General features: G+C 38.1%; 2 protein-coding genes across 2 annotated transcripts; one reads left to right on the plus strand and one right to left on the minus strand.

Moving 5' to 3' along the window:
* Window positions 1-3,261: 3,261 nt before the first annotated feature.
* On the plus strand, window positions 3,262-39,951 carry LOC134802506 (cyclin G). Its single transcript, XM_063775185.1, has 10 exons — window positions 3,262-3,407; window positions 27,118-27,224; window positions 28,196-28,372; window positions 30,006-30,121; window positions 31,507-31,634; window positions 32,051-32,244; window positions 33,619-33,813; window positions 35,031-35,156; window positions 35,284-35,372; window positions 37,128-39,951. The coding sequence occupies exons 3-10, from the start codon at window positions 28,232-28,234 to the stop codon at window positions 37,207-37,209; spliced, it is 1,071 nt and encodes a 356-aa protein (XP_063631255.1). The 5' UTR covers window positions 3,262-3,407; window positions 27,118-27,224; window positions 28,196-28,231; the 3' UTR covers window positions 37,210-39,951.
* A 5,565-nt stretch (window positions 39,952-45,516) lies between these two features.
* LOC134802120 (uncharacterized) lies at window positions 45,517-52,797 on the minus strand. The gene is made up of 5 exons (XM_063774713.1): window positions 52,191-52,797; window positions 51,049-51,123; window positions 50,194-50,283; window positions 47,271-47,932; window positions 45,517-46,724 (listed from the first exon to the last, which is right to left on the minus strand). The coding sequence occupies exons 1-5, from the start codon at window positions 52,292-52,294 to the stop codon at window positions 45,517-45,519; spliced, it is 2,139 nt and encodes a 712-aa protein (XP_063630783.1). The 5' UTR covers window positions 52,295-52,797.
* Between the last annotated feature and the right edge of the window lie 7,039 nt (window positions 52,798-59,836).

The following is a 59,836-nucleotide window of genomic DNA, read 5'->3' on the forward strand; positions in this document are numbered from 1 at the left end:
GTTAACAAACCGCCTTGATGCATCAATGTCATATTTTATTGTCTGTGAAAACTTGTCAAAACCACAGAATAAATAATAGTACTATCGTACAGAAAGGAAACTTCCTACAAAACCGAAGTTTGACAGCGGTTCAGGGTCGAATCATGCTATCCCTTTCTAATGTATGGCACTATCCCTTTCGGCCATTTAGGGTTGTCAAAATTCAAGTGATTATCTTATCTGTGGTCGTGCACGCAAAAGGAAGTCAAGTGGTGCCAACCCTAATAATTGCTCGGAGCAATGCTGAGCCGAGCGGAGCCGAGTTTGGCCGAAGTCTGGAGTTTCGCACCCCTGTCAAAACACAGTTTTGGCACAAAGTTAGTCTATGAATTTACTGAGTCGGTAGTGCTGCACTCTGGCGGCAGAACATTGCAGTAATATCCCCTATTAGCCCCCATACCCACGGGAGCTTTTTCAACGCGCGTTAAAAAAGAGCTTTAGGCTCCATTCGCACGGCAGCTTTTTCAACGCGCGTTAAAAAAGCGTTTGAATGACACAAATGGATAGCCATGTATGTATTCACACGACAGCGGTGGCGCTTTTTATTAAGCGTTGTTGGATTTTCGACTTTAAGCCTTGGTCCTTAAATCGAATTTAGAGTGCGAACAAATTCAAGCGCTTTTTTAACGCGCGTTGAAAAAGCTGTCGTGCGAATGGGGGCTGACTGACACAAATGGATACATGTGTATTTATTCACACGACAGCGGTGGCGCTTTTTATCAAGCGTTGTTGGATTTTCGACTTTAAGCCTTCGTCTTTAAATCAAATTTAGAGTGCGGACACATTCAAGTGCTTTTTTAACGCGCGTTGAAAAAGCTGCCGTGTGAACGGGGCCTAACGATGATATAATAAGCACTATGATAGATTACTTTGATTGCCGTTCGGCTTGTAAACTAAGCTTAGATTAGAGGGCTTACCGCGAATCACGAATGAAGTTTTGCCTCTCTATCGCACTTGTGAATCCATTCGTAAGTGTAACAGGGAGGCAAAATTTCTTGCGATCGTTCCGTCCTTCGTCATTTATTTGGCCTATACATATATGAGTAATATTGACTAATCGAACTAGGTAACAATATCATTTTAGTAACATAAAGAGGGCCTACCACCAACATCGCAAAATCGGGCCCACTGATTAACAGTCCGCCGGACGGTATCGGCCTGTCAGTTGTTCGGAACTGTCAAAATTTTGTTCTAACTGACAGGTCGATACCGTCCGGCGGACTGTTAAAATCAGTGGGCCCCTTTAGAGGCAGACAGATAAGTTTGCGACGATTTTGATAGCAAACGCAGTCACGCAGTGCAATTGTTATTTATACGTCATAATTTCATAGAAGTTTGACGTTTAAAATAAAACTTGCACTGCGAGTGCTATCAAAATCGTTGCAGACTTATCTTGGTCTAACTCTATCGCTCTTGCATATTTGAGCGACAAAGAGGCAAATAAGGTTTTTCGATCTTTCTATGTTTGCGGTAGCCCTCCTTGTGCATTCACAATCACAACCCGGACCTTAAGCCCCCTCCAGACTATGCGCGTGAATCGCGGGCGAAGCCGCGAACGCGAGTGTGGAGTCGATTTCGCTGTCTGCGAAAATCGACGCCACACTCGCGTTCGCGGCTTCGCGCCGCGATTCGCGCACGAGTGAGGAGGGGGCTTTAGGCGAAACCTTAAGCCCCCTCCAGACTATGCGCGTGGATCGCGGACGAAGCCGCGAACGCGAGTATGTAGTCGATTTCGCTGTCTGCGAAAATCGACTAGTATGTAGTCGATTTCGCTGTCTGCGAAAATCGACTACACACTCGCGTTCGCGGCTTCGCGCCGCGATTCGCGCACGAGTGTGGAGGAGGCTTTAGGTACTCAGGCTCTTTGTAAATTAGAGTCGTACCAATAAAAGTCTGCAGCGGATTTGATAGCCCACGCAGTGTAAGTGTTATTTGTACGTCATAATCTTTGGTCATAATTTCATAGAAGTTTGACGTTTAAAATGACACTTGCACTGCGTGGGCTATTAAAATCGCTGCAGACTTTTTACGGTCCTATACCTATGCAAAGACGATCCGTTCTAGTTAATCAATTTTAATTTAATATTTATTGATGTTTAAAGGTGCGTGTATACGAGTGTTTCTTAATTAGGTATAAATGTAATTTATGTAATACAATTTCAATAGATTCAGACCTAGACAAGTCTGCAGCGATTTTGATAGCCCACGCAGTGCAAATGTTATTTATACGTCAAAATTTTATAGAAGTTTGATGTTTTTTTTAATACCACATCGGTGGCAAACAAGCATACGGCCTGCCTGATTGTAAGCAGCTACCGTAGCCTATGCACGCCTGCAACTCCATATTGTTACCAAGTTGGACGTTTAAAATAACACTTGCACTGCGTGGGCTATCAAAATCGCTGCAGACTTTCCTTGGTCTAACTTTACGACAAACAAATTAGAAACACCATAGGTATTCTAAGATTTACCCAATTTACCTTTTTTTTACCATGAAATTAATTGTAGTAGTTTTAGTAGCTTTTTTTAATGGAGTCTGGCAACACAGCGTCTTTGTTTGTTTACTCCCATGGTCATGAAATAAATTAAAAAAAAAAAAAAAAAAAGTTTGTTTACTCCTACCCAAACGAAAACAAGCTCGCTTCTATATCAGTTATTTTTACACTTTCTAGCGGTAACTATCAAAAATAAAAGTAGTTCTTTTTTGATATCATTTTGTACGTTTGTAGTTTTAAAGTACTAAATTTGAGTTATTTAAGAACTAATAGTGTTTTTAAACATAAAATCGGATTTTCTTTGTTCAAATAAATTCAAAGTGCTTCAAGCTGAGCGACGTTGCCGTTCCGCCATACTAGTTTTGAGACAACAAAAAGTAATACTTGCTTTGATATTTTGATGTTTTTTCTTGTTAGCCAGATACTTTAACATTATTTCTGTGGAATTAACAATAAGTTATGATCAAGTGTCTTGAAATGTGTAAATCTGAACGTTCTCAAATTTCTGATGCAATAACCATTTGGCAACAGCGCACGGAATCGGATTGATACCAGCCATCTAGATGTATTAGCAAAACTCACGAAATTGTGACTTATCCACATAAATCTTCAGTTCATGAGGTGAGTTTGTAATTTACGCCTATTTTAAACGTATTTATCAATTATAATTTACTGTGTTTTAATTAAAAGTATGTGAAATGACAATTTTTGTATTTCCCGCCGAGTGACGTAATTTGGTTAACCATCCTCCATCTTTTTTTGGACGGCCAGTCATCTGTCAAGCGTTCAATCTTATTCATCCGAGGTGGAAACAGAAAAATTAACCGCTCATAGGGTGTTTTAAACGCGAAAAATTATCACGGAGGCATCCGGGTAAGTCTTAAATTGTCATTTCTCATAATTATTTCTATCATTTTCATTGTGTATTGTTTGAAAATTGTCTTTGTTCGGAACCTAACCTAAATGGGGTCTTACAACCGTAAGGACTCGTTTTTTGGGTCAGCCAGTGTCGTCTTCGTCAGTAATTCAGTGTTTACTTGGATATATTTGCATAATCGTCACTCGGAGCCCCTTTTACGTAGGTGAAATCTGTTTGACTTCAACATCGCTTCGACGACGTAGGTAGAAAGTCGCGCCTAGTAACAAGTTGTTCACAAATATCTGATGATTTCGAGAATTTTCTATGAGGCTGTATTAATAGATATGAATTTTCTTATAAAAACGTAGGAATATTTTGAACAAATTTCATAAAATATCTAGTTTTTTAAAGAACTTGTTCAAACTTGGCTTAGGAATTTGCCCAATGTGTTATCATCTGTAGGTACCTATTAGTCATAGCTGTAATATGAATACTCCAACTTTGGACGAAGTTTTTTTCAACAAATTAAATATAAATGTTTAACATTTTCACTTTCAATAATTACATATTTTAGTGTAATGGGGCGCCAACATTTCTAAAAGTTACTAGAACTGGCACTTGCAATTGCGAATTTTCAGGTTAATAAAGAAACAATACTGACCATGCCATTGGTGGCTACTTACAACATAATTAAAAAACCGGACAAGTGCGAGTCGGACTCGCCCACCGAGGGTTCCGTACTTTTTAGTATTTGTTGTTATAGCGGCAACAGAAATACATCATCTGTGAAAATTTCAACTGCCTAGCTATCACGGTTCATGAGATACAGCCTGGTGACAGACGGACGGATGGACGGACAGCGGAGTATTAGTAATGGGGTCCTGTTTTACCCTTTGGGTATGGAACCCTAAAAAAGAAGAAACCATACTCTCTTGAGGGAAGTTTGGCTGAAAGATAATTCAATAGACATAGAGGTTAAATTCATTTTACGTTCTTTCCAATTATGAGAACAGTATCGCAATAGGGTATTATACTGTATTTAAAATAAATTATTTTACACCATGCATGAAACACAGATAGGAGTTATTTTTAAACACAAGTTCTATTTAATAAATCGGATAGAAATATAAAAATCGGGCAAGTGCGAGTCGGACTCGCGCGCGAAGGGTTCCGTACCATATAAAAAAACAACAAAAAAAAAGCAAAAAAAAAAAACGGTCACCCATCTAAGTACTGACCACTCCCGACGTTGCTTAACTTTGGTCAAAAATCACGTTTGTTGTATGGGAGCCCCATTTAAATCTTTATTTTATTCTGTTTTTAGTATTTGTTGTTATAGCGGCAACAGAAATACATCATCTGTGAAAATTTCAACTGTCTAGCTATCACGGTTCGTGAGATACAGCCTGGTGACAGACGGACGGACGGACGGACGGACGGACGGACGGACGGACGGACGGACGGACGGACAGCGAAGTCTTAGTAATAGGGTCCCGTTTTACCCTTTGGGTACGGAACCCTAAAAAGTAGGTGAGTTGACCGTGATGTCACGATGTAATGTTTCATATAAATTCCATATTAGCAAATCATTTTGACAGTTTTAAAAAAGTAACAGATTTGACTAGTAGGAAAATACCCTATTGTCTTTATTGTTTTCTATGATAGTCCACTAGGCACTTAATTTATTAACGGGCATGTTGCCTAATGTACGAAGTTCAACAATTGTTATCTCTAACTATAAATGAATTCATTCAACATGTGTAAATCAAATACATATAGGTCAGCATTAATAGTCATGAACCCACCGCCAAAAAGTGCGGGCGCCGTACGCCTGCCGCCCGCACTTTCCCCGCCACCCTTAGTCATTCTACCCCGTCGCCCCCGTACCGCTCAGGCGAGGACTCATTTAAGCGGTCGGTCTATAACAGTAATAATGATGTAGTAGTGTAGTATTACCTACTATCATATCATAGATATCATTAGAACACATCAGCTTAGCTATCTGCTAATGCCTTGTTTAATATGGCTACCAAAAATCAATAAATTCAAGTACATAACAGCAAATTTGAGCGTAAAAGGGCTTCTATGTGAGCAGCCTTCAATAATCTAACTAGAATGTTGATAAGCATTTGGGACGGTGATAACACAGCTCAAACCAAAAGGCGGTGCCTGTGTATGATGACCATTCGTTTCAAAACATTTTATGACGGAACATGTGGCAAATGTTTTGTAAAGTACTTTATCTGACCCCATTTTGTGTAGGGACAGTTGGTAAAAATGGCCAAATATATTGGAAAATGTAGTTTTTATCACAGGGTATGGATGGATGTGTGACCTACCTAGATATGGTCACTTAGGTTGCCAAAATGTTTCTGGTGCAGACTGTACAAAGAATGTTTGTGTCTAATAAACATGAATTCATACCTAATTATTTATAAAATTGGGTGGAATTCACATTAATATAGCTATTTTCGCACATGTATAAAAACTCATACCGTTTTGGTTACTTTTTTGTGGGAATATAGGTTAATTCGTTTTGTCATTATGTCATTAAAGAGTAACATCATTTTAACCGTATGATTCGTTTAAATGAAACTGATCTCATTAGTGATTCATGCCAATATGACACCGTCGCCATCAGATATATCGGAGCGGCCGAGGAGCTCAAAAATATCTGAACACGCACTAGCGCCTTGACAATAGAGTATGTTTTAATTCAATAATACACTTTATAATCTTCGTTCTTTATAATTATAAGAGTAACTCTTAATTAAAAATTTGCAAGTCTGACACAGGACCACAGACAGCATAGTCTACTGAACCACAGATACACAACACAGTATAGTGGCGTGTTCGGTTATTTGTGAGCGCCTTGGCCGCTCCGATATATCTGATGGCGACTATGCACTTAAGTCTAAACCTTTTATAACGACGAATAGAATAGCTGTAGGGTAGGTATCTAGTTAAAGCAAACCTTTGTTTGTAAACTTTCTTTGTAGTTCTTGTAACATGCTACCTATTAGGTATTAACACGAAACACTCCTTTTATGGCTCCTCTACACGATGGGCCAGCGCCGGCCATTCCAAGGGACGCAGCCATGCGGTAGAATGAGATAGCAATATCGTGTAGTAGTGTAGAGGAGTGTAGTGTACACCGCATTATCTATGAACTAGAACCTAATCGCTATTCAAATCCCACTCATAACCTGGAAGCCTTCTGAAAACAGCATTGTTTAAAACGACGCGGTCCCATCCGAAAACTCGACACAATGCGTGTTTATCCAGGTGGCCGGTGGACTTATTACGCAGTTACGAGACTTTCAGCTACGTTTGCCGTGGGCTAACATTTGTTTCCGTATTCGGAAATGAGTTCAGCGTATAGGTAGTAGGTATTTCAGGGGCTACTTTCTTGTTTTTATAACGCTGTCATGTCCTAAGATCCTAAGATGCATCACTTAGATAAATATAAATGCATGACGCATACAGCTCACATTCTCATGTCTATCGTCATAGCAACTGCATTTTAAACATAGGTAATGAGCAACCGGCCTTACACAGAGGTTAGGGATACACCAAGGTCAACACCCTTCGACCGTGCACACAGCTGTTGCATTCACCACAATGAAATCTGCACCTAAACGAGTAAAAAATAAAGCATTATTTCTTTTACTGCAACATTGCTTTACGATTGCAAACCTTACCTACAAAGAATAAGGCTGTTTTAGTTCCCCCTTTGAAACTGAAACGAATCGGCGCGAAACAAATCAAAAGAAGACTTATTTGCGCGAGTTAAAGTTCATTTTAGAGTGATTTCTATACGTGTTTAATAATCAGAGTTAGTGGGCGGCAGAAACAATTAAACTATAAAGACTGGGTTGTTTAAAAGGCCTGTAACCTGTAATGATGTGTCTCTTTCTAGCTATGAATGTTAGAAACAGCCAAACAGATGTTACAGGTTTACAATTAACGCGGAAACTGGTAGGCTCGAAACAAGACGCGCTTCTCATCATTGTTGTAGAGTCACATAGCTGTGAATTATACAATTTTAAGGGCATAGCGCTGGGCCAACGCAAGGATCAGTAAGTCTATCGCGAAAAACGAAAATCGAAATTTCGTTATCTGCCTCTATCGCTCTTGTATATTCGAGCGATAGAGAGGCAGATAAATAAATTTCGATTTTAGATTTTAGCGTTAGGGCCTCAGCCTCAGCTCTTTGGACGTACCTGTATGGCTCTTTCAGGGCCCATAAAAAATGACATAACATGCGACTTGACAGTCTTTGCCATTTTCTTATCTCTGAGTGTAGTTCTCACGACCATTGTCTAGTCTAGAAATCTGTATAGTCTACGTGTGAAGGCAGTAATGTTTTATCAGACGGTGTATGTTTCGCGAACTCATTGTTTTTATGCTTGTTATCTGCGTTCGCTATTGAATTATGTCATAAATAGTTAGAGTGACACGAATCTAGGCGCCGCCATACAGTCGTAGTTACGCTCTTATTTTAAAACGACATGCCAAATTGCATGTTATTGCATGTTATAAGTATCAGTATAACATGCAATAACATGCAATTTGGCATGAGCATTTACATGAATACCTAAATCGATGTCTGGTACAGTCAAGTGTAAAATAATGGGTGTAGACAACTTACTCAAAAATACCCATGTCCCATAATTCTTAACTCGCTGACATAAGATCTAATGGGACATATTTTTGAGATGATTTGTGCACCCATATTTTTACACTTGTACTAGTTTTCGTTGCTAGAAATTGTAGGGTTATTCCCACTAGTTACCACCAAGTTGTTACCAGTGGTAACTACTGGGAATTTTTTTCCCACCTTTTACCACTGGTAACTACTGGGAATAAAAATTCCCAGTAGTTACCACCAACTCGGTTTAGTGGTAACTACTGGGAATTTTTATTCCCAGTAGTTACCAAAATTTTGTTAGAGTTAAATACTAATAAAAACACTATAAATAGTGTAGTATAAATATATAGAGTAATTTAATAAATAACTATAAGTCGATTATTGTTTTAGTAAACTCCCTTAAAAGTGACCAAAAAGATTGAAACAGTTTAACCTGTACTAGTACAAAAACTATGATATATGTACTTAAGGATAAATTTAATAATCCATTTAGATGATTTTTCAAGTGATTTTATTAGGTAATTCAAAATAACTCTATTTATACTATTCATGCCTACTGTTTTTATTAGTATTTAACACTAACAAAGTTTTGGTGGTAACTACTGGGAATAAAAATTCCCAGTAGTTACCACTAACCCGAATTGGTGGTAACTACTGGGAATTTTTATTCCCAGTAGTTACCAGTGGTAAAAGGTGGGAAATAAATTCCCAGTAGTTACCACTGGTAAAAACTTGGTGGTAACTAGTGGGAATAACCCAAATTGTAATACTTACAAAGAAATTAGAGTGAGTAGAAGTTTTACATACTAAACTGTAATATAAATATTCATGCCATCCAATATTAGCTCTAAATCTCTATTGTAATACACACAACATTACTGTGTACATTTTCTGGTAATTTTCGACGCCTTTTCCGCTGAGTTTTTTGCTGCTGAGTTGCTGACTGCAATCTTCGCTTAAATTCGCGATTATAGAACCATAAATTTGTGAAATTGTAAACTGTGTGAAGTCTTCGTTATTATTTCCATGCGTGAGTAAATTTGCATTTTGCAGCTCCAAACCCGTTTGTAGGCATCGATTTACGAAACCTTTCCGTTGCGCATCTGCTTTCCTGCAGACTGGCTTGACCGCTTCCGGCCAATGAATCACTTTAAGGTCCGCCCAGAGGGCCTACCTCGAAACACGTAAATCGAAAGTTCAATATCTCTTGCATATTCGAACGATAGGGTGGCAGATAACGAAATTTCGATTTTCGTGTTTTCCGGTAGGCCCTCAGAGGCCTAAGGCGACGTAGCTCTCAAACTGATGAACCAATTTGAGTGCGTTTTTATCGAGTCTTGAGAGGCTTTTTGATGGAAATGTGCCGGGAGTTTTAAATTAGATTAGAATAGATTTATTTATAAATAAATAAAATTGTGAAATTTCACAGCATATGATTACAGTACAAATTACATTAATGTCAATTTATAAGAATCTATATTGTATAATCAATTTATAGAAATAATAGCAAAGTAATCCAAATTAATTAATTACATTAATTAAATTATACATAATATGAAAAATTTCACCTTAATTGTAAGTTACAATGTAAAGAACTGTAGTTAGGTAGGTAATATTATTAAATTCTACGATATTTAAAATCAAAAGAAATACACAATACATGTATGCAGGATGTCCCAGACTCAAAAACGAGGTAAAATTAGAGGTAATTCATTCGAACTTATTAAAATCAATACCTACACCTACCTACATCCACCATCTGCGTACATACTACGTCACCTGCCCGAGGATAACACGCAAAATGTACCGCGCCTACAACGTTGTAAACAAGTTCATAATACCTACAAGTTGGTTACCCTTCGGTTTTCATTTAATTAGGTTATTTTGGTAGCAGGTAAACAGTGCACAAATCTCTACTAATATTATAAAAGTGAAAGTTAACCCTGTCTTGTTAGTCTGTTACCTCTTCACGCTTAAACCGATTTAGAGGAAATTTGGTATGGAGATAGTTTGAGAACCGAGGACATAATTTCACGCAAACGAAGTCGCGGGCAGAAACTGAATAGCTAAAATAAAATAGAACATTAATTCCATAAGTTCAATTGAAAGAGAACGTTATATAATGTAGGTACAGTCGACGTCAAAGCTATGTTTACAATTTTCGCCTTATTACCAAAGGCGTAAGGTGCAAAAGTGTATACATAATAATGATTCAATGAATAAACCTATCGGGCCTCAACATGTTTCCTTCTACTTTTTGCGCGCAAAAACATTCAAGGTGAGAGATAACATACAAAAACAAGTCCACTTTTATATTTTAATATCGCAACATAATCTAGATCGCGTTCAAAATATTTTCTTTTAGTTAAGGTTAGATATGATAGTACAATATGCTACGTTTTACGGCTTAAAGTTATTCCTACATTATGGCGGTCGTATATATGGTATCACTACACCTTATAAAACAAAGTCTGTATGTTTGTTCGCGATAAACTCAAAAACTACTGAACAGATGCGTAGTTTTCATGCAGTTTTCATCTATCAATAGAGTGATTCTTGAGGAAGGTTTAGGTGTATAATTTGTTAACCCGTGCGAAGCCGGGGCGGGTCGCTAGTTATAATATATACGTAAATTCAAATTCAAAATGTATTTATCTCATAAATTAATATTACAAAGAAATATTAAATGTATGTATAGTATAGTAGATACCTATACAAGGTGCTCACGAGGAAGCGAAAGATTATAACCACGCATTTCTGAGGTCAAAAGAAGGAAAAAATGTAATATAAGTTTAGGTCAATTACACAAAAAAAAATTTTTTGTTTGGTTTTTTTTTTACAATTTTTTTTATGTATACATAAAAAGTAAATGTTATTGGTAAACTTGTCACTTAAAATGAATTTTTACTTTTTTTTTCGTAAAACTTAGGTGTTACTTGTCACTTTTTGACACCTATCAATAAGGATATTTAGACTACGTCCCATAGTAGCAACATCTCCATTAAAAAGGCGTTTTGCACTATGTACCAATAAAAACTTGTTTCTTTTTTAATTGGTATTAACTCTGAATCTAGGCGAATTTCAAAAAAGTTTATAGGACATTATTGTCTCTAAATATGATCAGGAATACGCTGTTAAAATTATTCGGTTTCCTCATGTTACACATAGATAGATGAGTTACGTATCATCACGATAGATATGCGTGCTGGATTTTCGTGCGTAAACACGTTTCATCCACACAATTTACTGACAATATGAACTTTATTGCAAAGATATAAGATCTACAATGATTAAGTGTTGCTGCTAATACACGTGTAACAAGGTTACTATGTAGCCGTAGTAAAAAAACCGGTCAAGTGCGAGTCGCACTCGCGCACAAAGGATTCCGTACCGTTACGCAAAAAACGGAAAAAAAATCACGTTTATTATATGGGAGCTCCACTTAAATATTTATTTTATTCTGTTTAGTATTTGTTATAGCGGCAACAGAAATACATCATCTGTGAAAATTTCATGAGATACAGCCTGGTGACAGACAGACAGCGGAGTCCTAGTAATAGGGACCCGTTTTTACCCTTTGGGTACGGAACCCTAAAAAGTGCCTCATGGGACTTGACTTTTTTTAGGCCCGGAACATTTCCTCACGGGGCTTTCCATAAAAAGGTCTACTTGGTCGGACACGTGACGCGTGTGGCAGCTACCTTAATAACCTGCAGTTAAATATGTTACACGACGAAGGCCGCAAAAATATCTGACACGATCTTATTTGTAGAGCCATAAGAGCGTGTCACATATTTTTGCGGCCTTCGAAGAGTAACGTATTATTGCAGTAGACTGTACTCACGACTCACGAGTATACCGTTCAATTTAAAGCTATGTTATCAAACGTTATCACGCCAGATATTGGCGTCTTTGCTTTATCAGGAAGTGTTACGTACCCGGTACTTTTCTGTAATAATATTCCTCTCATGAAAATACTAATACATATAGGGAATCTTATTTTAATTGAGTGAAGTTTACGTATTAATTAACTATATTTGCGATGTAAAGAGGCCACGACGTCAAGGATATTTGTCAAAACAAACAGAATGCATAAACGTAGAAAGTGTCTATACTTACATAAAGTTTAAACCTAATCTTTGATCTGAAACGTAATGTCTTTATCAGTCATTCGTCCTACACGATAAATTCGCGGAAATTTCCTGAAAATGTTATTGATTCAGCTATAATCAGTACGTAATGAATGATCATTGAGTGAATATTCACAATCTTATCAGGTCCGTTTACGTCTGTCACAGCGTCACACGAATAATAGGGTATTATATTGTATTCAAAATAAATTATTTTACACCATGCATGAAATAAAGCACCAGATAATTATTAGAAAAACACAGATAGGAGTTATTTTAAAACACAAGTTCTACTTAATAAATCGGATAGAAATATAGTAAGTAGGTGAGTTGACCGTGACGTCAAATTGATGTTTCATATAAATTCCATATTAGCAAATCGTTTGACAGTTCTAAAAAAGTAACTGATTTGACTAGTAGGAAAATACCCTATTGTCAAACAGGTATAACGCTTGGTCAGTAGAGTGAAACCCGAAAAATAAGGATATTAGAGCCATCTTTAAATCTGAATAGCGAAGACAATTTTTGATGTTATGATGAGTATCTTGTTTGCGTCGAATCCTAGTGCTAAACTCCTGCACCAACTTTGACAGAACAAAGTGTCACAAACATCATATAATCATAGAAATTTTACGTTAATGATGACATTTCCACAATCTGTCTTTACAATTCTAAAAAATGGTCCTCCGAACGGGACATTTTAATCGTCGTCAAAAAACAATGGAGGCCTGACCTGACCCCAGTTTCGCAAGCGACCTAATTCACGGCCCCGCTGCGTCCGCGCACGTACTCACTGCAACACTCGACTATCGTATGTCCTGTACAATAAAGTTTGTATTAGTAAACAGTGGACGACGCGGCCTTGTAATGTGTGGAGCCGCATCTTGCGGCACGTACGCATATGGCTGCGCGTTGCATTGATTCACGAGTCAGTATATGTGTACAGGGTCATTTTGATATATTTCACTTTACCCTGAGCCGTGAATATGTAGGTTGGACTATGTTGATTAATTAAAACTCCGGTTTTCCAAAGAATACATCGACATATGACTCGCCGAAATGCATGCATTTCGGACAGACCAGAACAGACGTTTATTTTCGTTATCATTAAAACTAAGCTTTTGTAAACGACCATAGATATTTTTTAAGATTGTACAAGCCACGACGATTGAATTAACTCTCAATTATAAAAATAAACGATATAATTGTTTAGGAACTGTCACAGTAATAAGACATGAAACATACTTTTATATTAATCTCACTATATCAAGCCAGAAACACCGTTTGACCTTGTATCACTTCACATGTACTCAATAATACGATAAACGGCCATATTTCTATAAAAACAAACTAAGCTAAACGTTGCAAAAACATTGGAATATCGAAAACATGTAAATTTTGACGAGTTACGCAAATTAGCAAGCTCACCGTCACCTACTAGTGACGTCAGATATCAAAATTCACACGGAGTTAGGATGTACATATTAGAAACTTTCAGTATAGTTAAAGTCAAGGAGAGATTATCATATTATTGTCACTGTGAAAAGGTACGAACGCGAACGAAGTGGGACAGAATTAAAACCAAAAATACAGACATTGACAGAAATCAAATTCCTTGACCGTACAGGCGCCTTTATAATTCTAATTAGATATAAAAGATTTCAAAAAAGTAAAGATTTCCATGTCTTCAGTATATTATTTTCGCCGTCTAACCCAAAGGTTGTCTGGAAGATATCGCCTCTTAACAGTGATAGATTTTAAAACTCTATGTAACTAATGTTCTTTTGTGCAATAAGGAATATTTACTAACTATAAAATAATATAAAGTTAAAGCGCTGGTGGCCTAACGGTAAGAGCGTTCAATCCGGAGGTCGCGGGTTCAAACCCCGGCTACTATCCTACCAATACCAATGAGTTTTTCGAAACTTAAGTATGTACGAAAAATATCAAATATCTTATTATTACTTGAGATTGTTCTCAAATGTAGAGATAAGCTAAACTGGCATAGATATATTTGGCTATGCAAAATATCTTGTTTATACAACGCATCTTCAATATACACGAAAATACGTAATAGTTGGCGCAAATGTTTGAAAACTGACGTGAAAATTAAACAACTCCTGCATAATTCTGCAATGAAAAGTCACAAGAACACCCATTAATATTATACTTACTACCTTTTTAAATATGCAAGGTATTTACAACAGAATAACGTAACAGTTCGTAATAGAGAGTCAAAGCCATGGACGTTTGCCCAAATTTTTGTTTTTGTATCACATCTTGAACATTCACGAAGCTTCACGTATATCGCTGGCTCAATATTACAAAGTACTATGTTACATTTTCAAGATGAAACTCTACTTAATGTCACTATGACAATGTTAAAATTTCAGTTCGATAAAAGTGAAACATAGAACCTTGTAATATTGGGCCAGCGACTTGTCTGACTTGTAAATCGTTCAATAATTCGTAAACATTGGAAATATATTAGGTTCGGCATCGGTCAGTTTACTGCTGGTACGTTTAACCCTAACCTCGTAAGGCCCAGTGTACATTACAATGTACACTCCGTTTCAATCTAATTATAAGCTAGAACCTTTCATAAATTTGTATGGCGAGCCTTACGACGCTGCTATAAGCTAGTTGCGGATGAAGAGATGTATCGTGAATGTTTTCAAGGTGTCGCGAATCTAGAGTGGGTGTGAGGTTAACCGTGTTGTTTATGCCAGAAGACACTTGTTTCAGTATTAGAAATAAAATGTGAATAAGCTAGGTGTCAAGAATTCTTTGTGAACTAGATATTTTGCTCTTTAAATAGTAAAAAAACGCAGTCATAACCACAGATCTACAATACAACCGAGTAACAACATAGGTACATTTTGTAAAGCAAAACAAATAGCCGTAAACATTCAAACGTGTCCTATTTAAAGAACAATTGCCTCTACAAGTCATTACACTTGTTGACAACATTATTTAGGTTAATTGGAAACTATTAAAAGCGGTTCACTTCTGCATACATAAACTTGACACTAATGACTATACGATTGTTGTTGTCCCTAAATAGAGTCGAACCATGATAACTCTGCATCGCATTTGTAACGACAGAGCGTGGCAATGTCATTTCTATGTTTAGGTATATGCCGTTTATTAATTTATGAGTAATGATACTCCCTTACTTTCTATTCAAATCGTGGACCGATGTTAGTTTAGAATGGGTCTAGTTGTCATTTACTAGATTAGAGGAAATTAGATCTTATTACTAAAGAGCTATTAGCGAAATTGCCTTAACGAAAACAGTTTAACTAAGTGTATAGACTAGTTTTTTTTTATGTAGAGAATGAACCATTTTAAAAATACGCGCTCTCAATATTACATAATTTATTGATAAAAACATTATAAACCACGAAATGCCTCCTACTGGTATGGCTGCAAGAATCATTTTCGCTTGGCCATTTTTTTTAACCTATTCTCTTACTAGAACGATCACAATTGACAGATACTTTGTATCAAGTACCGATTAAATCACAGATTACATCATTTACATCACACTAGACCTTGAGGAGGCCCCAAGTTCAGATGGGTTCGAAAATAGCTCCTAACTGGCCGGACGGACAGACGGTAAAACGGACAGGTGTCCTGTCACTGCCGGCCTTCGTATGCGTGTCAGACTGCAAATAACTAAGCGGACGATGTGCTCAGAATTATCTGCGTAAGACTTGTTTTATTAAAAAAGCTTCCGTGAGACGCAGACGTTCGAAATACTAGCTTCGTCTGCATGGAATGATGATGATTGATAATAACTATTAAATTAAAAAAAAAACCAGCTACGCATTATGCCAAAAAAAAAACAATTTTATACCAAAAATGCCTTAGGTACATCGTTTTTGAAAAAAGCTGATACTCTTCAAACTGCTGGATCGATTTTTATCAAACATAGCTAAGAACCACCGCAAGGAAACTCGCTTTCACGTGAAAAGAACCGCATCGAAATCGGTCCATCTGTTTGTAAGCTACGATGCCACAGAGAGACATGGCGTCAAACTTATAACACCCCTCTTGCGTCGGCGGTTAATTAAAAACTATCCTAAGTCCGGGCCTTAAACTATCTCCATTCAAAATTTTACCTAAACTGATTCATCGATTTAAACAAAGAAGTAACAGATAGACAGCTTGGGCCGACTCTAGAATCCTATGCACTTCGCGTATTACTTTTCTTGCTGACTTTAATTCCTCTTTCTTTTGCCTGGCTCCTTCCCATTTACTTGGGGTAGGCCCTTCTAATCATGTGTCGCCAGGCCGGTCGGTCCTGGGTCGTCTCTGGTCTTAGATTTCCATTCTTTATGTCTTTTCTTACAACTGCCATCCAGGTTATCAGGGGTCTCCCTGGTCCCCGAGCTGCAACAGCCATATCCAGGACTATTTTGGTCATGTGTTCTGTTTTCTGTTGGTCGTCGCATCACATGGCCACCTTAATCGGCTCTCTACGAGTTGACTGACTTTAGTTCCAATAATTTTATTTATCTTAATTAGAATTACAAAGTTCACAGTAGCCAACATTTTGAAGTCCCATTATAAACCTCTGATTTAACCCATTAGGAACACGTTATCAACACAGGCAGTTATCGCTTTGAAACGAGGCTGAGCGCGTACGAGTGACCTTGGGGCCAGTTTGATCCAGTATTGTACCTGATTAGCATATAGCAAAGTTGTTTTTCAAGTCTTTTGTCATTTAAATTTAGGTCCAGCACGACAAGGGCACTTAGAGGGTTCAAAAAGGCTAGGGTCAATCACCCTTAGTTTTTATGCCAAGTGCTACGTCAAGTATGGAGCTTTTATAGGGATCATTGACGTATTATATCTAAGGACGGGCACTAAAAATGGCACCAGTTCAGCGGTGTCATTCACGAATTCGAGCCAATCGTGCAATCTAACGCAACTAGTCGCGACCAATCTCACGCGTGATGCGAACTCATCAACCAATATAAATTGTAATAAAAATTATTCGTTTTGTCTCATTTATAATTAAAATAATTTGTAACTGCTATGAGTAAAATACTTTAGAAACTGTTGAGTCGCCAAAAATCTTACGTCGGCGTGACATCATCCTTTTGTAATGATTCAAGCGACCGCGGCCGTCACTATACCATAAGCCGTTATTCCAAACGTTGCGCGTACGCAAGCGACTCGAAATTTCGATAGCTGCCTCTCTATCCCTCGAAGCAAGAGGGTTAGAGAGGCGGATGACGAGGTTCGATGTTCGCCGTAGGCTCTTAGATGATGTAATGTTGGCTTGGCTATGTGCGAAACGTGGGAAGATACCAGATACAAGTGATGGTAATGAATGAATGAATGAAAATATTTATTTTTAGGCAACTATTGGCCCATAGATAAATACCTTAAAACTAGCATACATATTATTACAAAATATATCTTAAAACTAAAAACACAATTATGGCTGCGATGCAGTTCGCAACCCCAATGCAAGGCGTGGGGAAAATGACAATTCTCCCGGGTCATCTTCATACTATTTGACAGCTGTGAAATTGTCGTATTACTCGTGTGCCCCATACCCCGCGCCACCAGTTATTGCATTGTGCATTACCATGTTTGTTAGAAAGAGAGGCAAACAAAGAACTTGTTTACATGTACATGTAGCTTTTATAATATAAAACGCCCGGCCTGACTGAAAACTGACAGAAAACAAGACCGAAGTGATCCCATAAGTGTTCCGTGAACAAAGTTTTGTACGGAACACTAAAAATGCCAACGCTTACTAAGCAACGGGAATATTATAGCGAGGTCATGACGCAATTTTCCTTTTAAAAGTTTTAAATGCATATTGTAGTAAACGGTAAACTTGTAGGCGTTCAAAATCAGACCTTAACTCGACGCAATTAGGTCTATAATGGCGGTAGAGTACATAGTAACTTAATAACTGTTTTAAAATGTGCTCAAAAGTCCAAAGGAAAATCCTTCTATGACGTTATGGAATTCTAGTTCAAATTGCGGTAGGCTTCTGTGTTATTAGTAGTAAAAATAATTGGACGAGTTAATAGTAGTAGTAGTAGTAGTAGTAGTAATCACTTTATTGTACACAACACAGGTTTACATAATATTTACAGAAATAGTAGAGAGTAGTAGAGTAGTTGTAGTATAAGTAATATAACGTCAACAGTGGTTTATTATTTATTAAGTGTAAGAAATTTGTCTAATATTATGTTAAAATGCAAAGCCTAGGCGTTTTAAGAAATTGTTGTTTTAAGTGCTAAATTATAAAATTAATTAATTAATACCCTTTTTTACACAAATAAATCTATTCTATTCTAAATTACCGTTTTAAGGTTAGTAAGTTAATCAAAAAATATTTTTTATATTTAATCCTATTGAGCGCCGTATTCATAAATGCTACGGTCACGGCACGGTACACATTTATATGCCGGGGTTCTAAACTAATAGTTTTGTTGACTGTACAAGCCAACATATTTGGTAAAAGTTCTTGGAGCTATGGGCACAAAAGCCCACGGTGCCTTTAATGGTTCTTGGCGATAATGGCGTTAAAAAACAGTTGAAATATGTAATTGCTAGTATACAATTGTAAATTTTTACAAAACGAATTCCTAGTTTGTAAATCAGTAGCACTATTAAGGCATAAAATGGCGAATAACGAAGCATGACTGAGGAGAAACGCGTATGGATACTATCTACGCAGTTTGAGAATAATTTCACCTTTTCTCTAACACAATACTTGTTATGTGTGGCCATACAATACACTACACACACCGTGTAGTCTGTATATCAGTGGTGGCACGTCCATATCGACTGCCACCGGCTTGCCTGTTTTTGGACGTTTGAGCAGAGTTGTAAAGGAAATATCTAAGCCAAATTAGCTCCGGCTTTTGCCTATGGATATGTTTGACGCGCCGCCACTGCTTATATGTATGTAGAGTAAAGGCTACACAGACACCGCATTATTAAGAAAGACAATAAAGTAAACTTTCATATTGAAAATGGAACGATCCCCATACAAAAACATGAAGTTTCTGAAGTTTTCTATGTGGAAAATTTGCAATTTTATAAAGTTTCTAGCGGCACATCAGTACAGTCGGTAGTGACCCTGCCTGCGAAGCTGGAGGGTCCGGGTTCGAATCCCGGTAAGGACATTTATTTGTGTGTTCATCACGAATATTTGTTCCTGAGTTATGGATGTTATCTATATAAGGCTCACTTGCACCATTCCACTAACCTGGGGTTAACCGGTTAAACCTGGAGTTACCATGATTACCAGTACAATTTGACACTGGGTTAACAGTTTGACCGCTTAGCCCCGGGTTATTGAGATGGTGCAAGTGGGCCTAAGTATGTATACATATCGATCGTTGCCTATACATAGTTTTGCTTAGTCTGGGGCTAGGTCGATCTGTGTAAGATTGTCCCCAAATATTAATTTCTTTTGATATAGGAAGTCTAAACTGCCGGATCTCTCGTATTCGGCAGTGTTCACGAGGACACAGTTGTCATAGGTGTACTACTGTACTCGTAACCTCGCCTCGGTTACGCCCGTAGGCGTTATCTGTTATCTTACCATACATGGTAACGATCACTGCTATTGGCAAAACATTTCATTTTTTGTTGTAAAAATACATGTCAAAGACAGACTAAACGTTTTCATAATAGTTCTTATTGTTAAATCCCTTCCAACTTAAACTCACTAAATGCGTACATAAGTATTGATTTAGAAATCTATCCTCAGTCATTGATATCTACCTAATCTCATTTATCACGTGTGACCCGTGCCGTGTGACGCGTTCCATACATACACACATACATACCTATTACCTGTACATAGCATTAGTCCTTACACGTGGAAGGTATTGTAGTAAGCGGACACCACAATAAGATAATGGTTCCAATTACGCAATCAATGGCTAGCTTACACTTACAGTATAGGTAAATAACAGTAGACGTTATTTTTAAAATCTGCATTTCTGCAGATATGACTGCTACTCTGATAATTAGTAAAAACATTTTCATGGGGGCACTCCTAATCCTAATGAATATTTTCTCGAAATAATACCTAAATATCGTAATATCCAATAATCCAGAAGAAAAGGGTCCTCCTTGTGTTCTTTTCTGATAGAAAGGTCCTTTTGCACATGAATCCACATATATTTTTTCAAACTGTTGTCAATGCAACTCTTTCTATTCTACTTCATGTATCTAGTCACCAAAAATAGTTATTTTTTTTCTACAAGAAACTGAACGCCTACTATCATCATCATCATACTATATTCATGAATCTGATGTTAACTTCACAAATTTCTTTATAACCGCCCCTTCTCGGCCCACTTCACGCCGATTAAGCCAGAAATAGAACGATTCGGAATTAGAACGTCGATCCGTCCGCCATTTTGTTTCTGTAACGGTCTTTTTGTCATAATTCTCGTGGCGTATGGTAATTTGGTGTAACGGTGGATTCCGGACAAACGGCGTTGTCGCACTTTTCGGTTCTGTATCTGTTTTGCATATTTTTCACGATAATTTTCTCTTTAGGGCTTGTACCTTGGCTTGTGGTATACTCGTCCTTAATTCTTAAAATTATTGCAAATAAATAATGTCCACCGATGGCTTATATTATATTATATGTTATCTTTATCTAAAACAGACTCTTGTTATTTTTAACAAATTATGACATTCGTTGAATATAGTTAATTATGTATTACGTAAACAAAATTCTATTCTAATTTTAGATAGCATTTTGTGTCCAACTGTGCGTGACATTTTGGGATAATGGCATACAAAATGTGCAATTATCTTTTGAAAGATACCAAATAAACTTTAACAAAAAACTACTTCATAAAGTAGTTTAAAATGCCATCATTTTAGTCTTGATCAGCAGTTCCAAGTTCGCCAAATAGGTATTGCTCTAAAACTCTCAGTCCTATTTTCAAATACAATCATAAAAATGTAACACGATTTCTTAATATTTTTATTCTTAATATGATATCTTAAAATATAATATAATAACTAATATAAATTAAAATATAACTTTACATAGTGGCGTATTAGGGCTTGTGTGACGTAATCTCAAATAAAAATGAAATTTATTACCGTATACAAATCCCAACGCCATTTTATTAGGTTTTTATTGCATGAATATGTATGTTACTATGCGCACATAAGTGAAAAGAAAGTGTAAAATAGTTATGTAAAGACACATTTATAACGGGTGGATACGCACGAATTACATACTAGAATATACTATTTATATGGACGATTAAGTGTGAATTGCCAATCAAAATAGTTTGTAACCGATCTAATTTTAACGTAGTTTAAAATAAATCACATTTCCTTGGTGTTTACTAGGCTTGTGTCGGTCATGAACTAAGAACTGTTAAGAATGAAATCCCATCAAGGACCGAAAGGAACTAAATCTTTTTGCACGCTCTTAATCGGTCTTTAGGTCCTTTAGTTCAGTGGGATTGGTGAGCGCTTGACATGAGTGAAACAGAAAATAGACTGAACGAAATGGTTCACAATGACGCTGGCACGAGTGCGAACGAGATAAAAGAGTGACAAACAGTCCTAAACCTGAAAAGTATGAAGAAAATCAAATATTTTTTCCATATTTCTTATTTTATTTTATTGTGTCTAGCTTTTTGATGTTTAATCGTCATATAGTAGCATACAACTTGAATCGTAATTCAGTTGCCAAAGATTTAGAAAAAAACTACTGCAAAATCGATTCATACATTCCCAGCTCTCAAAGACCGAACTGAACTAAAGGAACTAAAAGAACGAACTAGTTCTTTTGACCGATTGACCGAGAGCGGAGCGCTCTTTGTAGTGACCGAGCAGGCACAAGCCTAGTGTTTACTATGTTGGTCAAGCTGGTATGTAAATTAATAAAGTATTTATGCCGAATTGGAAAGTATTTGCGGTATGGAAAACTACACATTTGTGGAAACGGTCTTACGCAAGATGTATCTCGGATAGACGAGTCAATAATAAATAAGTTTTACGCAAAAATTTCATTTTTGGTACAAGCTTTTATCGCTGACTGTACTTTTCTTACGACAGACAACTAATACTCATCGAGAAAATTCTAAAAACCCCTAGCACAATTAGGTTGCGTTGTTTCATCACAGAGTTCCTATGGCCACCTCCTGTCTCCATCATCAGATCAGCTCGATGGTACCATAATATTGCATTGTGATCCGATTTATACATGCATTCAAAATTTCAGCTCAATCGGAAACCGGGAAGTGGATCAAATTTAACTTGCAAGATTTGATTACAGACCGACAGACAGACAGACAACGGACAGGTGAAACTAAATAAAAGCTTGTAAAAATAACAAATCTTTTTATAAAGATAGTGACAGATTTTGGTAGTTCATGTACCTAAAAAGTGCCCGAACTCGCCAGTAAAAAATACGTTAAAAGCCGTTATTGTGTCGTGTCATGACACTTAGGTATAATTAAATAATAACAACGCTACCTAAAATAACGGAATTTCTCTTATCATTTGTTTTGTTTTTATTGTTTGTGCGATTTGATACGAAATTAGTGCGCGAAATTAAAACGCTATTGACTAAACATGCTTAGGCCTTAGAGAAAGTGGGATTGTTTTCGAAAACTGGCCTGTTATGAGTGAATATGTATATTATTTATATTTGTATTGGCGTGGCTATAACATGCGTCATATTGGTATATTCGCTCTTAGTTTGAATGTTTAGTTAGTTTTCAACGTTTGTTATTTTATTTCAGAACTTTAATGTTGTTGCAATGTTTATTTTAAAGAATTCTACGCTATTTTGTTTTAACCCCAATGTCATGATTAGATTTCAGAGGAATTAATGATATTTTCAAATCATATAGGCATACATTATAGTGATTTTTGTAACAATTAAAAATGACGCAGTCATAAAATGTACATTTATAGAAATAGGGACCAGGAATGAAAATTCTACAATTCCTTATGTTATGACATTCGTAAACCTAATTAATTACATATAAAAACTGTTCGGTTTACCAAAGTAAGTTAGTACGCTACTAATATTACGGAATTCCAAGTTGTTTACCTAGTAGCGGGCTTCGTGTGAGAACCCAAACGTTGTGCGCCATTAAACTCTCGCGCACCTAATTGTCAGCTTACTGTTGTTATGATTTACTATTGACTCGCATAGCAAGAATAGTGAAAGTGCACGTGCTATCGTTATGTGGCGTTTGTGGGAAAAGGACCTTAGTGCACATGTAAAACAGTCGAAAATGATGTAAGCGTTGAATTTCAGTTTATTTTTCAGTCATGTGGAATTATAATTAAAATACGCACTATGAAATGCTCAGTGATGTTAAAAAAAGTTTTTTTTTTAGATTTAGAAGACGTTGTGTTATAGATACTATAATATTGCGTCTTATACAAGCAAAAACAGCCTTTCTTCTATTATATGATTAACTTTATTGCGTTTCGTTGCAATTTAAACAAAAGTATGAACATATTTCAAGTATGGATTTCAACCGATTAAGTATTAACCAATCGAGTAAATTAAGATGTATTGTGCGTATCGTCGTGTGTGAAATCGTACCTCGGACCCTTATACATAGTTAGATATATGTCGACACCGCGACCAAAGTGTGGAAATAATTTAAATTCTCTACGCGAAGATGTAACTAGGCGTAGCATTCGTATAAAAACTACTGAATCTAATATAACTTGGCCCAGAGACTCGTAACAATTGTGAGTGATTGTAGTTCTAACTTATAACGGTCTTTAACTTTATGGTGAAGTTGAGAGAATAACGGTACATTTGGCAACCGTCCGATATGGTTAGTTTAGAGTTAGATACCGCACTAGCAGCATCTTCGTTAACAGACGGTGTACCTTATGTTTTGGTAATAAGGTTTAAGGTCAGTCAAAAGTGGGCGACGCGTACAAAAATGGGGGTTTAACGCTAGTGACGTCATTCGGAGGTCACGCATTAGTAATGAAACCTTCGGAATACGAAATACCAAACTTATGATATCGCCTACAAACAATTTGTTGAGAAATCGTGGCATTTATTTTAGAATATTGTAGAGTCGAACCAAGCTAACATTGCGTGGCATTTGCTATGACAAATTGTGACAGTCATCATTCATGTCAAATTTCTATGAAAATATGACGTTATTGGATTGGTTTTAGGAAACAAACAATTCCTGAATTATTGCAACTCCGGTAACTTTGAAATGCATTGATTCAGTAAGATTCTTAAAATAAAAGATTTTGGTGTAATCTTCTGTAGGTAGTTCCGAGTTCCGATGAAAGGACCTATGTCCTTTTATTTGACAAAAAATAATCATATTTTTTGTACCGAACATTATACCTTAAAATCTGTTAATTTTTCATATAAGACGAGATACGCCTAGGCCAATTAGTGGCATTTGATTCGATTTTCAATCAAGCTAGTTCCATCCTATACTGCATCGGCACTTAAATACCATCAGGTGAGATTGTGATTAAATTACCTTTTTCCAATAAAAACCAATAGAACTACCTGGGCCTACGTCGTCCTTGTAATGTAGTATTAGTAGGTTATGATAAGAAATTACCATAAGAAGTAGAGCGTTAATATCACGCCGACCGGTCTTCGCCCTCGTTGCGTAAGCCCGTGGTAATCAACCATTGCGTAGCTAAAACCGTTGTAGGTACATTGTAATTGTAACTGATATGATGCACCGTGATAATTAGGTCAATCATACACGAGGAAATCGTCACGCAGTCGGCAATGTACAGTCGCCGTCAGTATCGGAGCGGTCGAGGTGCTCGAAAATATCTGAACACGCACTCTAACGTCTTGACAATAGAGGCGTGTTCAGATATTTGTGAGCACCAAGGCCGCTCCCATGTATGTGATGGCGACTGTACAAAGATCGAGACGTATTTCATAAAATACATGTATAATTTTGTGGGCTGGATTTATTGGCATAGATTCTGAGTTTTTTGTTCAGACTTTCATCACAAGTCTACAATTTTAAGTATTTTTATACCGAAACCCAAACTTCGGTTGGACACTATTGAAAACATTCCAATGGGGTTGGCCGGTCGAAGTATTTAACAGATGGCGCCAGCATAGCTTGCCATGTCAATCCCTAGAATTGTGTCAAATGATTGTTTTTTTTTTCTTTGAATTTTATGGCCTGGATGCCAGCCCTTTAAGCCAAATCTCATAGAACAAACTAGAGAAAGGCAAGCTATGATGGCGCCATCTATGCAAACCTTTGACAGTTGCCAACCCCGTTTACATAACATACTTGTTTTGCATAGTTTATTGATAGCTAGAGTCATCGACTCGCTATCAAATCAAAACACGGTTCATCGCCAACTGTTGATACTTGATAGCCTCAATACGCCGCTTCATTATACACACGTCAATATCAGACGCTAGTCAATAATACTTCTTACGTACTCGCTTCTTCTTCGTCATTTAACATAAGTAACATGACATACCGAAAACGCATGTCAAGTCGTCACGCGTTTTTACGGAAAACGAACGACATCGAAACATCATGAACGGGCGACGTACTTTGTTTACCCTGAATTTGACTATAACTATAAACAGAACTTATGAAAGCGGGAGTGTTATCCATTTCAATGGACATAATTATCGTAAACTACGATAGAAGTAAATTCTAACTGTATGAAAACCTGCACTTTCTGGTTTTAATCTTTAATGAACAATATTTAATTATGCAATAGTATGTTCAACCTAAATTGCACCCTCTTTTATACATAACAAAGCAGATTATGCGACAAACCGCCGCTTTGATAGTGTAAATAACAAATATAACGATGATTTCTCGTTTTAGTGATATTATTTTTATATTTCACAATCTAAATAACCTTCGCACTGTCAATGTCATGCGTTACTAATGTTATTAACCCAACATATTACGGCTACGGGTGTGTAATATAAATTCAAAAATAGAATAGGTATACAGTCATCATCAGAAGTGGCAAAGCGGATCATCTGTCTGTCAGTGTAAAAAGTGACATTTCTGGTTCAGGAAATGTCACTTTTGACACTGACATCATATCCATAACAAATACTGATCAAATTCATAACCTGTTATAAGTTTTGTAACGATTAGAATAAGCCTCCAGGTGACCAAAATAACGTGATCTCTGAAAATTGTAAATCTATTCACTTATTTCGTCTGTGTAAATGTAGGTAGCAGGTACCTATACCGATACAAATATTTTGTAAAAACATGTGAAATGCGGGTCAATATGTCATACAGTTTTTTTTCTATTGTCAAAGTCCATTGCCATTGCATTGTTTTATTCACAATGTTAACAACAAGGTGGCGCTCATGTATAAAAATAAATAATAGAACGCAATATTCACGAAGACACTGGTTGACTGACCCCCCCCACATTGATAACATCGTCATATTCATGTTTTAAATATTTACAGATATTCATACAAAGTTCCAAACATTGTACATTTCCCTGTCAAGCGACCCGTTACGAACTCACGTTCGTTTAAAAGTAGTATTAAGGGTTAGCATTAACCCGGTGTATACTAGAGGGTCAAGGGAGATCGGGCCTTAAATTAACCTTACAGCCCTGCTGTGTGCACTGTGTCTCGCTAGAGTTCAGTGCCTGCCCTACATCAGTGTTCAACCGCTGGTGTATAGTACTGACAATAACGAGAGCCAAGGCGGCTGAGCAATCGTCTTTCAACAAGACATTGACTCGGTAACCTTACTGAGCCTATTCCTAACCTAGTTCCAAAGGCATCCTTAATTTATCCAGTAAGATTTTCTAGCCAACACTCCTAAAATCCAACTGTATTCCTTCATTCCTCACCCAAACAAGGGAGGGTTTCTTAGTACGCCCAAACTGCCCTCCTGGTCATCGCTCAGTGGCCACGGCCGCTCTGTGTTGACCGCTCTCTCTCGTCAGGTACTAGGGCCGCCGCGCCCGGTCGCGCACTCGGGACGGACGAAGGGGGAATCGGTGCAGGCACATACAACGACTTCACGCCGCTGCTGCCCACTGCACTAAGTTAGGTGAGTTGTTGCACGCTTCTTATCTCCTGGTACTTGAAAGGGTCAAACCCGTTTAGCGATTTTATTCTGAAAGGCCTTCGAACGAACATTGAAAATGGAAATTTCGTTATCTGCCTCTCTAGACGTTCAATATTCAAGAAAAACACAAGAGGCAAATAATGAAAATTAGATTTTTTATGTTTGAAGATAGGCACTCCGCATTTTGCTGTCCGCGAAAGGGTTCTTTACAATTACAAGTCACAATCAAATTATTTTAAAATGTTGTAAAAAAAAGTAGTAATTTGGAACTTTCATCAATATTTCTATGATATTATGTCAACACAATAAAATGAATGAGCTGCACATGATTATGCGTAACCTTAGCGAATGTTAATATGTTTATTATTGCTCAAGGTACGTTATAAATACCTGACACAGGGGCGCCTAGATATTTGTTGAGACGCCAACTATGTTTAAATATAAATGCAATAACTATAATTGACAATGGAATTTATTATTTGTGTCTGCATCTCATAAATAGATCGACTATAATAGTGTAGCGCTCAATATAGTGAAAAAAAATTAATTTACTGTCTTTTTGGGGTGTTCTGAATAAGATTTCGATAATCCGAAATCATCACGTCGCAAACCGTGCGTGCTAACGTTGCAAGAATTTAGGAGTCTTGCGAAATCTCAAAAATCATAGTTAACACGTCCGCTGTAATATTTCGAAAGCATTAATTTGGTTGCATTAGATTTGGCTTGGGTAAGTGTAGTAACTCTAGTATTTTCCTCGCTGTAAGGAAAAATGTTGTTGATGTGTGCCCTCGCGGCGCACAAGAGTCCGCTTTTTGAATATTTGATATCTTTCGGCTCAGCTTTTAATATAAGTGAAGTACCACGGGTAAAGATACAAATTACAACTTTGAAAACTACGAGTATTACTTCAAAATATCGAACATAGCAATAGTTTTAACTTCGTTACTGTACAGGTGCCGATTCACCCTCCGCTCGCACAAAGCCCGACGATGCAGAGAGCGGGCGCGAGGCACCCGGATGCTAGCCCGTCCACCTCCGGCGCCATGGAGGAGCACTATGCTACGCTCAACGAGTACCTGCAGATGGAATACAAGTTCCAGCCGAGACTGTGTCTGCCTAATGAGTCCGAGGTACGTAGCTTATACCCTGAAGTCACGCTCGCTGTCAGGATAGCCGAGTTGGTGACCAACAACTCGGCTATCCTGACTGTGAGGGTTTCCTAACAATAAGTACCTTTAAAATAGTGTAGATTCTTTAAAAAGATATAGATTCGATGTTTGACGACTTTAGGGGCCAAATTAGTGCCTGATATTTGGCGCTCTTGATTGATATGCCGTCGAGACAATACGTCTTCATATTCAAGTCTTGATTGTCGCGTAATGATTTCAAAGTACGTTTTATCTCAATATCTCATACCAAAATGGTGTTTCTGCCATCACATTTGAGGACATGATATTGCAAATTGTCAAAGTGCATTATTTTATTTTAAAAAACTTACGCAATTTATACGATTTTGGTGGTGACGGCCTGACGGCATATCTTGTTTTTGAATATCAGGTAAATTAATCAGTATTTAATAAGAAACAAGGACAAACTATTTAAGCTTGGCCTTTGTTTAGCTAGAGACCTCAAAACTTCCCGATTATAGTCGACAGATATCCGCGCACATTCAAACAAATCTAACACATCCGCGACCCCAACCGGCCGCATAGGAAGCGATCAAACATCACACACGAAACCGATTCCTAGCCGACATCATAATCGAAACTCGGCTCTATTACCTAATTTATACGGTTTCAAATCGAGCTATAAAAACGCACCATGAAGGGCAATGTTAAACGCGAATGGTTCGGCCTTAAACATTCACCATTTTGCATTAAATCGAGGCCTTTCGAAGACGATATACGCACATTTCAAAAAGCTGTATGTATATATGAACAACGTTGGGTTGTACAACGTTATAAAATTCAGTAGAACTTAGTTTACGTATGCTGGTCGACTACGAACCTGTTTGAATTTCGATATTCAAAATTTATGGATAAGGAATGTTCGCGAAAAGTTTCTATGTATTATGGAGGTCATACTGGGCACGCTGCTAAGAAGCCTAAATGAATGCCATTTTTAATATGGTTGTTACAACCTGACCTTCATATAATGTTTTTGTTAACAACGTTTCATTGCATAACTGACGAGTAACTTCCTAGGTACAAACCTGTCAAACCTGGCTTTTATCGATTTGATGGATTTGTGCGGATACTTGTTACTGATGTGTTACGGAGATTTTCTATATTTTGAGTTGTATCAAATATCTAAAACACAAGATATTAGAGGCTTAGCCTTAGATTGATAGTGTTTTTACACTCCACATACTAATATGAGAGTTCGATTTCTCAATCTACTACAAAAAGTGACAGATTGGTTAGACAAATTGGGACAATCGAACTGCCTTTTAAATATGATATATAAACAGGATTTAATAAATTTCTAATTTTGTGATCATGTTTTGTATTTGAAATATGGCCATCACAAATATCACATGGGCAAGGCTAAAGCTCATCAAACCCTTTTTATACCTTTACTGATGTTATAATATAATATGTGACTCTCCACGGGAAAAGGTACCTTATGACGGCTGGCGCTTACGTTGCATAGCACCGCAATAATATTGGAGCGGCGTTAATAATAGCGTAAGCGCCAACCGCCATAAGGTACCTTTACCCGTGGGACGTCACATATATATTATTAATATATGATTGTTAACAGAACGGTGAAGTAACAACTGGGGCCCGCGACGGCGCGGCGCACGTGATGCGCTGCCTCAAGGTGTGGTACGACCTGCCAACCGAGGTGCTCATAGACGCCGTCAGCCTCTTCGACAGGTGACCATCTCACACTTAATGCATTATAAAACTTCAGAATAAATAATAGTACTACCGTACAGAAAGGAAACTTCCTACAAAACCGAAGTTTGACAGTGGTTCAGGGACGAATCATGCTGTCCTTTTCTAATATATGGCACTATCCCTTTCGGGTTGTCAACATTCAAGCCATTATCTTATCTGTGTCGTGCACGCAAAGGGACGTCAAGTTGTGTCAACCCTAAAAATTGCTCAGAACAATGCTGTGCCCAACGAAGCCGATTTTGCCCGAAGGGAGGAGTTTCGCACCCCTGATAAAACTTCGCAGATCTATGTCTCTTTCTAATAAACACAACTGTCAAAATGGCAGAGAGGAACTAACGATTATCAACGCGGCTTGTTAGAAATACCACCGTAAATCACTGCAAACAGGCCTTTTAAAATGTTGTAAAACTATATGTGATATACCACAGATAACTTCGAACTACAAAATAAAAGTTATCGGGAACGCGGTCGCTGTTTCAGTTGTATTTACTCATAAGAAACTTAAATAACCAAAATTAAATTCCATAGGTTATTGTAGTATACACAATGGTGTAGGATGGAAGTCAGTAGGGGTCCTTGCTGGACCTTACGATCGGGTCTCTATTGTTTCCCATAAAGTTTTAAGTCATAATGTATTGCTTGTCCACATTTATGTTAGTCATAATTTTGTTTTTCTCAAAATCGCGTAACTTGTCATGATTGCTATAAAATAAACCTAACCTTACCTATCTATAGGATATCCTTACAAAAATCTGAAAAGTTAACGGTTTCAGAATTATGACTAATGATAATATGACAATCATTACATTATGACTTTCAATAATTATGTCAAACAAAGGGATCCGCTTACGATCTTATATGCTTCACTAGCGACCCGCCCCGGCTTCGCACGGGTTACACAAAATCTTAACAAGTTGTACACCTAAACCTTCCTCAAGAATCACTTTATTGATAGGTGAAGACCGCATGAAAATCCGTTCAGTAGTTTTTGAGTTTATCGTAAAACAGACAGACGCGGCGGGGGACTTTGTTTTATAAGGTGTATAGGATGGAAGTCAGTATAGGTGCTTGCTGAACCTTAGGATCTTATATGCTTCATAATGAGTGTATAGTCTGTGTATCGACTATGCTTGGTTTACCTCTTTAAAAGAGAAACGCTTGAGGCGCCACTAGCAGGCCTCCAACCCCCGCCCACCTGGGGGAGCATACACCTGCCGCGTGTGTGGTCGAGGGATCCTCTCCCGCATAGGGCTATACAGCCACGAACGCAAGTGTTGTTACCGGGATGCTTAAAACATCTGACACAGATGAAAAGGCCTATTATTAGTCTGTATCTGACATGTGTATTGATTGTTGTACAGGTTCCTAACCAAGATGAAGGTGCGCCCGTGCCACGTGCCGTGCATCACCGTCGCCTGCATGAACATTGCCATCGACCAGCACGCCGCCCACACTAAAGAGGCCCGCAAGGTCTCCGTCGAGGAGCTGGGTAAGTCTCAACATTAATAACAACATAACATAATATTAGGTTGAAATTGTCGCTACTAAATTGCCGGACGATCTCCTCGGGAGGCTCAATTTGTGTAGACCTGCCAATTACAACTTAGATTAGTGTGGAAGTCAAACAAATTTCAAAATATTTATGTCACTAGGTGGTGTCGGCATTATACATACATATATACATTTTATTTTAATAGTCTTAATAAACAGCGTTGTTTGTTACATTCAGTCGCGGATTTGAACATATTTAAGTCATTTAATAATTTTAATACATATTGTGTCAATTTAGACATCCCTATGCAACACTCGAAGACAGTATTTGCTTTTCGGCGATTCGTTATAAATTTCTGTAAATGTTCGACTTTTTGAATAAGCAATAATAAAGTGTTTTTTTTTTAATTGCAGTGTCGATCTCCCAGTCGGCGTGCACGGCGGGCGACGTGGCGCGCATGTCGCGCGTGGTGGTGGACAAGCTGGCGCTGGCGCCCGGCACGCAGCCCGTCACCGCCCGGGACTGGCTCCGGCTGTTCGCCCGCCTGCTGCAGCCGCACACACCCACGCCACCCGAGGTGAGTGTCTCTACTGTTGTCTGCATGTATGTATCTCGCAGTCGGCGTGCACGGCGGGCGACGTGGCGCGCATGTCGCGCGTGGTGGTGGACAAGCTGGCGCTGGCGCCCGGCACGCAGCCCGTCACCGCCCGGGACTGGCTCCGGCTGTTCGCCCGCCTGCTGCAGCCGCACACACCCACGCCACCCGAGGTGAGTGTCTCTACTGTTGTCTGCATGTATGTATCTCGCAGTCGGCGTGCACGGCGGGCGACGTGGCGCGCATGTCGCGCGTGGTGGTGGACAAGCTGGCGCTGGCGCCCGGCACGCAGCCCGTCACCGCCCGGGACTGGCTCCGGCTGTTCGCCCGCCTGCTGCAGCCGCACACACCCACGCCACCCGAGGTGAGTGTCTCTACTGTTGTCTGCATGTATGTATCTCGCAGTCGGCGTGCACGGCGGGCGACGTGGCGCGCATGTCGCGCGTGGTGGTGGACAAGCTGGCGCTGGCGCCCGGCACGCAGCCCGTCACCGCCCGGGACTGGCTCCGGCTGTTCGCCCGCCTGCTGCAGCCGCACACACCCACGCCACCCGAGGTGAGTGTCTCTACTGTTGTCTGCATGTATGTATCTCGCAGTCGGCGTGCACGACCGTCTTAAACGCATTGGCATATATCTAAAGATGGGCCAAGAATAGTGCTAGTTCAGCGATGTCACTCACGAATTCGAGCGCGTGATGCGAACTCATCTACCAATCGCGTTGCGGCGTTAGACTGCACGATTGGCTCGAATTCGTGTGTACGCGAGTACCGCTAGTGCTAGGGGCTACCCACCGCTGTACTAGCCCGATTTCTTATTACCCGTAAGGTCCGTCCTCAGATATATGCCAATGCTTAAATGCCTAATTCACTCTCCGGCTCAAACTGTAACCCGCGCGTTAGGTCCCACGCGCGAGTGCTACCGAGAGAACCGAAAAGTCTAAAGTGGCATGGATAGATTTATCTTATTTCTGGTGTGGCCCCGGGTGAAAAAGTTCAGTATATTTTGTCCAGGTTGATACGAGGAATCTTCTGGAAAGGTGGTTGAACATTGGGCGTGTCGTCCCAAATTACTTGATTACTGAAAAAAAATCATTAAATACCTACTTTACCAAGAAAAATGTTACAAAATTAGGTTTATCAACATTGAAGTATGATCCGTGACCGGAATCTCAATTTTATGAAAATATACACCCATGAGCGGAACTGTTCCTAAAGGCTTCGTCACAAAGGCGCGTTTTCCGGGCGGGGTGCGCCGATTTTACATATAAAACACTCACGCCCCGCCCGGAAAACGCGCCTGTGTGACGGAATCTTTAGTTTTCAAGATAATTGCACACTTTTTCGATCCAAATGAATATAAAACCATTTTTTTTTTAATTTCCAGGAGGCGGAGCTACTGAAGCTGCTGGAGATCGTGGTGTGCGACGCGGCCTGCGCCAACGCGCGCACCAGCGAGCTGGCGCTGGTCCTGCTCTACCACCAGCTCGAGCTGCAGCTGGTCGCGCTGGCCCGCACACAGCCGCTGCCCGACCACGCCTACCAGCTGTTCGAGATCGGGGCCCAGCTGCAGCACTACTGCAACGTATGTATTTTTAAACATAGTAATTAGTGATGTACCGACTATTGATTTGGCCGACTAGCCGACTAATCGGCGCTCGGATGGCCGATTAGTCGGCTAGTTGGTCGGATCATTAGTTTCGTCTAAGTTCGATTCAGATCACTTAAAAATAATAGTTTTTTCCCCTTCGTCGCGTTATTCATCATATTATAGTAATGCTAAAAAATAAAATTAAAAAATACTAAGGCTATTCATATGACAACCGGACAATCGGACATAAGAAAGCGACCACACGGTCAATAATTCGTACAAAAGTTTTCGTAAGCACCCTAAATAGAAATTTGGGTAAATTAGGGGAAAGTTTATGGTAAATATTTACTGTTTATTTATTTTTGCTACGATTGTCTGTCACTTATAAAGTGCTCGCTAATCGGCCATTTTTGCCGACTAATCGCCGACTACAAATCAGGCCGGATAGTCGGCTTTCCCGACTAGCCGGTACATCCCTATTAGTAATAACTTTATTGAGAGTTCTGTAATTGAAGGAATGCCCAGACATACTTTTAAATTTTTGCTCTCTGTGGGGATGATCTATTGGTCAGTGCGTCGTATCTCATTACGACACTGCGCGACTGGCTTCGGCTAAGGCGAAAACTATAGGTGGGAACGAAAGGTCCTATCGCTGTGTCTCGCTCCAACATATGGTTGTCGCCTTAGCGGAAGCCAGTCGCGCAATGTCGTGGCCAGGCCGTTAGTCGAGTCCGCACAGAAAGCGAGCGGTTCGTACAGATGTACCATCGCCCACGCTGTTAACTGTACATCGGTGGACTTTATTCCTTTTGTAATAAGGTCCATCGATGTACAGTTAGTTATGAGTATTGCAGTTTGTACCACGCTCGAGGCGTTCGAAGTTGCATGTGAATTTGTGTCTCGTTCCGTCAGAATCTTCCCATTCATAGCTATAGTTCGTTTTTTTTAGCATTAGAAATAAGGTAAACAATCTTCTTGAAAAACACATTTTTAAAATAAGTTACGGTAAATATGTAACAATTATGAATGTAATACGATCATTTATATTCTTCTGATTTCAAAAGTAATAGTTACTGATTTTTAAAAAGCGTTTTTCAATTAAAAGACTTGTCAAGATCGCTTACCTTCTTTCAAGTTCTTTCTAATGTTAAAAAAAACGAACTATACCTGAAGAGGCTTCACCAGTATTTGTAATATATGTTTCCTTGCAGATGTGTGACGCATCGCTGGTGAGCACGCGCGGCCGCGTACAACACGTCCTGGCTCGCTACGAGGCGCGCGCAGCGGCGCCGCAGCGCCAGCGCCTCGTGTGGCGCCTCTCCGAGCGCACGCTCAAGGTAGGAAGTTAACATGTCACTTTTCATATCATAAAATATATCAGTACCACATTAATCATCAATTGATTGAGTTTTCATATCATATCTGCTGATAAAAATGTTTCTAACTGTATGTTTTGTTGTCCAGGTGTTGCGGCCCACGGACCGACTGGGCTCGCTGCTGCCCACCATCGAGGAGCAGCACTACGCGGTGGAGGCCACGCCCAACAGGAACAGGTACAAACACCGTAGCCTAAGTTAACCCTCGGATCGCCAAGGACGTGAACTGACGCGCGCAGCTACATACCATTATCAACCTTCGTGCATTCCGATAAGGTTCACGATGACGCGCCGCGCACGATACGCGTAGCGTTCAAAGGGGTTAAATGCCATTTCGATTGCATGCATTCAGATTTAATTAGTTCCTTCATAAGTTTTACAACTAATCGAGTTATCAAATTTAGTGAAAAAAAGTATTATATGAAGCACCAATTTACGACATGACACAGTGAACGAATAAAACAAAATCGACGACATTGATATAAAGCGTTCCTCCAATTTTTTTTTATTGCTGATTAGATACAGCAGAGCTCGATTTCATTCATTTAGTCAGCGTTTAGACCGATTCAGGGTCAATTTTGGAAGAGGGTGTTTTTTCGACATTTTTATGACAATTTTTTATTTTTCGAAAATCAGATTTATAATCATCGCTTTAGAAAGGGTTTTTAACAACAAAAAATATACTGTACGAGGCACCACTCTACTTTTTATAGTTAGCTAGATATGGACGTTTCAATATCGACATTTGTATGGCACTATTTAGCCATTTGTAAGGCGTTTTTGACATCTATATAGCATTTTTTCGACATTGTATGGCAGTATCAACATTTTATGGCACTATTTATTGTTTTTGTGGCATTTGTAAGACCCTGACAACATATGTATGGCACCTTTTCGACATTTGTATGGCAGTATATCGACATTTGTATACCACAATCGACATTTATATGGTCAAAATAGCCGTACAAATGTTGCCAATAATATTTTTTTGCGATATTTCCTACAAAATATAACCGATTCATTATTTATTTTACGATATATTATAACAATGTATTTGTAACTGTTATTGTAAAATACACATTTTTATTTCGACTGTATACCAACATATTAAGCGTCCATACAAATGTCGTTGTAGTTGTACCAAAATATATCGAAAGAGATTCTTGCCTGTTTTTATATAAATAAAACTGCTTCCACGTCCACATTGGATGTTGATCGACGCCCAACTAACCGCACTATTGCGTCGTAAATTTAATTTAACCGTTATTCAATAGACAAAGAAATTTTGGGAAGTATCTTTAAGTCATAACAAAACAAGTACAACGATAAAAACGCTTCCCTTGTTTTATTAAATAACGCATAAAATTATCGAAATTATTAAATCCATTCTCTAGAAAATGCTCTTTATAAATACGTTGCCTACATCCAAAGTTAGGATTTTTTTTTGGTTGTGTGCCGCCACTGGGACACGCAAAAAACGGCAAATTTTGCCGTTTTTGGAACTTCAAATGCGATTTTGTCAGAAACAAATAATATTTAAGGTACAGTTGTACATTATATTTAAAGTTCACAATACATTGGATGAAAATATATACATACCCAGTCTTTTAGTCCTATGGACTTCGAGTTATAGCCGTGGGAGAGCAAAAAATGCCTATTTGAAAATTGACCCTTCAGGTTTGAGTACGCAACGCTATGTCTTGAAGGGAAATTACGAGTTTTTTGACAAGAGGTCTAAGCCCTGAACAAAATAGATGGAACTAAAATCTTTGGTTAAAATAACTCAACGTTCATTCAATAATTGGCGCTAAATATTGAAGGAACACGACTTTGTATGTGTTTGATTCACGTTTGTCAAATTTCGAGACCTCTAATAACATAAAAAAATATTTATGAAAGCAAATAAGCTAATAACATGATTTCGTCGAACAGATCCGGCAGCGAGAGCAGCGAGAACGAAGAGACGTCGGACTGGCCGCGCAGCCCCGTGCTGCCCGTCTACTGCGACCACTGAGCACTCCGCACCAGCACCCGCCTCGCGGGGGGCAGTCGCCACTAACGTGCACTACTCATGTAACAATACCGAAACGTTTGCAACACCACCCGACTACGGTCTCAATAGACATTAGACAGTACAGTCTGAATAGAGTGCTAAAGTTACTTAACAATTCACATGGCGACCCCGCCGATCCATAAAATATGGGTTAAATGGGGTACTTTAGCGATCTATCACGACGGTGCCCAAGTATTCTGTGAACACAACAATATTGTTACATTATTATAGATGTTTTTAATGATCTGATGTGGACGCGAGGCCCCTTGCTTGTCGTAGTCTTAAAATATGGCTGCCACTGTCCAAAGTGGTCGTGTACCTAGGGGCTGCACTCTTTTTAAGCTTTCTCGATCTTCCATCGATTACCTTTAAATACAACCAGATTGGTGAATGACAGGAGTAGTTTCTAATTGTGAAATTATATTTATTTTGATAATACGATCAAAATAGTGCAGTCTCTAGTACCTCAGTATAGTTATGTTTACCTGGTATTAGGCAGCTTGGATGTCAACTGGATGAAAGTATGTATGTGATCCCAATTTTGAAAAATAGTCAAAAGTCCGTGATCCGGAAAGATGGTGAGTTATGAGTATTTAAAGTAAATTGTGGTCTTTTACGATATTTGACTGTGTAGGCTGTTTATTTTTGTTTAAATAGTATAAAAAACGAATGTAGTGTTAGCATTCTGAATTAATAAACTAATGAGGAAGTTTATCGGCCGAGCGCAGTGAGGTGTCGCAGGAGACGGCAGTATAGTTTAGTTTAACGGTTAAGACATGGTCGAGTGCCAGTTCAAGCGTGTTTTAACGTTTTTATAAACGAGAATAGGTAATTTTTCTACAAATTTACAGTTTTAAGATTAAATAGTGCAATTCAAGTCGAAATTTGTCTTGACATTTTTGGAGTATTATTGAATTTCGTTTATTGCATGCGTCCCGGGCGTCGCTTATTCCAGAGACGAAGTCACACGAGCGCAAAAATACACTTAAATACTTAGGTCTAAGTTAAACTTTCTTTTCTTATTTTTTTTTTCCTTAATTGCGCTTGTATGGGCGAGTCGTTATTGTAAACTAATATCAGTCTTTTTAAGCTTTATTAAATTTAATTGTTATTAATAGTTTTTATTTCGAGTAAGCGGCGACCGTGTTGCCCATAGATTTCTACTGTGATGATTTTTATAAGAAAATGTTGAAAGAAAATTCCATATTGCGTAGTTGTTAAGGATACCTATGCGAGAACAGCGTGAAGTAACGATATCCACCGAAATGAAGTGTACATGAGCAGTAAATTATTTACTATTATATGATAATTAATATATTTTTTCTCTTTAAATACCACTGACTAACTCTCAAATGAAGAGTTTCTAAATTTCATAACATTTAATCTATAACGTTGGCATTATTATTTTCATTTATTTACATTATTTTATAGCTTAATAATAATTCTAATATTTCGATTATTTCATAATTATGTCTAGCTATAAACGAATAAATGACAAAAAAATTACAAATCTTTGAAAAAATAAAAAAAATGATCTCAGGTAATGTTTTCAATCTGTCGCGATGAAGATAATAATTTAAAAAAAACAATTGTGAAAGCGTGAGCGGCGTGTCTATGGTTTGCATTTTTCCGCTTCTTAAAGACGCACGCCGCTTGCGCTTAAAAAAATCTTTCTAAGATTTTTACGTAGCCTTAAACAGAGTCATGTATCGTGTGTAGCGAGTGAGGTGAAAATGTGTCTTAAAAAATGTAAAAAAAAAAATGTCCAAAAATCCTTAGTAGCTAGTAAAACTCTGTGATTAAGTCTTATCAATAATGTTTCACTTTTTGAGCATTTTAACTGGTGCAAAAAGCCAAGAAATAAATATTAATAAGAATTAATAAGGGCCTAATGTCTTCTTTCTATTAATAATTTGTAAACACATGACATAGCGATTTTTCTTTTAATTTAGTAATTTTGAAACATGTTTTTACAAATTATTCTCTTGTATCATTCTTCTGAATATGATTAGCTTAAGTGTAATTGGCATTTTGTGTGACTGTGGATGCAGTCTGTAAAAGACTCGACCACTTAAACTAACATTATTCTACACCTACGTTGTGAACTACATAATGTACGTCATTGTTAAACGAGGCTCCCTTTAATATACCTATGCTCACAGGTAACTCACACAAACACATTTTGCTATTTGTGTGCGTTGGTGTCAGATTTATTTCGAGATCCATGTGGATTTAAGTGCCCTGGGGAGAGTTACGTAGTAAAAAATAAATAATTACTGAAAAATTTTACGGTTTAGACTCCCTTGTTTTAAGTCCCTCGCGCGACATGTTTCGGAGAGCCTAGGTGGCCTTTCTCATAGCACTAATAGTGCGAGCAGCGTTCACGACGGCCGTGTATCACTGTTAGTGCTTGAGAAAGGAGACCTAGGCTCTCCGAAACATGTCGCGCGAGTGACTTAAAACAAGTGAGTCTAAACCGTAAAACTATTCAATGTTAGCATATCTCACAACAGTTTAAATTCGATTAAATAATCATATTTGCATTAGATTTTGCAGCATTTTATTAGCGTTGGTGAATGTAGAGTTGGTTACAAGATGGTCGGGCGAACATCTGTGTATGCTTGAGTGTTTTGTGGTACAATCATGAAACGGAAAATATCTGAAATCTCGAATCAATGAGAGAATAAAAGTTGAGACTCTTTACTTTTGTGTTTTATTTTGTATACCATTGGTGCTGAATTTTTCAGAAATGACCCATACAAGTTATTATTGGGATTAGGTGACCGAGCGGGGATTAAGCTACTTTTATATTTAATTATTGGGATTAGGTAACTGAGCGGTGATAGCTACTTTTATATTTTGTTTTAAGATATGGGCTAAAGACGGGAAATATTTTTCTGGGATTTAACCTTTTCGACGCCGTGTCAAACACAAAAGCTGTCACGCGGGCGCCACGTCACCGAAGTGTCAAAACTGAAACTGATCTTTATGCATATACGTAGGTCTATGTTGCTCTGTGGTCTGTGACCGATTAATCAGTCTTTGGCGTTGAACCTGCGGTGCGGATATATCGGTCATTGGCGTCCAAAAGGTTAAGAGCCCCCAGCAAGCTCGGTTCTCCATACAAATGTAGCTACGTTCTCATTTTAAAACGACTAGCTAGATTGCTCTGAAACTTCGTACTTACAATAGGATAAGGTATATCTAGTCCTGTAATTTAAAAAAAAAAATACAGCGAATGAAAAATTTTCATAGAAGTTAGATAAAGAAAAGTCTGCAGTGAATTTGATAGCCCACGAAGTGCAAGTGTTATTTATACGTCATAATTTCATAGAAGTTTAAAATAACACTTGCGCTGCGTGGGCTATCAAAATCGCTGCAGACGTTTCTCGGTCTAACTCTACACTTGTTTTTGCTCTATTTCGTTTGTTTTATAAACTGGAGCTATATAAACTGATTACAGGCATGGCATATATATACCTCGTCATTGTATGTGCGGTTTCATTACAATCCAACACTCCATTTGTATGGGAAGGTGAGATTCGGCCGAGCCTGCTGGGGACTCTTAAGGTGTAGAGTAAAGCAAGTGCCCTTGGATGTTTGTATCGATTGGTTTTGATTTGCGCGCCATCTCTGTATTTATTCAAGAGTTAAGATCCATAGCGCTATTGCGACTATCGTTGAACAGTCGCGCGGCTTAACGAACAGATGGCGCTTATACAGGTAAAATAATATAAATAAATGACAAGACAAGTGAAATAAAGTTTCTGTTCCACATCAACTGCTGATCTAACAACTTGAGTTAGACCAAGATAAGTTTGCATCGATTTCTATAGGACGCGCAGTGCAAGTGTTATTTTAAACGTCAAACTTTTATGAAATAAATTATGACGTATAAAATAACCCTTGCTCTGCATGCTATCGAAATCGTTGCAGACTTCCCTAGGTCAACTCTATACATGATAGAAAAATTCTATGGGCCCTGGAACTACCTTTTAAATCTTTATAATACCAAATAATACTTAGCTTATTTTACGTAAAAAGGAAACATTCTTTTAATTTTGCTATATGTACCTATAGTAAAACTGCATTCAGTTTTTTTTCTACTTGTACCTATACCTCGTTTTTTTAGCATTAGAAATAAGGTAAACAATCTTGATGTGTCTTTTAATTGAAAAACACATTTTAAAAATAAGTTACGGCAAATATGTAATAATTACGAATCTAATACGATCATTAATATTCTTCTGCTTTCATAAGTAATAGTTACTGATTTTTAAAAAGCGTTTGTCAATTAAAGACTTGTCAAGATCGCTTACCTTCTTGCAAGTTCTTTCTAATGCTAAAAAAAACGAACTTTAAGTTGAGCAAGCTATCTCAACGTTTCAAGGTAGAGTCCCTTCAGAGCCCATATTTTTTTCGGTCCTATGTAGGTATAACTGACCGATGAGAATAATAATATCCCCATTTATCCCCTATATCAGGCATGGACAGTGGCGGATTTGCCCTAAAGCCCGGGCCTAGGGTGGCCAGTTTATAATAATATGGTAGGTGCTGAGAAAGAGGTGGCTAGTAGTCACGCTCCGTGATTGTTGATCCATTTAGGGCTCTAGCTAAATTGGACATTCCATAGCGTACGTATTGAATAAGCAATTTAGTGAGGAGTCTAAATGGTTCAACAATCACAAAGCGTGACTGTATTTACTTCAGAGCCTGAGGCCTAGGGCAGCCAAGACTGCAAATTCACCACTGGCCATGGAAAGGTAATTAATAAAATAAAAAAGTTCCTAGTGTTCAGATTTACACATAGACATAAAAGCAATTTTTGCATTACCTAGTAGAATTAAAATAAAAACCAAGATCTCGGTTTTGTTCGTGTAATTTTGAACATTATAATGTTATATTTGGAATAATACAAATAAAACAGTTTTTATCGTTTATTTATTGCGACTACGACGGCTGGGGGGCGGTGGTATGTTTTCACTGTTTTCAGCTAGTTTTCTTTTTCTTGGTGGCGCAGAGGTTTTCTTCCTCTCTTTCTCATTAATGGCTTCTGTTATGTAGGCGGGGTCTCTAATCGGCATTTTCCGTGTGTGCCTGGGGTCAATAATTTCGGGCAGAAGACAATCTAAATAAAATTCTGTTAGCTGCCTTTCCATTTTTTCCTTCCAGAATTTGTCGTCCCTTAATATTGTTTCGGTTTTCACCGGGAAGTTTGCCCCTAACCAAATTGCGAACAGACATTTTTGCATTTGAGTAACATGGAGTTGGCCTTGAATTTGGTAATACCAATTGTGTTCTTAGTTTATTTGTGGTACACCATCTTTATTCATTTTATAAAACGGGATTTTTTTTTCTTCGATCGCCTTTTCTAATCCTATATTGTAGGCCGATTTTGGGCATTTTATCTCAACTATCATTTTTTGATCTGAAATCAATCCGTCTGGTGTTGCTCCAAAATATGGGACTACGGAGTCAATGTACAGTCCACATGGCCAGGGGCGTATTTACCCTAGGGCCAAGGGGGCCATGGCCCGGGGCGGCAGGCCGCAGGGGGGCGGCGAAGCCGCCCCCTTGCGGCTTTTTCTGGGCGCCTTTTATAATCAAACTTAGCTATATTTTTTATTATATTTTAATTGACATTTAAATTAATAAACAAACGAACGCTTCAAACCCCACCAATTGCTAAAAATATCTACCAACAAGTACCTAAATTAAGCAACATTTTCGTTCAAGAAGTACATATTAGTACGGCGCAGTGCCGGATTTACCACTAGGCTGAGTAGGCTGAAGCCTAGGGCGGCAAATTTGGGTCAAAAAAATATTTTATTTGCTATTCAGATAGGGTCGACCAGAATTTTGTCGCTCCCCTATTTATTTGTAAAATTTAAATAACAAGCCTTGTCGATTTTGCCGCCCTCTGTCAGGTCAAGACCCTTTATATTGAGACAGACAGATGGCCGGACGGACAACAAAGTGATCTTATATGGGTTCCGTTTTTTTCCCTTTGAAGTACGGAACCCTAAAAATTTACCTACTATTTTCTCAAAAAAATTTCGCGCTCGCTACGCTCGCGTTTTCACTTACGTACCTAACATTATTTGTGACCCATCTGACTATATACATACGGGCGGTTCTTGTGTCTTCGTGGTATTGAATCTCACTAAATTGTTCCGATCCCATGCCGAAACTCAGTACAGATAGAGTGCTCTCGATATCAGATACAAATACAATACTTTTCATGACTTTCCAGCACCACACAATGAGGGATAATGGTACGGCCTGTGTAATACGCATCCCTACTACTGTCGTCTGCATAGCAATGATTACCATTGATATGCAGCAATTACAGCACAGAACCTAGTGCAACGCCAGCGGTAATGTCCACACTATCGGAGCAGCTTCCGTCTACTATACGGCTCATGTGCATCTACCGGAAAAAAAGCTAGCGATTAGTGATGTACCGACTATTGATTTGGCCGACTAGCCGACTAGCCGACTAATCGGCGCTCGAATGGCCGATTAGTCGGCCGACTAGTCGGCTAGTCGGCCAGATCATTAGTTTCGTATAAGTTCAGGTGAAAAACAATTGTTTTGCTCCTTTGGTTGCGCTATTCATCATATTAGCTTGGCTAAAAGGTGTTCTCTACAGGTTCAAAGACCTATCACAAAAATCCTCGTTCAATTTCTGTCTTTAGTTCTTTTATTTTACGATCCTGAGCAGACCGTCAGGTCAGCTTGTAGGAGGTATTTTCAAGGCTCTATTTCCCGTACGTAGTCGCCAGTTAAGAACCTATCCCCTGTGGTCAGCGTCTTTACGAGCAACGTGCCCTGTCTAAGTCTCTAAATTTTGCAATAACATGAATAGTTCCTCATGACCAGTCATGGCTCTACCATTAAAAAAAAAAACAAAAAATAAATAATAATTAAAAAAAATCGAATTGCTCATGAAATTACACGAGAATCAGTTGAGATCGACCTGTAGAGGAAAACACCAGCCCACCAACATACGATAACCATCAAACGGTCAATTATTTACATGAACAAAAGGTTTCGTATGCATCCTGAATAGGTATTTTAGTAAAATAAACATAAAACATATGGTATTCTTTCACTAATAAAGTGCCGACTAATCGGCCATTTTTGCCGACTAGTCGCCGACTAATCGCCGACTATAAATGTGGCCGGATAGTCGGCTTTCTCGACTAGTCGGTACATCCCTACTAGCGATCCATTTGTATAACATAGTCCCTCGAGCAGACTCGATGCCAGACCCGACCGAACTCCTTAGCTATATCCAGCCTGACTGCCAATGTCTCACCTTGATTCTCAATGGCCAAAACCCAGCAGTACCCACCGGTCACCGATCAGATCAGGCAAATATAACGAGGTCGCATCGTCATTGAGTGACAAAAACGGCCCATATAAATCTGTATCTAGAATAGTGACATTAGTGACGTCACCTTTCTGCACTCAAAAGAATAAAATATTATCTACGTTCCACTATCAGCGAAGAGCGCCTGAATAGCTTAGCTCTTCTTAATATAGAAGCTGAGCTGACAAACGTTTTAAATTACGATGATGATGATGTCCTCCCAGACGTATCCGTCGACGGCGACATCCTGACAAATCAAAAAGGGTCTTAACACTCTTAACTATTACGTGCGTGGGCGCGAGCGTGGCTCGCAAATCCAAATTTGGTCTTGAAAGTGCGGCAACACAAAACACAGTAAAGCTGCCCAGACGCGTTGTATGTGTAATTGTAGGAGGGCTTGGGCCGAGTTTTTCGGAGCTGGCGTTTGGCGTCAAGATCTTCAAGTCGGGTGTGTTCGAAGTTATCAAGTCCCGTATTGACAGCAGTTCGCCAGTCCGATCTCCGAGATGCAAGCTCCTCCCACGACTCGCATGATATGCCGGTGGCCAAAAGGTGGCGTTTTAAGACATCCCTGTAGCGCAGGTACTGCCCACCAGCCTTGCGTTTACCTGAGGCTAGCTCAGAGTAAAATACTGCTTTGGGCAGTCTCGATGGTGCCATACGTACAAGGTGTCCACACCAACGCAATTGGCCTTTTATGAGCAGACGCGACGAGATTTAAATTACGACAGCGTTATTGATGATTTTGTCAACCAGTTTGTACATGGGAAAACAATGTAAATGCCTATGTGAGTAAATGGTAAATGTTTAGTTTTTTTTTTATTTCACACCCCAAAGGTACTTGTTTTCTTAAATAAAATACTTTATCGTCACTGATGAAGGGGGGCGGCAAATCAAAATGGCCCGGGGCGCCAAATTTGTAAATACGCCTCTGCACATGGCTCTATTTTGACTCCTTCTTGATGCGCTAATTGTTGCAAAGCGTCTGCTTCATGGTCTTTTCCGTGTTTTATAGAAGATACATGTTCAATGGATTTTTTGTACAAAATATCTTTCACAATATTTTGGCAGCTAATATTTTTCCTTCTCTTGACTACGCGGCCAAAATTAGATGCGGTCAATATATTTCGTCGCAACTCAAGCCATTCGCTACTGCCTGCTTGTAGAATAGTATCTCGACATATTCTCTCTCGTTCAGCGCTGGATTTTTCAAGATTTTTCAAAAAGTCTTGTTTGGCTTTAATCATCATGTCATCGTCGATATCAGGCTTTGAGCAATCCGGGCCATAATTTCTTGTATCCTCTTTTTGAAATAACCTCCTCTTCTTTCTCGGGTATTTCGCTGTTAGCAAACGGCTTTTTGCTTTGTTTTTTTCATTTCTCGCAATTTCGTTACGAGGGCTTCGTCCTACAATTGTTTTGTGCAGCACGGATAAAGGTTTTTGCGTATTAAACGTTAACGCTGCTACATTGCATCTCATTTGATATTGGTATCTTTGTGTAAAATTAATCCGCTTTCCTCCTACTAATTTTGCCACAATGCTGTGGTATCTCTCAACAGCGTTGCTGTCAACATCAAAAATTAAACTCCTCGTATGGACAGCAAATTGGCTGATAATTGATTTTATCTGCTGCCAAATACTATTGCTGAAAAAGTCCTGGTCTATTTTTTGATCTTCATTATTTTGGCTGCAGAAGTATGGTTTGCATTTTGTATGAATGCCAAAAGCATGATCGGGTGCTGTAACAATGTCTCGATAAAGACGATCAACATTATTTGTACCTTTATGTTCTTTTATAGCTTTGACGATGACTCTTCTGATTGACTTAATTCTGTCTTTGATCACATATCTCCTGAATTTCAGGAGATACTTTGTGTCCGTTTGCAGAGCAGCAAGTTTATTACACATATTGCGCAGTAAATGATTCCGGCATTCAATTTTTTCCACTGTGTGGTTCTTGTATGGTCTTGTCTGCAATATTTTTGCATAAGTATTAGCATCCCCATCCGATATCAACCTTCCATATATGAGGTTATGCATATCAATGCTCCTTTTGAAACCTTCTACTAAAATCTCTGACTCCATTCCAGTAGAGGGCCCTGAAACAAATGCATAATATGTAGGTACAACAAAATTAGATGATTACATAATAGTAAATAGATACACATTTAGAGAATAATTGTAACCGTATTATGTGTAGGTTTCCTTATACTATTAGCATATTTTAAAATTTTAGATAAACAACATGGTACCTATAATATCAGTAGGAAGGAAAAAAGAAGTAAGGTCAATGAACTATTTATTGATGTTTTTCTGTTCTGGCCCTTGTCTAAGTACGTACACACACACACCTTGGCTACACTCTCGCTACACTTTATACTTTTAGCTTAGTAAGTTATCCATTACAGAAGGGGCTTTATATTATTTTTATTTTATTTATTTATTATATATTTAGATAGGTTCCTACTATAAATCATGTTTTTAAAGTGACCCTGGGTAACCATTAACAGGGTAAGCATTATGAAATCTCAATCCTGATATTTATATGCTTAGAAACATATTTGTCATACGCAACACAACACAACTTTCAGAGTCCAGATTCCATAATGCATTGCATACGCTGCCCACGTGGGCTTTATATTTACCTGAGTAATTCTTGAAACAATTGTGTTCCTTTGCATCTATGTTTCTACTCTGTGCTACAGAGCAAATTGAGCAATACTTGTTTTTTATTGCTACATACAATATTTTATTAGTCCTTTTGCCAATAATAGCAGCTGCACCTGATAAAGCAGAATAATTCTTTCTATAGGACCTTTTGGAATAACATCCATCAGCTATCACATCTATGATAGCAATGCCTTCAGAATTGACTCTTCCCTCTTTTATAGCTAATTCGCGTTCTTCTTCAGCAGCCTGGGTCATTGATTTATACAATTCTTCTTCCCACTTTTTGTGTACAACCGCCATTCTGGCAGAAAATATATTTTTTGACATTGGAGGTATGCAAATAGCAGCTGTTAAATCAGTGAGTTGAGTGTAGCCACACCCAATTGCTACTGTGCCTGCCACTGCGCTAATGTTCAAGTCCAATGTATCAGCAGCATTGTCATTGTGAATATGAAACCTCATATTGCACATTTTGCACTCTAATGTGTAAAGTGAGATAAGACCAGTTCGTGTTTCTGATATGATCTGAACTGATTGTAATCCGCAATTGAGAGGGCCATGTGCAGATATTTCTTGTAACTTGTCAAAGAACTGGGCCACATTGACAATCCTCCTGCCATATTTTGTTTCGTGGCCACTGAAATTATAGAAAATTATTAATAAAATAACAACAAATTAATTAAAACTACCTTTTAAAAATAAACTTTTAGAAATATTTCATTAAATACAGTTTCACATGTATATCGCTTCACTGGGAGAAGGGAGTCATAAGCACATCTTAGAGATCACAAAAACTTAAAGGTTCTCACCCACCTTATCTTATACAGAGTGAGGAAGAAAAATGTATTAAGTAGTTTGTAAGAAATAGGTTCCCTTTTTTCATTAGGCTACAAAATCAAAGCCAAGTTCCTTAATTACAGGATTTTATACACAGCACAGAACTTGGCACCAATATATAGTTCGTTTTTTTAGCATTAGAAAAAACTTGCAAGAAGGTAAGCGATCTTGATATGTCTTTTAATTGAAAAACGCTTTTTAAAAATCAGTAACTATTACTTATGAAAGCAGAAGAATATTAATGATCGTATTAGATTCATAATTGTTACATATTTGCCGTAACTTATTTTAAAAATGTGTTTTTCAATTAAAAAACACATCAAGATTGTTTACCTTATTTCTAATGCTAAAAAAAAACGAACTATAGATCTCAATTCTTTTGTCGGCGAGTTAAAACGACAGCCAATTGTTGGGATACAATTATTCACTTATTTTTCACCACACCAGCTCGGAAAGGCTTACTTTGCACTTCAAAAACTGATAGCAAAGTTGCATTTTATTCACATGTGAGGCAAAGTAATCATTGTAATCAAATGCAAATTTTGAGTTGTTTTCTTATGTTTGTTCATATTCATAAAAAATACAAAAAAATCTATACGTATGCGTTTAATATTTGAGGAGTTCCCTTGATTCTTTATGGATCCCATCATCAGAACTCGAGCTTGACAAAAATGTGGCTTAAAAACTTAACTTGCTTCGTTGAAGAGTTCTATTCTGGCCATCATCAGCAGTTCCACTTCATCAAATGCGACAGTTTTTAATTAAAATGCTTGATTTTCTGATGTAAATACAAAAATCTCTATACGCATATATGCCTTTAAGATTTGAGGAGTTCCCTCGATTCCTCATGGATCCCATCATCAGAACTCGAGCTTGACAAAAATGTGTCTTAAAAACTTAACTTGCTTAATAAACATAACGAAGACGACAAATCGCCAAACGCGAGCTATGCGTCGTTGAAGAGTTCCGTTCTGATCATCATCAGCAGTTCCACTTCATCAAATGTCACTTTTTTGGATGTATATCCTTTATTTGTTGATAAAAACCTCAAAATCACAATATGTATGCCTTTAAGATTTGAGGAGTTCCCTCGATTCCTCATGGATCCCATCATCAGAACTGGGTTTTGACAAAAACGGGACCAATCTGTATGCATATACATACAATCAAAAAAAGAATTTTCAAAATCGGTCCAGTAATGACGGAGATATGGAGTAACAAACATAAAAAAAAACATACAACCGAATTGATAACCTCCTTCTTTGAGATTTGGAAGTCGGTTAAAGAATAAAAATACAACAATAAAATTCTCAGAATGTCATAAAAAATTAAAAATAATATTTATCGTCGAGCTATTCATCCAAGAATTCAGCAACGGAATAATAGGCCTTTTGGATTAAAAACGACTTCAGTTTTAATATAAATCCTAAGTTGGTGTGAACGTTTTTTTATACGCCTTGGGATCTTATTATAAAGTTTAGGTCCTAAGTATGTGTAAGTAGAGAGCAGATTTTCTTAATCTATGTTTCGGCAGATCTAGGTTCTGTCGCCTCTGGTCCTGGAAGCGGTAGCGGTTTGCTAGTAGAATTGACTTTTAAATGATGATTTTGGATGATAAACATTTAATAACATTAATTTGGATTTGGTTTGATTTTGTTTGATATTTTACGTTTAATAATTGCTTCAGTTTGATGTGGTGAAAAATTTTGTGTTTCACTCGGGGGCAAATTTTGTTTAACCCTCGTGCTTTAAACCCTCGCAACGCTCAAGGTTCCATTTTTCCAATTTTGGAATCTTTCGCTTGCTCGGGCATCAATATTAGCATGAGCGGTTAAACAACAACTTTGCCCCCCTGTAAAACAAATAACTATTGAACAGTGCTATTGAACCATTGAAATATACAGACAAATATACATTGTATAGACCCTTACAGGCACTACACTAAGAATGATGCTAGTTCAGCAGTGTCACTCACGAATTAACGCCCGTAAGGCCCATCTTTAGATATATGTCAATGTTTTCAAACCCATGTAATAAATATAAAATAAAATCTTTACTTACTGTTCAGGGCCAGTAGGTATATTTTCAGGTGTTATAATAAAATCATTGCCTTCAGTGTCTTCACTTAAATTATCTCCATGAGCAGAAGATCTGTAACAATGAAAAATATAAATAAGCTGTAATTAAACAAGTAACCATCATGCTCCATTATGTGACCGACTCCATGTATGGCAAACCTGTTTGAAAAACATGTTTGGATTTTGACTTATTTACAATTTCCTGCTTAAAACAAGTCAACTCAATTTAATTACAGATATATATTGGGACATGGACACCAGACACAGGACCTATTTCACAAAATTATTTATTTGTATTACTTAAAATGAGCAGCTTAAGGCCGGTACAGACGGAATGCACCCAACTGCAACTTGTATGGAAACCGCATGCTGACATCGCAGTTGGCGTGCAAATCATACACAAATTGCAGTTAGGTTGCAGTCCATCTGTATCTGCTTTACAGAAATTTTGAGCTGCTGCCCGACTTATTGACTACAGACACTATGGTACCTAATGCAATTTATTACCATTTTTAAGTAACGACAGAAAAACGCATTGAAAACTTCAAATACCAACATATTATAGTTCATGACATACTGCTTTCGTTCACATGGACAGACAAACAGACAAAATAGATACCAGAGGCTTACTAATATGGTTCCAATGGTAACCATGCTGGAAGGAATTTGTTAAATATTGACATGTGGGTAAGGTATGAATATCTGCAGGTGCGGGTATGTACCACCAGTTTGGTTCCAGCTAGCATAAATGCAGGCTAACCTGGCTGTGAGGTAAAATTAAACATAAGTACCTACTTAATATTATTATTATTACTCATCCAAATTTAATAATACTTACGGTTCAGGTTGATTTGTGGTTTCTTGAACAGAATGACACACTTCACTGTCAATTTGGTCATGTGGATCAGGTGGCCTAGAAGAAAAATACAGTGTACTTGAGCTATACTATAAAGATTCCATCCAATTAACGAGATCATTAGTCTTATTTTGTTAGGCAATAATAATAAAATAAGAAAATTATTCTCTTGTACCTAGTTATTGATCAGTAAACGTCAAACTTCTATGAAAATATAATTATAAATAGCACTTGCACTAGTTGCACTGCGTGGGCTATCAAAATCGCTGCAAGCTTTTATTGGTCTGCTAGACTAAACCCCTAGTATTCGGCCTGTCTGATCATTGAAAGTAACCTTAATAATAAAAATAAAAATAAATAAATAAATAAATTGCTCTTCTATACGGCCTGCTCTTCTATACGGCCTTGTGGACCGCGAATGCTCTTCTATACGGCCTTGTGGACCGCGAAGTACCGTACTACAAGTACTTACCTGCGCCTGTTCTCGAGAATGGTCGTGCCACGCTCTATTGGGATCGATCTATCATCACCGACAGGACTATTGTCGCCAATAAGCCTGACATCGTGCTGATAGACCGATCGCAGCGCCGGGCCGTGCTCGCCGACGTCACCATCCCCCATGATGAGAATCTCGTGAAGGCCGAGAAGGACAAGTCCAGCAAGTACCTAGACTTAGCTCACGAGATTACCGCCATGTGGGATGTTGACTCGACGATCATTGTTCCGATAGTTGTGTCAGCGAACGGTCTCATAGCGAAGAGTCTCGACCATCACCTAGAGAGACTCTCGCTGGGTGGTTGGATCAAGGGTCAGATGCAGAAGGCGGTAATATTGGACACGGCGCGTATAGTACGTCGGTTCCTCACTCTGCGGCCCTGACCACCGGCAGCTTGGGCCAAGCCCCGCTGCCGGCGGCACCCTAGGTTAGGTTTTTTATAATGTGTTTATATGTATTTTTTATTGTTTTGTAAGTGTTTTTATATTTTACTTTTATATTCATATTATAACAAACCTAACGTAAGACGAAAAATAAATAAAGAGAAAAATAAAAACAATACTCTCACGCACGGATCTATGTCACGAGAGGTAAGTTTGTTATTGTAGGTAGGTAGGTAGGTACTCACTGTGCAGCGGCTTTGTTGTAACGACATTCCAGAGCATGTTTGCTTATACGTTTCCGCTTCAACCTCACTGATGCACTAGGTTTTCGTCCTTTCTTGTTTCCCATTCTAAGGGATTTTCAAACATAAAGTACGTACGCACACGTACGTTATTAGTACGAAACGACTTGTACCACACAAAACACTAAGTTCAATAACAAACAAAACAATAACAACGAATGATAACAAGTAACAGGAATAAAACGATAAGGAATACACGCTAACTCATACAGAATCGTCGCGGAACGCTATAAACAACACAATGGCAAGCAAGATTGACAAGTTTTCTAAATGTCCAAACAACAAACAACGAACCAGTCTGGCAGCAGCGCAAAGCGCTCGTGGCGATTTCGAACAATGCACGAACTTGCAACGTCGCTTTCTTTCTTTGCTACAAACGGTACAAATCCTTTATCTAATAATTTTAAAAACAAAGTATGTTCAAATCCACGTAATTTACTAAATTAATTTAGATCGTTTTTTATTTTTTTTTAGAATAATTTACGCATTATATTAGATTTTTCTTTAAAAGGGTATACTCTATTCTATGTCATGGTATATATTCGTGTAATATTTTTATCTTTACTAGATGAAAACCCGGCTTCGCTCGGGTAAAATAAATAATAGTAATAGGTAATACTCATTTTGAATTAAGTAATTATTTACTTTTAGACTTCATACCTTCATCAAGGCGGTTACAAACCTATCTCATCTCAGAAAACTTTAAATCCGTAACATACAATCATAACTCGAAAAATTTACTATTCCGATATATCTAAAAACAAATATGTAATTAAAAAAACCTAATCCACTTTTCTGGTAGCAGTTCGGTTCTGTAAGGGTCGCAGTTCTAACCTATACTCTGTATCTTTAGGTATTTAAATAAAAGTAAACAAATAATTTGTCCACTTTCGGGTAGTTATAACATTTATTGGTTAACCAACCAAATACAAAACCGCCTGGATCTGTCACTGAACGACCTAACTTTAACCTACATTATTTGATCATGTAATGTTTTCATCTACCCTCAACTGGCTTAAGGAGCCATTTGAGGGTAGATTTTGTTTACTTTTATTTAAATACCTAAAGATACAGAGTATAACTTACTTCTGGTTGCAGTTTGGTTCTATAAGGATCACAGTTCTAACCTGACCCACTTTTCTGGTCGCAGATCGGTTCTGTGAAGGCCGCATTTATAACCTAGCCCACTTTCCAATCTCAAAAGAGGGAACCCTTTTGTACCTACCCTTCATGGCACTAAAGTGAAAGTATGGAAATTATCACTACTATTTCATTCTTTAATATTAATGCCTATCCGTTAATATTAAATTCGTTTACAAAAAAAAACTGAATAAGTGCGAGTCGGACTCACCCATCAAGAACGGAACACTTTTTAATATTTGTTGTTATAGCGGCAACAGAAATACATCATGTGTGAACATTTCAACTGTCTAGCTATCACGGTTCATGAGATACAGCCTGGTGACAGAGGGACAGTGGAGTAAACTGAAATAAAGGTTCCGTCACACCGGCGCGATTTCAGAGCCGGGCCTGAGCGTTTTATATGAAAAAGCGGCGCGCCCCGCTCACGCGCCGCACGCGAAACGCGCCTGTGTGACGGAGCCTGAAATGTCAAACCGGGCAAGTGCTCGCGCACGAAGGGTTCCATACTTTTTAGTATTTGTTGTTATAGCAGTAACAGAAATACATCATCTGTAAAAATTTCAACTGCCTAGGCCTATCACGGTTCATGAGATACAGCCTAGTGACAGACAGACAGACAGACAGACAGACAGACAGACAGACGGACAATGAAGTAAAACTGAAATAAATGTCATATACCTACTAAGAAAAACCGGCCAAGTGCGAGTCGGAATCGCTAATAGGTTCCCGTTTTTTAGTTACCCTTCAGGTACGGAACCCTAGTATGAGTGTAATAGATGTGTAACCGGTCAGCAATGTGAGTCCCTTGGAGAAGCAGAGGTCTAGTCTAAACCCCCACTTACCATCGGCATTAACAGCCTTGTATTCTTGTTTGCCATCAACATGTCATATTAAAACATATTAATAAAAATTTACTCGGTCAACAATGTGAGTCCCTTGGAGAAGCAGAGGTCTAATCTAAACTCCCACTTACCATCGGCATTAACAGCCTTGTATTCTTGTTTGCCACCAACATGTCATATTAAAACATATTAATAAAAATTTACTCGGTCAACAATGTGAGTCCCTTGGAGAATCAGAGGTCTAGTCTAAACTCCCACTTACCATCGGCATTAACAGCCTTGTATGAGTTGTATGCTTGTTTGCCACCAACATGCCATGTTAAAACATATTAATAAAAATTTACTCGGTCAGCAATGTGAGTCCCTTGGAGAAGCAGAGGTCTAGTCTAAACTCCCACTTACCATCGGCATTAACAGCCTTGTATGCTTGTTTGCCGCCAACATGTCATATTAAAACATATTAATAAAAATTTACTCATTTCATCAGTCATATCCAGCCTAGCATTGCATTGGCCCCGCTTAAATATTTCTTTAATTTGTTTTTAGTATTTGTTGTTATAGCGGCAACAGAAATACATCATTTGTGAAAATTGAAACTGTCTAGTTAATCTAGTTATCACGGTTCATGAGATACAGATCTTGAGATACAGCCTGGTGACAGACAGACGGACAGCAGAGTCTTAATATTTAACCTATTAACCCTAACGGGACCCTAGTCCCGTTTTTACCCTATGGGTACGCAACCCTAAAAAGTGACCAAGGCCCAGGGGCGTATTTTGAAATTTCGCGCCCCGGGCCAATACGTTTCGCCGCCCCAGAAGTCAAGGAAGAAAAACAAAATGCAATTCGCCAGGGTCGCCATACGCCCGATATACCGCCCCTGGCGGATTGGCGCCCCGGGCCATGGCCCGGATGGCCCTAGGGTAAATACGCCCCTGCCAAGGCCTCCAGTGCCCTAGGCTAGAATCAAAGCAGCGTCCTCTGCTATTGCAGCAGGTGCCTGTGCCATTCTGCCACCGGGCCACCCACGGCGGCATAGGTCGAATTTTTCCAAGTATACTTATGCACTACTTACTGAAGGCTTATGGAGCCTCGCCATCCCTAAGCCTAAATTAAATATTTTCTGAAATATTTTCTGTTGTTTTGATCTAATAACATATTGGAGTCCTCGTAATAGGGGTCCCGTTTTTACCCTTTGGCTACAGAACCCTAAAAATCAACCTTGTTTTGGTACTATGTACTACGCTTCACTATGACTCTGAAATTTTAGCAGGAATTAATATTTTTTTTGTTGTCACCTGTCAAATTAGAATAGAAATAGCCTTTATTCACCAAAAAATTAAATTTCAGCACATATTACATTTAAATAAATTCACATTTCATTTATATCAATTAGTTTCAATATTTTTTCCTTAGTAACTTTATTAAATAATTTTTATGTCATTGCTTTTTAATAATTATTTCAGTCTGCCTTCTTGGCATAGGCCTCCCCCAGCTCTCTCCACAGCTCTCTATCCCTTGCCGTCCCTATCCAATTAGGTCCCGCATGCTTCTTTATGTCATCCGACCACCTCATTATTGGTCTCCCTTCTCTCCTTTTTCCATTTCTAGGATACCATTCCGCTTCCTCTCTATCCCACTTATCTTTACCTTCCCTTGCCATATGCACAGATTAATAAATAGTTACTACGTAACAGATACTTCATTCCCAAACAAAAGCAAAAATACCTACGCTATAATAGCCTACAAAACCTTAATAATAATACCTGCTGCTCAGGACAAGAAGAAATGTACCTATCTCTGCGAGTACTTTTGACTGATAGTAACAGTCACAACACAATTACTATTAACCAATGATTTTCAGGTAAAACTACTTTTGACCAACATGCCACAAATGGTCTCGCCGGAAGATCAGCGCTGGCTCTCGGGTCAGTATTATGCTGAGGCGAGCCCATTTCGTGGTAAACTTTAACGCTTTCCAACTTTATTAATATTTGTAGTTTTTAGTTATACTCTTGTATGTAATCTTAGTTTTAAGTTTATCACGAATAAAATGCTTGATTCTGATTCTGATTCTTTATGCAGTTGACTTTCCAATTCACCGATACACCTCAAATTTGATTCATAGTCTAAAGCACAGTTATTAAATATGTCCACAATACACTGTAGCTTTTTGCACTGTTTCACACTGGCAATGTACTTAATTAGAGTGAGTTACAGTCAGCTGGCACTTAACTCAAAGTTTCTTTGAACAACGTCATTTTCATCTCGCTCACTTATTAGTTTATCACAGCTGCTTCAAGGTTGCTTTCACTTGCATTTCCAGGTAGCTAGTAGTGCCTTGACATGTAAGAATATTTGGAATCATTCTGAAATATTAAAATACAACTGAGAGACCGATGTTTATACTAAACACAATACACCCATGGAACGCTTTGAAGTTCAAATCTCGTTACGTTACGATGGCGTTTGCACTTTACACTATGTTCGGTGACTATTTTTTATTGTTAACACACACAATACACTATTTAACAGGTTTTTATCACGTCTGGAGTACCGGATAAAGTATTTTCGAATAACAGCCGTCGTTGACGTCTAGGCAGTGTTGCTATCGTCTTAAAAGCCGTAACAGACTATCGCACGTTCTGGCTTAAAAACAAATTTATGTAATAATTATACCGGTATACATATCCATATGAAACGAAACTTAATGCAAATAATAACCATTATACATACCGGAATGTCATCAAATAAACAGTAATATTCGTCTTGCTTTTTATTAAAAAAAAAAAAGACCAACCTAACTTGTAAGCATGTTTGCAGTTTCTAAACGCAACGCATAGCTGTCAAATGTCAACCAACAAATTGAACCTTTAGCATTGTTTGTCGAAATTTTTTCACTTTTAAATGCAAAATAGGCGACAATACGAATTTTGCGGATATATGTTGTCGATTCAAAACTGTTGTTTTTTTACGCTCTTTCGTTTAAGTATAATTTCATTTTGTTTTACCGTCAGAGCCGCTCGGTTTTATATATAAAGATGCTATAAATAGACCAGCGGTGGAACAAAAATTGGTTTTGATAACATTAAAGTTTTTTCTTTTTTGATATGTTATTGCATGCATGTTAAATAACATTTATGTAAAATATTAGAAAATTATAGGTGGAGCGTTCGGCCATATTTAAATATTTCAATTTTGCTAAATAACTATGTAAATATAAAATTAAAGTTACAAAAAACTGTAACATGTTCAATAACACTTTAATTTATTCACAATATTCGGTTTTTAGAAATCTGGAACAGCTGCTTTCTGGTGAACGTAAAAACACGAATTACTTTGTCAATAAAGAATTAAAGTAGCTGATATTGTAAAATTACGATATTATCTAGCAACTTAGTATACTTGTAAAAAATTAGAAATGTAGACAATGTGCTTGTCTAGATATTGATTTCTGGTTAAGCAGTATAGCCAATATTGAATTAAAGTTTGTAGAGTTAATATTACACGGTCATAATAAAGATCTTAGTTCCCACACAAAATATTAGAAATATAAAATCACGGCGACACTAAATACTGATACGTAAGTATGCATTCTGCGCTTATATTGAGTTACATTTCAAACGCGCGGCGTTTTCGCGCGTGGCAGGAGGCAGCGATCGACGGTGGCGGGCTAGCGATTAGCGCGGTGCCCGTAAAAAATACGCAAAACGTTTATAAAATTATTATCAATGGTAAATAGTTATATTGTTAATAGTAGGTACACTAATGGAAACTTACCTACACTTATTTATTTCTATATGTACTAGGGATTGCCCGCGGTTTGGTTTACGTAGAATTCGTTATCGTGTTAAGTATAGAAATAATAGATACATTTGAAAATTATTTTAGGTGCATTGTCATACAGATAACCACCCTTGTTAAAGTATTCTTCAAATTCAATAGACAGGTGTCATTTCAATATAATTTTGCGTAATTTGGCGCTTTTAGGTTATAAATGACTAGCGACATATATTTTTTGTTTAAGAGCGATATCCGATATATATATCTCCGATAATATTTACTTTATCATTTAAATCAATTTCAAACTAACGTTATTCAATATTTATCATTTTAAAGTCAATTTTACCAACCAACTGAGCTTTACGAGTATACCTACGGAAACAACTCAAAATTTGCATCAAATTAAATGCCACTCTTCTTATCCGTTTCGAACAATCAAGAGGGCCTTTACGAGCTGATGTAGTGAACATTTTATTTAACCCTCGTCCCTTGAAACCTTCACTAGGCTCGAGGTTCAACTTTACGAACCACTCGCTACGCTTGTGGTTCAATTTTAGAATGTTTCGCTTGTTTGGGTATCAATATTAGCATGATTAATCAACAAATTTTCCCCTTGTAAAACAAATAAATAAGGTAGGTGAGGTGCAGGCATATGAGGCCCGGCGGGTAACAAGGCCCAGCATTCAAAAATAGCAGTTGCTCCCTATTATTCTGAATTTGTACTTGTTGCTAAGAAGATCCACTGTCAGTGCAGGTAAAAAGGTCCAGTCCCGGGCCTTATTGAACGTATGAGATGAAATAATAGATTAAAATATTTTTAGATAATTTAGAATATTTTTAATCACTCATTAATAAGGCCAATTTGAAGAAACTTCTATGAAATTATGACTTATAAATAACACCTTCACTGCGTGGGCTGTCCAAATCGCTGCAGACTTTTCTTGGTCTAACTCTAATAATTTTTCACTTGCTTTATTGACCTAAAGACGTTTTAAAGAATCAAAAAGTCTAATAACATTTAGACACTTATACTTTTTAAAGGCAGTAACTACTTACTTATATAGGTAACTTTTTTTATTAATACATAGGTAGTTATTTACGATAGAAGTGCGAAAAATTGAAATTTTGCAACGAATGACGAATTTTAAAACACGGCCAAAGGGAGTGTTTTAATGTGCTTATTATAGCACCGGTGTCGTAATGTAGCACCAGGGCCCTATTTCACCAACGTGACATTGTTGCTGACGTCACAGGCATCCATGGACTACGGTTATAGCTTACCATCGGACGGGCCTTATTCCTGTTTGTCACTATCATTGTATTATTAAAAAAAAACTTTATTATATCGGCAAAAAACAGGTACCTTTCTTGTGATGTTTATGATGACAATTGACACAAGATTTCAAAGAACTTTCGGTAATTCATGACAGTAAATGAGTTCTGTGTCGGAATTTCGTGACAACTGTCGTATTTCTTGTGACAATTGTCCAAGTCCCAGCTCCCCCTTTGCTACAGTCCAACCCGAAAGGCACCTTAGGTCGGCACTTACGTCATTATTACCGGCGCCCTAATACTAATGAAATGAAAATGAAATGAAAAATATTTATTTCGAGCAACTATGGACTCATACAGATTTGTTAGTAGACTTACGTTCCTAATGTTAGTACCTAATTAACTATTACAATATACAATATACACTGCTGGAAACATGCATTTCGCAGCAGTGTCTCATATACGGGCAGTCAAGTCTGTCCGCTATCACACACAGGATAGGGTTGGGGCTGGCCCGCACCCGGCGCACCAGGGATGTGCATCGTGCAA

The sequence above is a fragment of the Cydia splendana genome, chromosome 24, assembly GCF_910591565.1.
Source record: "Cydia splendana chromosome 24, ilCydSple1.2, whole genome shotgun sequence".
Lineage (NCBI taxonomy): Eukaryota > Metazoa > Arthropoda > Insecta > Lepidoptera > Tortricidae > Cydia > Cydia splendana.

Bases quoted from the DNA above. Each gene is read 5' to 3' on its own strand.
- LOC134802120 (XM_063774713.1), bottom strand. From the start codon at position 52,294: ATGGGAAACAAGAAAGGACGAAAACCTAGTGCATCAGTGAGGTTGAAG. The intron at 51,124-52,190 runs GTGAGTACCTAC...TTTTTCTTCTAG, and splicing joins TACAACAAAGCCGCTGCACA to GCCACCTGATCCACATGACC. The intron at 46,725-47,270 runs GTAAATATAAAG...CATTTGTTTCAG, and splicing joins TTGTTTCAAGAATTACTCAG to GGCCCTCTACTGGAATGGAG.
- LOC134802506 (XM_063775185.1), top strand. From the start codon at position 28,232: ATGCAGAGAGCGGGCGCGAGGCACCCGGATGCTAGCCCGTCCACCTCC. The intron at 28,373-30,005 runs GTACGTAGCTTA...GATTGTTAACAG, and splicing joins GTCTGCCTAATGAGTCCGAG to AACGGTGAAGTAACAACTGG. The intron at 35,373-37,127 runs GTACAAACACCG...TTCGTCGAACAG, and splicing joins GCCACGCCCAACAGGAACAG to ATCCGGCAGCGAGAGCAGCG.